This window comes from Bidens hawaiensis, unplaced genomic scaffold, assembly GCF_021521415.1.
Source record: "Bidens hawaiensis isolate Kalapana, Puna unplaced genomic scaffold, B.hawaiensis_p1.1 tig00010770_1, whole genome shotgun sequence".
In the NCBI taxonomy this organism is placed as follows: Eukaryota; Viridiplantae; Streptophyta; class Magnoliopsida; order Asterales; family Asteraceae; genus Bidens; species Bidens hawaiensis.
The window spans coordinates 610,698-682,786 of NW_027491826.1; the positions used below are offsets into that span (position 1 = coordinate 610,698).

Consider the following 72,089-nt stretch of genomic DNA (forward strand, 5'->3'; position numbering starts at 1 on the left):
CTTCCTTTCAACCACTTCGACAACCCTCAATTCACGGAGATGATGCAAAAGTATGTTCAACCACGCTACCAACACGTAAGTCGTTCGACCCTTAGAAGAGATTGTCTTAAAGCTTGGAAAAACGCTAAATCCGAACTAATTTCATACTTTTCAAACTTACAAACTGGTGTAAACTTAACAACGGATGTGTGGTCGGTACCTAATGGTTCGCCCGACTCATACATTTGTGTGACGGCTCATTGGGTTGACCCCGGGTCGTGGCAAATGATGAAACGAACCGTTGCGTTTCAATTGTTTGATTACCCGCACACGGGTAGAAATATTTTTAAACTCTTGGATAAAGTCATTCGACAATACAAGATTGAAGATAAAATCTTTTCAATTTCGTTTGATAACGCGTCCAACAATACGGCCGCGGTTGGCCATTTAAAATTAAAGTATAAACCTATTTGTGATGGAGCGTTTTTTCATAGCCGATGCATTGCACATATTATCAACTTGGCCGTGCAAGATGGGTTAAACGTGATCGAAACGCAAAGAAACAATTTTAAAAGAATGTTACAAGATGTTTTTAGCAACAATAAAACGTTTTCAAGATACAAAAAATTTTGTGATGAAGCTAATTGTCAATGGTTGGGGCCCAATTGGGATTGTCCAACAAGATGGAACTCGACTTGTGATATGTTTGAGAAAGCCATCCAACAAAAAGAATCACTAATTGCGTTTCATCAAATAATGTCAAGTAGGGGTAAATGTGCACCGTACGATCCTAGAAACTGGTTATTGATTGAGATCGTTACGGAGGTCCTTCAAATTTTTAAATCTTGCACAACTAGTTTATCCGGGGTTTACTATCCAACAAGCCCCATTGCTTTACCAAAAATTGCTGTCATGTGCACAAAGTTGAGTGAACTTCATTGTAGGGGTGCACCTTATTTTGATATGGGTGTAAAAATGAAAGAAAAATTTAGAAAATATTTTCAACAACTACCCGCTGTTTTGACATGTGCTGCTGCGTTAAACCCTTGCATAAATGTTGGTGGTGTTGAAGCTTTAATAGAAAAAATTTGTGATGAGCTAGAGTTAAACGACGATCAAAACCCCTATTATAACCAAACTTTAAAGAATGCTTTCAACACCACCTTGTCTAACATGTATGATGTTTACCTTACAAAATACGGGTCGTCTTCCCAAATTCATGACTCGTTAAGAGCTGTTGCCCAATCCCAATCCCAAACCGACCTTGAAATGGGGATGTACTACATGATTTGGGAAGACGCCGGTAAACGTCAAAAGGTAAACACCCCAAGCAGTGAACTTGGAAGGTATGGTGGTACCAACTTTGTGAAACACATGACTCCAGATGAATTTAGAAGTCTTGATTTGCTGGCTTGGTGGAGAGGTAAGGAGGATGAGTTTCCGATCCTCGCCGCCATGGCCAAAGATTTACTAACGGTCCAAGCTTCCACGGTAGCTTCGGAGTCTGCTTTTTCTGTTTCTGGCAGGGTTATATCGATTAGGAGGACTCGACTCACTCCACCAGCTGTAGAGATGTCTATTTGCTACAAGGATTACTTGGACTCTTTAGATAGGGCACAACATCAACGCTCACTCGAGGGGGAAATGGACTATGAGGCGGGCTTGTATGAAGACGAGGTCAATCAAGGACACACTCAACCAATGACCGATGAAGAAGCCGCGTACGACGATTACCTAAGGAATAGCTCGGGATCGGGTAGCGATGAAAATAATGAGTAAGAAACAGCAAGTTGTTAATGTAATCGTGTCTAAGCATTCTTTAATGTTTGTATTTTTGAGTTACGAATATGCGATAACGATTTAATGTTTGTATTTTTAATGTAAAAGCTATAAATGAAAGTTATGTATTTTTGAGTTACGAATATGCGATAACGATTTAATGCTTGTAGTTACCGGTTTGCCTTGTAGTTACCGGTTTGTTTATACTGTGAAAAAATAATGGTTATTTAAAAAAAAAAAAAAAAAAAAAAACCGGTTAACCGGTTAGACCGGTTATTAAAAAACCGGTTAATAAAAAAACCGGTTTATTAACTGGTTCTAACCGGTTCCCAAACCGGTCCTAACCGGTTTGACCGGTTATGGTTTTCATACACAAAAACCGGTTATTAACCGGTCCGGTTATTAACCGAACCGGTTTTTTTCATGGACGAAAAAAACCGGTCCGGTTAATAACCGAACCGGTTTTTTTAAAAAAACCGATTTGTGCACCTCTACTTTATGATGATAAGTTAGGTATTTGAAGCCGGTGGTCAAGGGAATGTGATTGGTGGAATTGTCACTGTCCAGAAGATGCTTTTCTCTACCTGAATGGACACGTAATGGGATTCGATAGGAGGTGATAGCTAACCATGTGCGTTGTTATAACAGAATGTCCAGTTGTCCTCTCATGATTGGTTGCGTTATCACGTGCTCTCCACGAAGGAGAGTATGTCATTTTCAGGGAATACTTCAATCAATCCTCTAGAAAGAAGTTGATTACAACTGCCTTACTGACGCCACCTATTTATTCTTCCGCATTTATGGGGCTTCCGCATCTGCGGGAGGTTCCATATTCTTTTAGGATAGCCATTTGGACTCATCTTTTTTGGTGTGTATCCTCTGCGTATTATGCAGTACCGTAGATGACCTGCGGATCTCTTCTGAGGGACTCCTGAATGACCTGTGGATGTTACCGCATGGGTTTATGGGGTTTTTTGCTACCCTACCTCTATAAGCTTGTATGTTTTTCTTATTTTATATTATTATACGCGCTTAACTTTTAACCCAAAAACATATATTTAGCAAAACGTGTTAACACAACTTACTTTGCATGCATGATGCAAAGTAAGTTTGTGTTAAAACGTGCCCGGGTCAAAAACAAGTTCACACGATTAAAAGTATGTCTAATTCAATTCAACCCACTTAGCTCGTTTATGACACGAATAACACGTTTTAACTAATCTTGTTAAATGGGTTAGCATATCAACCAGACACGTTTGAGACTAGTTCTTCAAAATGACGTGGATTCATTATTTTATAAACAATTAAGTTCATCATAATTAGTTTCCATCCCCTAATCTGGATTGCAATTTCTGATAACTTTTATTTTATTATGTAAGTTATGTCTTGATATTTATTGAAGGCGCTAATAGTATATAGCATTAGATATTGTATTAAAAATGTCATGTCATTCATGTAATTAAACTGCTTATATTTATCCGTGTTAATCATGTCAAATCATGTTGTTCATATTATTGATATTTGGTCGTATAATTGTAACAAGTACCCCTCTTCAAACATGTGTGTGTTTAAGTTTTAAGCAAATGATACATTTAGTTTTATGTGTTGATGTAAGAACGAAAACATTCAAATTACTCATGACACTTTAGCTAATAAAAAACAGAATAACAACGTCCTTCAACTTAATGTTCAATCAAATCTCCCAAATACTATAAAAACAACTTAAACAAGAAAATATATATCTCCTAGCTGGTTTAATCCTACGGACTAGGCATTCAAAGACTTCAAAATTTAAATAAGATATAAAGATAATCATAATATTAAAGATATAATTTAGTAAATTAAATAAAAAACAAATCTTCAATTCTCGTGCATCATATGTTGTGTTCAGGTTGAGCATATATACCACTAACACGTAGGTAGGGATGAGCAAAATGAGTACTGGTACGGTACCGATTTGATACCGTTAGTATTAAAGTTTTGAATTTTCGGTACTAGTACGGTACTGAATTTCCTGAATTTTACCTTCAATACAGTATCGTCGCGGTACCAAACCAAGTATGTTGTTACCAATACCTGTACCCACTAATCCATACACACATAGCTGGTCCAAGGAAGGAGTAGAAGGGGTGAGGTGGCAACCATCCAGTATCCAACTATATCTATTACTAGGGGAGTCAGATGTGCATAGGTTGGTTTAGGATAACCATATCTAATCCGTTATAGTGGTTTCGGTTAATCGGTTTTGAAGGTTATAATGAGTCGGTTAACCGTAATCTAAACAATGTAATTGGGCCAAAAGTTTGGTAATATTAGAAAATACTACGTTACATAATCCAATAAAATATATAATTAATAATATCAATAGCAAATATTTCAAAAAAAATGACAATATATAATCAAACAAATACGGTTATGTTGATCACCCATAGAAATAATCATCGGTATTGAAAATAAAAGAATGTATTACAAAAAAATTAATCGAGAGCTTTGCTTAAAAAATGATAGAAGAACTTCACCGGACTTAGCCCCCTCATAAACAAACCCAAATCACAATTCCAAAAAACACCACCACAATGGACCAACCACCACCACCACCATCAACCACCGCCCCACCACCAACCACCACCACCACACCCTCACCCTCACTCCCACCACTCCCCCAAAACCCTAAACACCCAACTCACCACCTCCCAACATCCCAACCACTACCCTTACCACCACAACCATTAAACCCACTCTCCAAAACCCCATTCAACCGCCCATACCCTCCATTCTCACACTTCAATTCCATGACCAATCACTCTTCTTCCTCAATTTCGCCCGCCCAGAGAGGCGGAATGGCCCTTGGTGTCCCCGCCCAACCCTCGCCCCAGCCCCCCTCCTCGTTGACTCCCCCTTCGTTCGGCTCGCAGTTCGGGCGCGGTGGGAATGTTAATGCACCTGATTCTGGACCCACCACCACCACTCCTCAGGTTTCCCCTAATTATTTGTTTTTTTCCAATTATTATTATTATTATCAAATTGTTAGCTGAAATTAGGGGCGTGCACGGTTTGGTTTGGTATTAGCTGGCACCGAAACATAAGTTGTTGGTTAATCTAGTTTAGTAACCAATCGGTTATTTGGTTAGTTTTCGGTTCGGTTCGGTTAATTTCGAGTAACAACCACACTTGGGCTAAAGTTTTTGCTTAGAAATACATGCATAGAACATGAAATACATGAAGTGGAGGTATAAAGGCTAGAAATATATCAAAACTGAAAATGTGAGTGGTTCGGTTTGATTAAATTCGATTAACAAGGGTACCAAATTGTTGAAATTGCTATCTGAAATTAGGGGTGCGCACGGTTTGGTTTGATATTAGCTGGAACCGAAACATAAGTTATTGTTAATCTAGTTTAGTAATCAATCGGTTTACGGTTTGGTTTGGTTCGGTTATTAGACTCAACTGAAACCAAAGACATTGGTTAATGTGGTTTATTAACCAATTGCTTTTCGATGAGTCTGTTGCTTTATTCGGTTAGTTTGTTGGTTGTATGTTTAGTTTGGTTATTAGACTCAATCATAATCAAAGTCATCAGTTAATCTAGTTCATTAACCAACCAGTTTTCAGTTAATCGGTTTGGTTTATTCGGTTAGTTTGTCGGTTTAGTTCGGTTATTAGCCTCAATCGAAACCGAAGACATGAGTTAGGGTGCGTACAGTACCAGCACGCCTGAGGTCCAATTTGTCAACTGAAATTAGGGGTCTGCACTCTGCACTGCTCTCAGTTCATTTATCTGTGTTACCAGTTAATCTAGTTTATTAACCAATTGGTTTTTGGTTAATTCGTTTGGTTTATTCGGTTAGTTTGTCGGTTTCATTTCAATTAATACAAAACATGGGCTAATTTTTTTCTTAGAAATATGTGAAAATATGAATGGTTCAGTTCAGTTAACAAAGGGTACAAAATAAAGCCGATAACAGATTTTCGGTTAATTCAGTTTCGTTTTGGTTAATAGTTCGGTTATTGCTCGCCCCTACCTGATATTGACTGCTTATGTTAGCGATTACTTATGCCAGCATTAAAATTGTTATCTGAAATTAGGGGTGTGCACGGTTCGGTGGTTATTAGCCTTAACCGAAACCAAAGCTATCGGTTAATTTAGTTTTGTTAAGTAATCGGTTTTTGGTTGATTGGTTCAGTTTATTTGGTTGGTTTGTCAGTTTTAGGTTCGGTTAATTTCGAGTATTAACCAAACTTGGGCTAAAATTTTTGCTTAAAAATATAGGCATAAAACATGAAATGCATGCAATGGAGGTATAAAAGCTAGAAATATATGAAAAATTGAATGGTTCAGTTTGATTAAATTCGGTAACCAACGGTACCAAAAAACCGATAACTGATTTTCGGCTAATTTGGTTACTGGTTCGGTTCGGTTTCTTCGGTTTTTGTTTCAATTTCATTCTGTTCGGTTATTAGCCTCAATTGAAACCGAAGTCATCGGTTTATCTAGTTTGTTAACCAATCGGTTTTTGGTTAATCAGTTTGGTTTAGTTGGTTAGTTTGTTAGTTTTCGGTTTGTCGATCAATTTTGGTTAATAACAATCATGGTCTAAAATTTTGCTTGAAAACATGAAATGAAGCCATAAATACATGAAATGGAGCTATTAAACATGAAATACATGCAATGGTGGTATAAAAGACAGAAATATATGAAAATATTAATGGATCGGTTTGGTTAAATTCGTTAACCAAGGGTACAAAAAAAACCGATAACCGATTTTTGGTTCATGGTTAAGTTATTGCGTACCCCTACTTGAAAAGCTGAAATTGACTACTTATGTTAGTGTTTACTTATGCTAATAGTGTAAATTTGTTGATTTTGTATTTCAATTGTATAGGTGAGGCCATCAATATCTGGAATGCAGGGTGTAGGAATGATGGGGTCTCTTGGTTCCGGTTCTTCTTTGAGGCCAACTGGAGTCCCTGCGCCACATCCACAGAGACCTATGCCACCTTCTCTTAGACCACAAACAAGTGCTAGTAATCAATCACCAACCACACAAGTCAGTACCTTTGTGTTTTGTATCGTAATTTCATATTAAGTACCATAAATCTACCGCTATATGCTATTCATGATAAGTAGTATTTAAATATGTGTTTTCTTATGTGACAAATATATAGAATTTTCAAGATCACGGTCATTTAAGACACCCATCGGTGGCACCAGGGTCAGCAGCACCTAACAACACACCACAAAACACACAGTCTCATAATCAGCCGTGGTTATCCTCCGGAGCACAAGGAAAGCCTCCACTACCACCAGCATCATTCAGACCACAAATGAACCCTCCAACGTTGCAGCAGAGGTCCCACTTACCACCTCAGCAACAAACCGCCATGTCAGCATCTACACAGCAGCCTCAAACATCCTCATCTTTGCAGTCACAACCGTCTTCATTGTCACAGCAGTCACAAGATCAGCATTACTCGTTACCACCATCGCGGGTCCCACAAAGTCTGGCCCATCAGCAGCAGATGGCTAGGAACCTTGGGTTGGGTAACCAAAGACCGTTTGCTCCTGGTATTAGTCAATCTAGCCCGGTCGCACCACCGCCCACGTTTAACAAACCGCCACCTGCTGTGGAGCCCACCGAGTCTTGTACCAGGATTATAAGCAAAAGAAGCATCCAAGAGATAGTTTCTCAGGTAACCGTTTTCTTGTGCTGACTTTCAAAACTGTTGACCATTTATTTAACTAGTTGTTATGAACAGATTGATCCAGCTGAACGGTTAGATCCTGAAGTGGAAGACATTCTTGTTGATATTGCTGATGATTTCGTTGAATCTGTGAGTTCAATTTCTCTTACAAGTAAAGCAAAGATTAAACATCTGCAATTTAATTTTGAATTAATTACATGGATAGTCTCTATGGTATGCACTGATTTTGGTTTTTGTTTTGAAAATTATGCCTTTAGTTCATGAGTTTGCGAATTGTGACAAATAATGAAGGGTTTTTTAAATGGATGGGGGGTTATTTTGTTTGTTAAATTTGAACAAATGACAAAAATACCCCTATCCTTAGGGGTATTTTGGTCAGCTTACAACCACTTAACAGTCAAACTTAGCCTCCATCTATATTAAGGACCATCTTTGTTACAAATCTGCAAACTAATGAACTGAAGGTGCATTTTTTCAGAACAAAAACCAAAATCAGTGCATATCACAGGGACTATCTGTGCAATTAGTTTATTGTAGCTAAAATTATAATTTCTTTTTTCTAGGTTACAAAGTTTGCGTGTTCTTTAGCCAAGCATCGTAAGTCAAATACACTGGAGTCAAAGGACATTCTTCTCCAACTAGGTTAGAATTATAGAATTTAATCAAATATTTTATTTTTTTGAGAATTATGATATTGACAAAAGGTGTAAATGGTTGTTTCAGAAAAAAACTGGAACATGAATCTTCCCGGGTTCAGCGGTGATGAAATTAAGTGCTACAAGAAACCAGTAAGACTGTTTATATATCTGCATTTCTATTTTAATAAAAAAGGACTTATTATTAACTTTTGAGTTTGACATTGATATTTGGTTTCAGTTTGGAAATGATGCTCACCGAGAGCGTTTGGCTGCGGTATGTACTTTTTATGTGACTTTTATTGTTTTTTTAATCATAACCAAGTAACTAACACATTAGTTGGTTGTAAAATAATTGTAGATAAAGAAGTCGATTACTGCTGTTGAGACACCAAATGTAAAGAGTACGGGTGGACAAACTGGTGGTGGGGCTAAAGGTCATCCAGCTAAGGCGCCCGGTCTTGTAATCGGCTCCCCAAACCCAAAGGTTTGAGAAACCGCATAACGTTAGTGTTGTAGAGTTGATGAAAAGTTGTTAGTGCATGCCTGCTGGTTATCTTTGGCTTATGCTTTTGAAGATTTTAAGTTTTGAATTATAGGATCTATCTTGGTTTAGTTTCCGTTGTATTTTAAGTAGATAGCGATTGCAGCTGGCGTATGAGTATTTGATTATGGTGAGATATTAAACACCCAAAAGAGCGGCTGTTTACGGATGTTGAAATTATATGTTTTTAAAGTAGTTTCGCCCCTCGTCTTTCTGACTATCAATATTTTTGTATATAAGTTGTCAAAGGCTCTCTACGTGAAATCTCGAGTTAAAATCTTGTCAGCTGAACGAACCTGAAAAAGTTCAAACCGACAAGTCTATCATAATGAAACCGCGACGCTCTATCAAACTGAACGGACATTATGGTTGGTCCCAGTTCGAACCAGCTAAGAACACAACGTCTGTCAGAAAAACTAACTTGAGTAACCTCTTTCTTCTCATAAATGCTTTCAAAAAAAGAAAGACAAAAAAGTGATTTGCATGTCAACGTGGCTTACTTTAATTCTTATTAAAAAGTTGGTTTTAACCTTTTGTCATTTCTAGTTCTGGGTCGCAATCTCATATAGTCCTATGTTTCTAGATTTTTTTTTTGAACTACCATGTAGATTAGCAAAGTTGACTGATTCATCCAATCATTTCTGTTTCATATTCAAGAGAAAACTAACTATATGTGAGAAAACCCCTCGGGCCAACCTTGAACCAATCTATGTTTGTCACGTGTAGGAATTGAACCCAAGACCTTCATTTTCTTAACTGGAGTGTTTGGGTGTCTCACATCAACTATTTGGGCTGGGGATCAGTTACAAAATCACGTATTATGTAATCGTTGATGTTTTCTGGATGAGTATAGAATATTATATCATTTATTTCATATAACGAGTGGTCGAGACTCTAGCTTGCTAAAGTAACTACCTAATCGCAACACGGTATGCAATATCTAACATTTTTAATCTTGAGTTTAAAGGAATTTAAGTGAACTTGGTTTCGTATTTATCAATCCATTCATCTAAAAAGTTACACATTCGATATGTTATATCTTAATACGTGTTTTTAAATCAAACATTTAAGTTGTTAGATTAATATATTATTAAAGTTTACATACATAAAACACAACGTTTAGAAATATTAAAATCACATATTTCCTAAATATAGTACTATGTAGTCATGTTTATACATCTTCTTCTCAATTTTATGAATCATGTGACTATGAATCAAAGTTTGGTTCAGAAAAAGACCATGTAACCAACACCTTAATACTTAAATAAATGTCATTTTTATAGTGTGTCCGATACTATAAAAAATACCTTCTTTATGTTTTTGATTAGCTGATATATATATCTAAAGTAACACTAAGAAAACACAAAGGTAACAAAACCAATATGATACACTAAAAGAAACATAAATAGAAAGTATTATAATCATTTGTTAGCATTATTTGACTCAATCAACATTTGACTTTTTGTAATATTTTGAAGTTGACCTACACCACCAAGAACTGAAAGGAGTCACTCAACCATTCGATTAAAGCAGTTAAACCAACCTTTGGGCTCAATTAATACTTGCATTGCATCCTCTATTTTTTTCATCTTTTTTTTAACAAAAATTGACATTTATCTACCCCATTGAAAACAACCACTTCAACTTCCATCCCTTTGTTTTTCCATCACCATACCAACTCCAACAACCAAACCCTCCTCCTAATCAACCTAGAATCCCTACCTATAAAACCCCCTAAAACCCGAAAACATAGTATCATCAAACATCATGTCTAGAGTTCATTCATCAACTACATTGGCCGAGACACTCTCAATGTATTGCTCATTGTTCTTGGTGGTAATGTTGGTCTTAAGTTGTTGTGAGTCGTCTACTATGGAAAATGAAAGAATTGTGAAACGGGTTCAAACAAATGTGGGAGATTATAGGCCGTGTGATGAGATTTACGTCGTTCGTGAAGGAGAGACGTTGCACACGATTGGTGAGAAGTGTGGTGATCCTTATATTGTTGAAGAAAACCCGCATATTCATGATCCAGATGATGTGTTTCCGGGACTTGTCATCAAGATTACGCCTTTCAAGAATCGGTAGATTAGTACTATGAATGTTTTCTTATAGGGTGCATGTATTCGTAACACCCCCCCCCCAAACAAAAACAAAAAAAAAAACAAAAACAACATGAGAGGGAAAATGGTGGGGCCCACCTCCAAGTTTGCGAGAAGGGTTATGTTTAGAAGCACCCTTTTTTGTTTCCGTTTAATGCATGGTTTATGTAAATAAAGTTGTTTTATCCTTTCATGGAAATGAAGTAAATTTTTGCTTTTTTCTTTCTTTTTACAATAAGTTTGCATAAGCTGGTTCCAATTTACAAATCAAATACAACTTTCAGATTTTTTCTGAAGGAAGACTAGGATTTTTGTGATCTCCAGTTCTATCTTGAGGGCGTCCTGGTTTTACCGTCAGTGGACCTTCGGATGGGTGGGTTTTCTTCGGAACTAGAGATAACTTGAAGGCGCTTAAGGGCTCCGTGCGGCTAGGTTAGGCCAGCTGGCAGTGGCCTTTTACCATTGGGGTCACCTCGTACAGAGTACCTAGCCAACTCAATTTGTTGACCGTTAAAAAAAATCAAATACAACTTATTGTATAAAGCTGATTTCTTCTAGATTTTTTCTATATTTTAGAACTACTAAATTACTAATTTTGAAATTTAAGTGGGTTTTTGGGGGAACCAATGGGCCTAGAGGTGCACAAATCAGGTATTAGAAAAACCGGGTTTGGATATGATCGGGCATTAGCAATATCTGGGTCGGGTCCGGGTATTGCCTCTAAAAACCATACCCTATGTATCAGGTCGGGTATAGAACCGGGTATTTGAATACTCTATTTCCGGGTATTGAAAAAACCATATTTTCGGGTTTTTTCTGGGGATTTTTCGGGTATAGATTGGAATTTTTTAGGGGTTGCACTTTTTAGAGTTATTTTTCGGGTATTTTTCAGTTATTTTTCGGGTAATTTCGGGTATAGATCGGGTATTTGAAAAACCCAGTTCCGGGTATGGAACCGGTTCGGGGTTTCGGGTATTACCAGGGTACAAATCGGGTTCGGTTCAGGTACGGGTTTTGGTATTAAATGCATACCCTATCCGTGCCCTACGGGTAGGGTCGGGTACGGGTTCGGTTATTAAAAACCCGGGTATAAAAAACCGGTTCCGGGTTTTTCTTTTGGGCTCAGGTTTCGGGTTTGGGTTTTTTTTGCACCTCTAAATGGGCCTGCTTCGGATCAATAAATTGCAACCAACGGGCTGAAGTCAGAACAATATAACCCGAATGCAAACTAATTTAGTTGGCCCAAGTAGAAAATATGCAAATTACCCCTTCTTAGATGAACCCTTTTTGTGATTTTGTCTTCCAATATAACTGCATACATTCGATACGGAGTACATAATATAAGAGTATATTTGAAGTAGCATTTGAACATCTACCTTAAATTATATATTTGAAATACATTCTTTATGTTAATTCTTGACAACTTGATTTGAATACATATTTAATTTCTTGAATACTTGCGTAATTAGTGTTGTAGAAGTAGATGAACTTCTCAATGATACTCATGAAGATGCAATTGAGCATTTTCAAAAGATGTAACAATGTAGAGGACAATTGTAATCGAGGTATTTTTTTTTTATATTGAAATGTTTAATGAACCATGTTATTTTACGTCTCACTAATTAATGGGATGTGTTATAAAGAAGAGAGAAGTATAAGTGTATAACATAGTTTGAAAGAGCTTTTTTTTGTTAGTTTTATTAAAAGGAAAATTGGATTATGATAATCCAAACTATGACTCAGACCAGTGATAATATTTCATACTGTCAAGTTAGCCATAGACACTCCTAACTTTTGCATTTGTTTCTAACATGAATCCCAGTGGCATAATATGCATAAACTTACAATCAATTAATATTTGATTTCCACTCGATTTTCGCTCATATGTGTTTCTCTATTTTGTTCATAAGCATCATTGTGAGTGACATCAAGTCAAATTCAAATGTAAATCAATGACAATTATGTTATTGGAATTGAATTGTCTTTAACAATGAAAGTGAAAGACTGAAAGTTAGAACAACCCGTAAGTAGTCGAAACGATAGAATGTATGTGACATCCGTCAAATTCGAGTCTTGAGTTGTTTTCGTTTTGTAAACTTTTATTACGTGAACCCGACTCAACATTTTTATAACATTATTTATTTATTATACAATATTATATTATATATTTCGATCACCAATAAATCGATGTTTTGTCATATTATAGTGTCGTTGAGAAAACATAGAGGGTTTAATCTAATTTTCGTAAACTCGTTATAACCTTGAAAACCTTTAAACTCATATTAAACATTTATTGAAACTTGAGGGGCCACTTTTGAAAATATGTATATATATAAACAACAAACATAACCTAACCCTAACATCTTATACATACTAAGCCCAGCCGCCGCCACCATTGAGCCGTTTTCCGGCGACGGCGGTCCGGCAAGCCCCGAGCTCTGGCCGTCTTCCCTCCCTCGTTTCTCCGACCATCTCAGCCGCAAACCACCACCCACAGCCACCACCACCAACCTCGCCACTCCACCTCCTGCCGATTTTCCGGCCACCATCTCCGACGATATTCCGGCGACACCCCACCACCTCCACTGTCGCACCACCACCACCGAACACCCACCATCCTCCCTTCCCCTCTGTTCGCTTTTCCGGCGGCCGGAATTGACCTCTCACCGCAGCTCTCTCTACTCTCTCTCTGCCTCTCCCTCTCACCGCAGCTCTCTATCTCTCTCGTCTTTCTCTCCCTCCGCCTTGTCTCTCTCTCTCTGTATCGTTTTTCCGCTTCGGCTTCTGTTTCTTCGTCTTCGGCAGGTTTCGACTCGGGTTTTGTTCCAGGTGTAGAGCCAACCTCATAAACATCTAACAGGTAAAGTAATATTAGGCTTGGGTGTTAATAATTTTATATATATCGATTATAAGTTTGAAATCGTTAATAATCGGTTATATATTTGGTTGTATACTTTGAAACGGGTTGGATGGATTTTGGTATTGTTTTGAATTGGGGGAAAAGATAAACGATCGGATAATGGATATGTTATCTTTATTATGGGTTTAAATTAACAATTGTTATTTTGGTTCGGTCGGTTGGTACATAAGTTGTAGAACTAGAGGTCACGGGTTCGGGTCTCATCCTAGACAGGTTTCGATGTTATTTTTATACTTAACAAAACTTTATTACTATTAATACTAACATTACTATATAAAGATTGTTATTAGTATTATTTTGTATAACATACTATTATACTTATTAATTGATAATATTATAATTATTGTCGTTATTATTATAAATATAAAATTGTTATTAATATTATTAAAAGTCATAATATTATTATCTATTAAAATCATATATCATCATTAATTACTAGCAATAGTATTAATATGGTTATTTTGTGAACTCGTTTAGAAATCGAACCAAATGATATCATTTTTACTATCAATATTACTTATTACTATTACTACTTATATCAACATCACTTTAAATTTGTATCAAAGACTTTTATTCCTTAACTATTAATATTAGTGTTATTAACAATAATTATTGTTATAATTACTATACTATATTAGTATTATTAGAAATAGTTGTTGTTATCATCATTATCTTACATATCTATATATATATATATATATAAACACACACACACACATATATATATATAACATATCTCTTTAGAATTATTATTATTATAAGCTTTAATATCAATTCATTCTTATAAAACCGAACTCTTGATTTAAAACCCGTCTTGTTTCTATTTTGATATTGGTTTAGTTATTTAAAAGTCCAAACAAAATAATATTATTTTCATATTAATTATCATTTAAGTACGAGTCCCTAATCATTTACAAATTAACCGATAACCCGATTTACTACGAACCGTCCCAATTATTTAGTTTTATTATGATTTCAAGTTCATTAATATATATTACATTATTTATTTTAGCTAAGGTGTTTATCGTTTCAAGTCGGATCTGTTCGTTTATCGTTCGAGCTTCATTTATTTATCTATTTATTTCTCGGTTCATCAATCGAGGTGAGTACTTTCATACCCCTTTTTCCATCTTCCGTTTTGGGGTGACATTTCATACTTATCAAACTAAATGCTTATTTACTTGAATCTGAAACCCACAAACATGATTGTGTACTTTACTTGAATAAATGCTTGATTTGGTGTTCTATGCTTACATGATTATGTGTTTACGTGTTTACAGCTTTCGGTTGGTGAAATCTATAAATCCTATACCATTTGGCAATGGCAAGGTGTCGTTAACGTAATGCAATTAACGATATTCTATTAAATCCTATACTACTTGGCATCCCCTTGTAGCTAGGTGGTGCTAATGTAAGCTTATTAGCAACTGTCATAAAATCCTAGACTAATTGCCAATAGCTAGGTGTCGTTAACGTAATGCAATCAACGATATTCTATTAAATCCTAGACTACTTGGCAAACCCTTGTAGCTAGATGGCGCTAACGTAATTCTATTAGCGATTGTCAATTTATCCAAGTTATTGCTTTTATTTATTGTTTTGTATACAAGTTTTGTGGCATTTTTATTACTATATACTTATATGCTCAAACTTATGAATTGCTCAACAACCTTTGTGCTGACAAACTTTATTTTATGAAATGTTACAGGTTTGACTTTTGTTGACTTGAGAGCTTGATAAAAACGTTACCAAGACCTTTAGGATATTAGTAAAACGAACAATATAATTGTTACTTGTATTCGATTTGTTTGTGTAGACGAGAAGTGTTGTTTATCGATTTGTTGAAATAAAATGAGTTAAATAAATATTGTCACATTAAATAGTGTCTTGTGTATTTGTCCAATTACGTTGCACCCAGACATGTTCCGCCTTTGGTCGGGGTGTGACAATGTATATATCAGCCAATGTGTCATGGTTTGAAATATTAAAATCCAAGGTTCATTATTAAAAGACGTAAAGTAAGGTTTCTGTTGGATTGAGTTGCCATCGTCATAAACAATTTATATAAAAGACGTAAAACTAAAATTCAATCATACACCAATTTTGTTGAAAAAGTTGACGGGTATATTGCCATTTCTGTAAAATGTTGATTACAAAATATGTGTAGCAACTCTATTTAGGGAGGTACTTACTAGTTAAAGGTGTATATATGTGTAGCAACTCTATTTTGGGAGGTACTTTTTTGAGTACTAAGCTGGACCACATATATACACCTTTAACTAGTAGTATTCTTTGTATAAAGCTAGGATGCTAACGACTCTGTTCACATCATACTAAACTGTTTTAACTTTGCTCTGAGGCTCTGAGCATCTGTTTGTAGTACGTAGACCGTAATACCAGGGTTTGACTTTCTTCTTGGGCCCACTCTATACGTATTAAACATGAGCTTAGATTATAGCGTTTTGGGCATAAAACGCCGGGGGCACCCCCCCTTCCCTGCACCACCACCCACCCACTCACCCCACCTTTGTGAGTAGGCATTTTGGCCAAAGCGTTTTGTACACAACGCGATAATGGCACAAATTTTAAAACATTTGACGTTAAAAACGGTCATATTACCGCTTATAAAATAAAAAAAAAACAAAAACAAACACAAATTTTTTTCTATGCAATTATCTTCATCCCAAATCAAAATTCACCAGTTTATAAACTTTTCTTTCTTAAACTCTATATTTCTCACACCAAATTCCCTATAAAACCTAATCTATTGATTCTCCCACTTCTATATACAACCAATTTTTCGGGCCCGGCCGACAAGCCGAAGACGGTGCGGAGGAAGAGGTGGTTATGAGTGTGATTCTGCTCGCGACAACTTATATGAATTCTATTAGCTCTCCTCCACCCCTGGTTTCGAAAAGAACATATATCGAACGAGACCGTATTTGCGCCAACGATCGTTTGATGGCGGATTATTTCAATGACTCGTCGAGATACAAGAACCCGAATACTTTTAGGCGTCGCTTTCGGATATCTAAAAATTTATTTATGCGCATTACCAAAGATTTAGAGCGTGAGCTTGATTACTTTAAGCAAAAACCGGACAGTCGATGGACGCTAGGATTCACAACTATTCAGAAGGTTACGTCAGCCATACGCGTGATCACCTACGGAAACACGTCCGAAATTAACGACGAGTATTTAAAGATGGCCGATAAAACAATTCGAGACACCTTGGAGTATTTTTGTTACGGTACATAATTATATCACTTGTTTACTCTATAATTTGTTTTTAATTAATTATTTTATAAATTGTTTTTAATTTACTACTAAATATAGGAATATTAAAACTATATGGACCACATTATCTAAGAGAGCCAAACTGGAACGATCTACGACGTTTTTACGAGGCACATACAAGCATGCATGGTTTACCCAGCACAATCGGGTGTGTAGATTGTATGCATTGGGAATGAGCTAATTGTCCAACTGCATGGCGAGGCCAATATACACGAGGTGTCCAAAATGGACCAATGGTCAGCCTTCAAGCTAATTGTCCAAATTGGATATATACATATATCTCGATATGTGTAAGATATAAAATTAGTTTTTCAAATAAACGAACTGGCTCGAGTATTTAACGAGCTGAACTCAAGAACGAATTGATATAACTCGCTAAAACGTAAAACATATGAAACATATATTGAATAACTCTTAATATATTATAGACAAAATATAACTAAAAACCCTATTACACATAACTTATGTTTTTTAATTAACCCTAACTCGGTTGAATCTTATATTATAATATCTAATCATAACTCTGTTTATATATAATAACCTTAACTTGCTAGCTTGGCAATTACAATTACAAAGCAATTAGGAAATATATTGTAATTATATAACATAACCAACTATAAATTACTTGTCAATGTTGATTTCTCAAGTTCAATTCACCGACTTTTAACTTGGAGTCCAAAATTACCAACACAAACTCGAGCTCAACTTGGTTTATAATTGGGCCGAGCCAACTCAACTTGTTTGTAAACGAGCTGAGCCTCAGGCTCCACTCGGCTTAACTCGTTTAGAGACGTAGCCACATCATATTAGAAAGGAATATTTATTGTATAAGAAACTGAAATACAACTTAGCCAATTTATATATTAAATGAAGTACATGTTATGATGATACCAAGCACATGGCAGAATGCAATAATATTTGAATTGTCGTGTTTCTATGAGGAAATACAGTTTCCTATAGTCTACGAGGTGAATTTTATTTTCTTAATGAACTATAATATCAATCTCCAATCTCCATACATACACTAAGAAACTATATTTATATTGATTTATCTACAAATCTACAATAAACCAATATGTAGTGATGGGATCTAATAGACCTTAAATTTAACTTATCTTGCGTACCGTATGTTAGATATACCCGTTACACGATGTTCTTATGATGATATTGCCCCATCCCGTCCATGATGCGTGTATGGCATGCGTGTACAATTTCCATGAGTAACATATATGTACGGTGTGTGTAGGGGTGTACACGGACCGGACCGGACTGGACCGAACGGGAGCATGTCCATGTCCGTCCATATATTAAGTTTTTTACGGACAAACGGACGGTTCACAAACACTCAACAACGAAAGTTCATGTCCGTGTCCATCCATTAAGAAATTGAGTTTGTCCGTGTCCGTCCGTTAAGTTTTTGACGGACAAACGGACGGTTCACAAACACTCTACCGAACGAAAATTCATGTCCGCGTCCGTCCAATAAGAAATTGAGTTTGTCCGTGTCCGTCCGTTAAGTTTTTGACGGACAAACGGACGGTTCACAAACACTCTACCGAACGAAAATTCATGTCCGCGTCCGTCCATTAAGAAATTGAGTTTGTCTGTGTCCGTCCGTTAATATTATAAACGGACGTTAACGAACAACAATGGACAAACGGACATTAATGTACAAACGAACATGAGAACATAAATGGACAGCGAACACTAATAAACAAATATAAACGGTTACATATTAATTCAAAACATATACTTCTTATGCAAATTTGGAATTACATCATATAATATCTTAATATACTTAACATATATTAAATATTACCATTAAGTGGATCACTATAAGAGATATCTATCATATGTAGCAATACAAAAGTGAAATTAATAACACTAGAAATTCCACAATTAAATTACAATACTGGATAGATCTAAACACTTACAATACCGGACGGACATTATCGGACGTAATCAGACGAACATTACCAGACATTCCCAAACACTATCGAACGGACTTGGCCCTTGATTTTGCGAGTCAAACGTTCCACAATTTTATTAACTTAAAATATTAGAATTTGTTAGTAATTAGGATTTGGATATGTTTGATTTGGAATGAAATCCAAAAGCGACTTGATCCGGTCCATTTTATGGACACACAAGCTAATAAAGATCACATCATATAATTATATTATTTTTAGCTTCACACGAAACATTCTTTACCTAGTTATTGTGTGGCCAATATCCCTAATACGTCTAAATAGTTGAGGTGAAACACTAAAAGACTTTATGTAATAAAAAAAAGTTTTTTGTTCAAGTCTCACATGTGACATAAAATATGTGTTTTCAAGTTGGGTCAAAAGAGTTTTCTCATCTATGGGTTTCCTCCCAAGTCCTGAGGGTAAAATGAAGATGATCGGATGAATCAGTGGCTCATTAATAATCCAAATTGTTTTTAGAGAAAACCTAGTTATTAGGTCATTAATTCGTATGTATATATCTTTATATGTTATTACAACATGTAATATAGAAGAAAACTCACCTTTTCAAGCTTTTTATAAGCATTATACAAAATGTTACATGCATGTAAAATGAAGAGTTTCTCATTATTTTTGATTTTCTTTTGTACATGTCCATATAAATTTTTCACCATCGAAAATACTGGCCTAGGCTGATTGTCCGGTTCGCACTACCCTAACCGGCCATGCAAGGGCGGAGATAGGTAGAAGGCCGGGGTGTCCCCCGTCCCCTGTGAAAAAATTTTTTTAGTGTTAATATACCGAAAAATTCCCGACCGGCCCCTGTAAAATTTTGACCCCGTACCCTGTGAAATTTTGAAGCCGAACCCTGTATAATTTCAAGATGACCCCCATGAGATTTTGAGACTAACCGTATTAAAAAATACAATGAAAATTGTATAAATATAATTATATAAACGTTATACACTTATACAAACAATATTTCTATTAATACCAATAAGCCCGTTAGTTTAATATCTAATCCAATTTTAAGCAGAATATCCAACTCAAACCCTACTCATTTTTTTAGCCCAATACCCAATCCTATTTCTAAATTAATATTTTCTTTTAACCCTTTACCAGTTTACCGCCTGATGAATGGCCATTCCAAACAACAGACTCTGAAGAACAATTGAATAGAACAAACATAATCAGTCACACCCTTGATCTCGTCTCTCTGTCCCTGAGTCCCTCTGATCGGCCGGCGTCGGCCTCTCTCGGCCAAACAACCATCCAGCAACACAGCCTCTGCGGACCGCCGGACCTGGGCTCTGCCGCCTCCTCTGACTCAATTTCCGAGATAAGGTATAACATAAATACATAATACATTTAATTTATGTCTAATTTAGTTAGGCTTTAAGATTTTTAGGTTAATGATGTTTATATTATGTTAAAAAAATGGGGGAATTTTGTGATTTTAGGTTAATAGTTTGATTACTTGCTAAGTTTGTTGTATTTTTGATCTTATAGGAAGAAAGAAAAATGAATCCGATAATGGAGAGATTTCTTAAACAAAAAGGAAATCAAGGATCGTCTTCTAAGACTCCCGAGTTTGTTGAATTGGATGATCTTCCTTCGGACCCCGCCGATAGAAAACCGATCTCTAGTTATAACGTGAATCAACGAGATGCAATAAGAAGAACATATCTACTAAGAGGACCATGTCAACCAAGCGGCGTGGCATTTCCATATAGAATGATCGGTAATGATTCAAGACGTTTTCCGGTTAGTTGGTATACTAATTTTAAGGGGTGGTTAGAGTATTGTATAAAAAACAATCGCGTTTATTGCTTACATTGCTACTTGTTCAAGGATCAAGTTAGAAATCTCCAAGAAGCTTTCATTAGCGAGGGGTTTAACGGCTGGACTAGACAAGATAAAGTTCATCGTCATCAAGGGGATTTTAATAGTTTTCATAATAAAGCCTTTAAAATGGGTGAAGGTTTGCTTAACCAAGATCAATCGCTACCAACTTTTGTTGATAAAAAGAGTGAGAAGGAAAAGTCCAATTATCGACTTAGATTAGGTGCCTCTACTAGTGTTACAAAAAGACTAGCGAAGGTAGGGGCACCATTTCGTGGTCATGATGAATCAACAGATTCATTAAATAAAGGGCTTTTCTTGGAAGTTTTAGAATTATTGGGAGAACAAAACGAAGAGCTTGGCAATGTTATTTTAGGTAATGCACCCGCGAATAGCCAAATGACAAGTCCAACAATTCAACAAGATCTTAAACATTGCTTTGCTCAAGAGGTATTAAAACAAATTTTTGAAGATCTTGGTGAAGATTATTTCTCTTTGTTAGTTGATGAATCATGTGATGTATCCAACAAGGAACAAATGTCCGTGGTTATTCGATATGTGGATAAATATGGGGTGGTTAAGGAAAGGTTTATTGGGCTTGTTCATGTCTTGGAGACGTCGGCGTTAACTCTCAAATCCGCTATTGATGATTTATTTAGTCGACATGGACTTAGTTTGGGCAAGATTAGAGGCCAAGGTTATGATGGCGCAAGTAATATGTCGGGTGAGTTCAATGGGTTAAGGGCTTTAATTTTAAAAGAAAATGTTTCGGCTTTTTATATACATTGTTTTGCTCACCAACTTCAACTTGTTGTTGTGGGTGTTGCGAACAAACATAAGCCTATTTGGAGATTTTTTGAAACGGTTGCATCTATAGCAAATGTCGTTTGCGCATCTAGCAAACGACAAGATAAGCTTCGAGAAAGTAAAAAAAAAAACACTTGAAAGGTGTCTTGGTTACCGGAAGTGGGTTGAATCAAGAGCTATCTCTTACAAGGCCCGGAGATACACGTTGGAATTCCCACTATAAAACACTTGATCGTTTGGTTACTTTATATCCAATGATCATGGATGTGCTTAAATATGTTGAAGAAACGGGTAAGACGAAAGCTATCATGAGCTAAGCGCAAGGACATCAATTGGAAATGAAAAAATACGACTTTGTATTTTACTTGCACTTGATGTTGCATATTCTAGACGTCACAAACTCATTGTCTCAATGTCTTCAAAGAAAAGAACAAGATTTGGTGAACGCAAGTTCATTGGTTTCTTCAACTAAGCGGCAACTTGAAGACTTTAGGTTGGAGGGGTATAACAAGTTTGTGGAGAAGGTTAGCTCTTTTTGTGAAAAACATGATATTCTAGAGGTAAAGATGGATGATGACTACATTAACATACTAACGCCAAGAAAAAAGACAAACATGAAAAATCGCCACTATTATGAGTATGATTGCTTCAATGCGGTTCTAGATTTGCAAATCCAAGAGTTTGGGGACCGTTTTAACAAGGTAACATCCGACTTACTTGTTTCTTTGAGTTGTTTAACTCTTTGTGATAATTTTCGGGCATTTTCTATTCCAAAAATATTGCAATTAGTCGAGTTATACCCATATGATTTTGATGAAAGTGATAAAAGAAGACTCCCGGTTGAACTCGCGACATACATCGATAATTTGAAAGGAGATAAACGATTTGAAAACTTGAATGGTTTAGCAAGTCTTGTTCAATTGATGGTTCAAACAAAGAAACACCATTCATTTGCATTGCTGTATCGTTTATTAAAGTTAGCTCTCGTACTACCCGTCGCAACCGCAACCGTTGAAAGATCATTTTCGGCGATGAAGTATGTGAAGTCTGATTTGCGTAATCGAATGGGTGATGAAAATTTAAGCGATAGTTGTATTTGTTACATTGAGAAAGACTTGCTTATCAATGTTAAAGTAGATGATGTAATGGTTAGATTTCAAAAGATGAAAACTCGTAGAGAACAACTTTGATGTATTTGACTTTGTTATCTAATATTTTGTTTGGTAATCCTTTTTATATATATATATATTCGACCCGACCCGACCCGATTCGACCCGACCCGATTTGACCCGACAGTTGTATTAGTACCGACCATAAAAATTCCCGACCCCTATGAGAAAATTTCCTGGATCCGCCACTGTGGCCATGCAATGAATATACACTTCTTAGCGGCTCGTTTACGTTCAAATCTAACCATTTGTAGTGCTTCTTTCCAGTTTCCACACGAACACTAAAAAGAGTCAAACTTGTTTTCTTTTTTATTTGGATAAAAGAATATTAATGTAGGAAACTCGGTTTCATATTTGGAAGGAGATATGAACATGTGTTGCTGAATCCCACCGCATTTTGCAAATTATTGTATTTTATAGCGTAGAACCTTGAAGTAATCTACAATATGCAGTTTTCGTCCAACACTTTTTAGCTTGACATTTCACGTTAGTGACATGTTTTAACATCAGGCCCTTTGATTAACGTTTTGTGTTTAGCTCATGGAATTTAGTTAGGATACCGGTCTAAAAGTTATATAATTTCCTAGGTGTTCGTGTCATGTAACGGGAAACACAAAAAATGATAATCACATGAAATGGTAGCTTTTTTTCAATTAAAAAAAACGCTATATCAATATTATACTCAATTTTGTCAGTCGTTTTTTATTCCTGTTATTACGAGAGAAATCAAATGAAAATAATATATAAATATATTATTACTAGCTTTTAGCCCGCGTTTTCCGCGGGTTACTTTTAGTTTTTTTTATTTGATTGTTTATCTGTCTTGTAATGGGATAATTTTAAACACGAACTAAGCTGTTAACATTAGATCCCAAAACAATGGTTGATTTAATCATTTGTAATTATATATATTTGTAACTAATTGTTTTAGTTTAATTTATTACAAGGAAGTCAGTTATATCCATTTAGAATAAATATATATACTTGAACATATTTTGATCCATTTATGTTCGTTTAAGTTCATTATTGAATAAAACATAAAATGATTTGTCTATTTAATGCTTTTATATTTGTTCGTTTACCTTTGTACAATTAACTTAGTTTATGTTCATGTAGAACGTAAACGAACACGGATGTTCATATTTTAAGCGAACTAACATGTTTTTCCCCCGCTCTGCAAGTTGTTGAATCTTTTGGATGAGCGTTTTCTGATACGGACTTTAAACAATATTAAAAACAAAAAAATAACAGTGTCAATACAGTATTAGTAAGTATACGCCTTGCTTGCGGTGCGCGCATATAATGTATATATGTGTGAACCCTCGGGTGGGCAAAAGTAAAATTGCACTAATTTTGACGTTATTTTACTAATCTCGTGAAAATAACGTTAAAAGTGGCGGAAGGTTAATCAGGCATCATGTGGTGGCGTTGATAGCCGAAAGACAAGGGCACATGCACCAATCAGCCGGTGTCCCGATGATTGAGTGCTATGTGCCTTATGTCCAAGGCTTGATGCAAAACTACTATCGAGTCGGGGGTCTCACCGGAAGCAGCCTCTATATCCCTATGGGATAGAGGTAAGGCTGTCTACATCTTACCCTCCTCAGACCCTACCATAGCATTGCTATTGGTGGGATATACTGAGTACGATGATGATGATTATAAATATGTAATCATTCTAATGAGATGTACATTTCTTAATTGATATTTTGGACTATAAGTTGCGCAGCCTTCCCAAGGTAGATATGGTCCTTACCATAAGCATGCACAATTGCTTCCTAAACACGCTGCCAAAACTTGACATTTAAAAAAATGTAAAATACTGTTGTAAAATAAAGATTGTGACTGAATAAAAAGGGAGCATCTTATAGACTTATTATGTTGGAGCTTACAGCAGCACCAGAAAAACGACTGAATATATTGCGGGTTTCTGGAGTTGATTTCAGAAGAATATCATATATCTTCTTTGCTTCCAAGTATTCAGTTCCTACTTAAAACAAAATAATATTATTTAGCAAGAATCGAACACCTTGTGGGCGTCAAAAAACTCATCTTCATTATGATTGTAACTACACTACTACAGATCCTCTTCAATTCATTAAAATTGAACCTTGGTTATTTAAAATCAATAGAGATCATAAACTTCAAACAAATCATTATAGCGAACAAAGATCCTTAAAATTATCAAGAAATCTCTTACGAGGTATAGCAAATCTTAGAGATCATATATATTTATTTAAGTTTTTAATATTTAATAAGTTTTAAAATTTTAATTATTATCATTAATTGTTTTTGTGACTATTTGAAGTCAATTAATATAAATCATAATTCTTAAGAGCAAAATGGTAAGACTTGCTGTTATTTTTCAAAGCACAAAAATGTTAAAATCAAGTTACAGTTGGTGGTGATCTTGATAAAGCTAGACACACAAAATAACATAATTGTATTACTCCATCTATGTTTACCACTTATGTGTCATTCACATTTGAGTGGCAATTGAACCTCTATCTACAACTCCAGAAACTCTAATTAACCAATTGCTACCAAAGATACCCTTGTTAATGCCTAAGCCAACGATATGTAGAACATTTATATTATTCCATCCAGTTTCCATCATCGAAGATAACACTGCTTATAAATTTCATAGTTGAATGCAAAAGCACATCTTGATCTTTTTTATCTCTTAGATAACCTTTGGCCCGTTTAACTACAAATTGGCTATGAACATGTCATACTAACATATACCTCTGCAAGAAACAAAAACTTTTAAATAATAGGGTAAAACCAAACACTTGAATCCCAATTATTAATGTTTACCATTTAAATTGAAGAATGTTATCTCCTTGAACAAAGACATAAGATAATATACTATATAGTTCTAGATCTAATGGCTGCTTCCATACATCAAATTCTATAGCATTACAATTATCGTTACACATATAAACAAATATTGAAAACTTTTTTAAGAAACAAATTATGTGCAATGTATATTTTTAAAATATATTTTTAAGTATAATAAGCTGGTATAATAAGCTAATCTTACCACTTAAGTTATCGGAATCTGGCTCTAATCAACTGTTGTCATCAAACTATTATGAATCGATTGTTTGTTATTAATTTATGTTTTTCGTTGATTACTAATAACAACCAAAGCATGGCCGATTGAATACGATTAAGGTTTGAGTTAGTTTTACGCTTCTTTTGAATTGTTTTATAAAGTTATGTTGGTTTGTTATTTGATTATTTGTGTTATAAACAAAGAAGAATATGTTGTTTGAAATTTAACATCGTAGTTTTAATTATTATTATTATTTTTTTGTGTGTTTTTTTTGTTTATTTTCTAGGATACTCGAAACCCGATTAACCCAACCCGAGAAAGCACGAACCCGAAAAACCCAAACCCCAAAAACTCGTGAGATTTGGGTTAGGTTTCAAATCAAGATTTAAAACTTTGTATCGAATTTCGTAAAAACAAACATGAATAACACGAACCCGAAAAAACCCTAACTTCTAATACACTTTCTTTTATATAAATTTTATAATATCTTTAATGAATCCACAGTATAGATTAAACTAGTGTGGCTTATTTGGTAGGTGTTCTTATTTTTCAGGAAAATTTTTTTAAAATAGGAAGAACTTAAATGATAAAATAGATTTTAGGAGAGAGAAAAGCTTTATTATAAAAATAGGAGATTTGTCATTTGAAATGGCGGATGTCAACAAACAAGTAGGTCCTGTCAGATCTTGTCTGGTGAGGTGGACGATTACTAGGTGTTCCGCCATTTAATTTTTTTAAAATAGGAAGAACTTAAATGATAAAATAGATTTTAGGAGATAGAAAAGCTTTATTATAAAAATAGGAGATTTGTCATTTGAAATGGCGGATGTCAACAAACAAGTAGGTCCTGTCAGATCTTGTCTGGTGAGGTGGACGATTACTAGGTGTTCCGCCATTTCAAATGGCGGATCACGAATTTTTTATTCGTGTTCCGCCATTTGAAATGGCGATGTCAGTTTTGGGATCCGCCACTTTGACTAGCAGGTCACAATTTCCAAAGTAGGCTACCCCTATGTGTAAAAGTGTGTTTTGATGGACATCCGCCATTTGAAATGGAAGATGTCATTTTGACATCCGCCATTTTAAATGACGGATGTGAATAGTGTTTTTATGAGTGATTTGACAACACACCAATTCTTTTACTTTTTTATTATTCACTTATTTTCTAATATAAAAACATTTTTTTTATCGCACCACCAGTTCACGTATTTACTTTGCCATTTGTGTGTTGGTGTTGTGTTTGTGAGATGTATGGTATATTGTGAGACTATTTATAAGGTTTCAATATACGAATTATTTATTGTGACAAAGTTGACAATGTCACCAATTCTAATACTAGCTGTGGATTTTAGAAGAATGATTCTCCAAACTATTTCTTGGTGGTGTTTAATTGGATACATGAGTTTTCTACGTGTATTAATGTTACACATATAATGATTAAACTAATATAGTCACTAACGTTTTATTATTCAATTATTCACTTATTTACTTTTTATAATTTAAAAAAAGTGTTTTTAGATTAGAAAATAAGTGAATAATAAAAAGTAAAAGAACTGACGTGTTGTCAAATCACTCAGAAAAACACTATTCACATCCGCCATTTGAAATGACGGATGTCAAGATGACATATTCCATTTCAAATGGCGGATGTCCATCAAAATACACTTTTACACATAGGGGTAGCCTACTTTAGAAATTGTGACCTGCCAGTCAAAGTGGCGGATCACCAAAACTGACATCCGCCATTTCAAATGGCGGAACACGAATAAGTAATCGTCCACCTCACCAGACAAGATCTGACAGGACCTACTTGTTTGTTGACATCCGCCATTTCAAATGACGGATCTCCTATTTTTATAATAAAACTTTTCTCTCTCCTAAAATCCATTTTATCATTTAAGTTCTTTCTATTTTAGAAATATTTTCTATTTTTCAGTGGAAGGTCCCGATGGGTTCTAAGTCAATCATCGTATCTATCTATATCTATATTAAAACATTTCTTTTCATAAATAACATGTTTTCTCATAATTTCTTGTTACTAAAATAATTTAAAATTAAATTAAAAAATTAATTCCCTAAATAACACGCATTCTCATAATTTTTTGCTAAACAAAATTAAATTAAAATAAGCACCCTCATCGGTTCTATCGATTCCACATATATTTCACACCAATTTCATGCAAAACCCTAATTTTCTAAAACACTATCTACGTCTTCTTTAATCTAATGTTCTCTTCATCGAAAAATCAACAATCATCATCGGTTCCTTCTTCGCAACATGTATTTTCAATCTTCACAAACCCGTTTTCTAATTCGATGAGTAGTTACTTCAATTTATAAGGTAACTTTTTAAGAACAAATTGATTCAGTTTGGATTTTTTGGTTGATGAAATTCGGAACTTTAATATGTATTAGCTCGATTGTAATTTACAATAGAGGTGCTAAACTGAGCCAATTCATGCGGGTTGGGTTAAAATGGGTACTTTTTGTATGATGTGAATCTCGTGGCTTGACCTAAGACACTTTCTAACTTATACATATAGATAAAACTGGAAACCGACACCTAGTTTCCGCCTTTGAAGCTCTTTAGAATTTTATTATTGACCTGCCAACTCTTTAAGGTAATAGCATAGTTTTTTTTTCTTTTTTTAATATTTTGATTTTTGTATTTTTCAACTGAATGCATAGGTTTATCTCCATGATAGTAGTCGTTTCGCAAGTGCTGAGCCATTAAGTACTGAAATAAAGTACTGAAATAAGAAGCCTAAAATGATTAAGAGACTCTGAACCAGTAAGTGTCGCAATAAGTGTTGTTTGGTCAGACCTCTGAATGATGGTATATAATGACTGTTTTACCCCTCCAAACTTGTTTGTTGTGAATGAAATATATATATATATATATATATATAGTCGAGCTCATTATAACCAACTAAAATACATTTTAAAACAAACTTTCGTTATAACCAACCAAAATACATTTTACAACAAATACATTATACTCCCTTCATCAAGAGTTCTTGACCTCAAGAACTAAAAATATATAAAAAAAGAACCATAAAGATTTGGCAATGTAATCTATGACAACAAACATCTAATATGGTGAAAATGTTTAGAATGTTTTAAGAGCTACTTAATTGTTTATTTCAATTCTCGTGCAAATCATTCGCTAAACATTACCGGGACCCGAATTAAAAGGCCAGTAGCAACCAAATTCCATAAGGAGGAACATTAGTTTCTTGCTTAGAGAATGATCAGTTGAAATAATCCCTTTCATCTCATTCAAAATCGCCATGTTACATCTTGAACCACACTCTGATCCTTACAAACTTTATTAGCGGTATCTTTCTCACACGTATCATCACAAAACTCACTACTTCCTCCTTTGAGCGACGCTTTTCTTTCCAATTTTTTATAAAAAAAAATTAATTGCATCATCTAAACATAGAGGCAAGTAATCACTTTCTTTCTTTTCTATGCCTTCCACTTCATATCCATTTACATCAAATGACCAGATATTCAATGTGTGTCGAAGCACGAAATGAATCTTACCTGATCCATGACGATGTTTCCACGGATTTTCGAGATGAACGAATCACGTCTTGATCTTCTTCTTCTGCGGCTGCGCCTGTGACCTGCAATGTTGAGACCTGCCATGGTTTCGGGGGTGTGGAGGTGACTGCTAAGATATCCTGAGGATTTCTTGTTCACAGACACAAAAAGTGGTGGTGGCTCTTATTGAGCATGACCTCTAATAAGGAGGTGGAGACCTCCTTATATAGAGAGTCTCATGGCCACCATCATGGTACCCTAATGGGCCTAGCCCAATTAGGGTTACCTCCACAAAACCCCCTCAGCCCAATAACATTGTATTAGTCCATGTAATAAAATAAGCCAAACATAATAGATTTAGGGTCGTAGAACCGGGTTTTAGTACCATACCCCTACAAGCCCCCCAAGTCCAGTGTTGCTCCTGGGCGCGCAAACGTCTAGGTGGAGCGCTGGACTTTATAAGGTGTGAGGCGGTTTTTTCCCTTTTCTTTGGCCTTGTCTTTATTGTCTGAGTTTTGGGAGGTTTTCCCCATGATGGTGACAAGCTGTAAAAATAATGAAGCTTGCGCGTGAGGCGGCTTACGAGCTGTAATAATAGAGCCTGCGCGAGAGGCGACTTGCGAGCTATGAGAATAATAATGCCTGCGCACGAGAGGCGACTTACGAGCTAAGAATAATAAAGTCTGCACGCGAGAGGCGTCTTACGAGCTGAGAATGATATAGCCTGCGCGTGAGGCGCCTTATGAGCTATGAGAATAGTAAAGCCTGCGCGCGAGAGGCGACTTACGAGCTAAGAATAATAAAGCCTGCGCGCGAGAGGCGTCTTACGAGCTGAGAATGATATAGCCTGCGCGTGAGGCGCCTTACGAGCTATGAGAATAGTAAAGCCTGCGCGCGAGAGGCGACTTACGAGCTAAGAATAATAAAGCCTGCGCGCGAGAGGCGTCTTACGAGCTGAGAATGATATAGCCTGCGCGTGAGGCGCCTTACGAGCTATGAGAATAGTAAAGCCTGCGCGCGAGAGGCGACTTACGAGCTAAGAATAATAAAGCCTGCGCGCGAGAGGCGTCTTACGAGCTGAGAATAATAAAGCCTGCGCGCGAGGGGCGTCTTACGAGCTGTAGCATAATAAAGCCTGCGCGTGAGGCGTCTTACGAGCTAAGAATAATAAAGCCTGCGCGCGAGAGGCGTCTTACGAGCTGTAGCATAATAAAGCCTGCGCGTGAGGCGTCTTACGAGCTAAGAATAATAAAGCCTGCGCGCGAGAGGCGTCTTACGAGCTGTAGCATAGTAAAGCCTGCGCGTGAGGCGTCTTACGAGCTAAGAATAATAAAGCCTGCGCGCGAGAGGCGTCTTACGAGCTGTAGCATAATAAAGCCTGCGCGTGAGGCGTCTTACGAGCTAAGAATAATAAAGCCTGCGCGCGAGAGGCGTCTTACGAGCTGTGAATATAAAAGCTTGCGCGTGAGGCGTCTTATGAGCTTTGAGAATAATAATTGAGCTGGCGCGTGAAGCGACTTACGAGCTGTAAGAATAACAATAGCTTGCGCGCGAGGCGTCTTATGAGCTGTGTGAATAATAAAAGCCTGCACGTGAGGCGACTTACGGGCTGTAAGAATAACAACAGCTTGCGCGCGAGGCGTCTTATGAGCTGTGTGAATATAAAAGCCTGCGCGTGAGGCGACTTACGAGCTACTTTATGTCCCGCGCCACGTGCAGATGTTGCATGCGCGTGCGCGTAGACTTTGGTTTTGTGTTATGCGCCACGCGCAGATGTTGCGTGCGCGTGCGTGTAGACTGTGACATGTGTGAGCATGTGATGCGTAAGCATGTGTAATAGGCGTGAGCATATGTGATGCGTGAGCATATGGTATGAGGATTCCCAACCCTTAAGTTTGGCGCGTAGCCATATGGGATATTATGAGGATTCCAAACCTTGAAGTTTGGCGCGTAGCCATATGGGATATTATGAGGATTCCCAACCTTGAAGTTTGGCGCGTAGCCATATGGGATATTAGGAGGATTCCCAACCTTGGCGCGTAGCCATATGGGATATTAGGAGGATTCCCAACCTTGAAGTTTGGCGCGTAGCCATATGGGATATTATGAGGATTCCCAACCTTGAAGTTTGGCGCGTAGCCATATGGGATATTATGAGGATTCCCAACCTTGAAGTTTGGCGCGTAGCCATATGGGATATTAGGAGGATTCCCAACCTTGGCGCGTAGCCATATGGGATATTAGGAGGATTCCCAACCTTGGCGCGTAGCCATATGGGATATTAGGAGGATTCCCAACCTTGAAGTTTGGCGCGTAGCCATATGGGATATTATGAGGATTCCCAACCTTGAAGTTTGGCGCGTAGCCATATGGGATATTAGGAGGATTCCCAACCTTGAAGTTTGGCGCGTAGCCTGATGCGCGCATGCACGGCGATAGAGTGGTGACTCGTGAGTGCGCGTGCATGGCGTAGGTCTCTTGCGCAAAACCCAGATGGTGGTTTCCGCGGCGGCACATGCACGGCTGCGGAGTGAGAATCCACGGGCGTGCGTACATGGCGGCGGAAGTCTGGTAATTTCTGGATCTGCAATTTTAGAGTCAGATCTGCAACTTTAGACCTAAAATCCAGGTCTGTAATCTAGACCTAGATCTGTAAATCAGATCTGGACAGATCTGAAGCCCGGAGCAGATTTAAAACCATCACAGATCCGGAGACCTGATCATTCGAATCAGGCCGTTTCTTCTTGCTCAGATCTGGAAGCCTCTTTTTAGATCTATGGATCTTTTTGAGCTTTAATAGAACAAGCTTTGAAGCCTTTTTCTGTAAACTTCCAGACCTGTGTTTTTCTTGGGAGAGATCTGACAGCCGAGATGAAGATCGAAGGGCAGTTCGTTGCCGTCCCACGGATGGCGCCAATGTCGAAGCACGAAATGAATCTTACCTGATCCATGACGATGTTTCCACGGATTTTTGAGATGAACGAACCACGTCTTGATCTTCTTCTTCTGCGGCTGCGCCTGTGACCTGCAATGTTAAGACCTGCCATGGTTTCGGGGGTGTGGAGGTGACTGCTAAGATATCCTGAGGATTTCTTGTTCACAGACACAAAAAGTGGTGGTGGCTCTTATTGAGCATGACCTCTAATAAGGAGGTGGAGACCTCCTTATATAGAGAGTCTCATGGCCACCATCATGGTACCCTAATGGGCCTAGCCCAATTAGGGTTACCTCCACAAAACCCCCTCAGCCCAATAACATTGTATTAGTCCATGTAATAAAATAAGCCAAACATAATAGATTTAGGGTCGTAGAACCGGGTTTTAGTACCATACCCCTACAATGTGGTCCAATGGATTCAAATTATTTAAATTTTAAAGTTGGATTCGAATTCATTTAAAAACTTTATTTCAATTTTAATTTCAAAACCATTGCAAATTTAAGCTATTTCACACCAAAAAGTACAAGTGTATAAATCAAATGAGTCATTCAAATTCATAATATCCTAAATATTCAATGTTGTAACTTCAAATACATGAATTAATAATCTATAACGATGAACTTTCAATTTTTAGTGTCATAAACTAAAAGACTTATGCAATTATCTTTTTATAATATGTATAATTATAACAAAAATAAAATGTATAATTATTCAAATTTCGAATCAAATTCGAATGATTAAAATTCTGAATTGAATTTTGAGTTTCTCGAGTCTGATTCGAATACTGAACACCCCTATCGTTTTGATAGGAGTTATCCGGTTTGAAGTCTGCCATTCTGAAGACCGTTAGTTATGTTGTATATCACGATTTAAATTGTCAAATGAGTTAAAGTCTTCCGATGTGTTCTTATAGCTAAATGATGTAAAGTTTAAGACCTAGGTTGTATGTGTAATTCCACCTTTCGTAACGTTCTGACTGAGTTACGGGCGTTACAAAACATGGAACTATCAATACTAATCTAAAGAGAGTTTGAAAAAACAAAACTCCTAGAATAACCAAAAGCTTGTTTAACTAGAATACCCTAACACAAAGTAATTTAAAAAAAACACAACCAATTAGAACAAACCATATCATCATTACAAGTTTACATAACTATAATTGAAAAGTATAGTACTCTTTTCCAAAAAAAAAATAATAATAAAAATAAAAATAGACAGAACTGATGCTCTTTCTTAGAGTTCTGTTTATTTAATAAAAAAATAATGAATAATGGTGAGGGAGTAAGCAAACTCCTTTCTTGAGTTTGAGAAAATTTCTAAAGTAATCCATATTAGAAGGAATATGGATTTGATCCAAAATTTGAAATCTCCCCCCTCCCCCCCCTCACCCCCAAAAAAAAAAGTAATATCCTACGAAAACTAACGGAGCCGACACTTTTGGATTCCCACCAATATATTTCATAGCCACTATATACCAACACGTGTAATATGTATGACCCCACTTGTTACTTTTCTAAGCAAATCCACCGGACTTGTTAGATTTGGTAGCAAAACCATCTAGGTGAAAACCATTTCTTCTATGATGTTTCATCTTATTTTCATCTCCTCCGTGAGTTTTCCAAAAAAATTGAAAATCATGTTTTTTTTTTAAATTCATCTGACTAGATGAATTTCATGTGAATTTTATCTTTGGAGACGAATATCAAGATTCAATGGTTGTGATTAAAGCTAACAACTTGTTGGAAGATTAGAGTTAGGTTGAATGTTTAATTGAAGTTCGTAAGCGAAATGAATGGAGTTGGATACTCGTAGATAAAAGCCTCGATTGTTGTTTCGGTTGGTAAAATTGAAGATGTCGTGTTTGTGTAGAATGGCGATGACTTGGAGAAGAGGTGTACGGTGGTGGACGACAACTTTAGCGGCGACGCTGTGTAGGGTTTGGAGGAGTTTGGAGAGAACGCCGGGAGTGAGAGAAGCCATGTGGGTGGTGGTGGTTGAATTTTTAAATCTGTCTCCAAAGATAGAATTCATGTGAAATTCGTCTGGTCAGATGAATTTCAAAAACCATGATTGTCAACTTTTTTTGAAAATTTTTGGAGGAGATGAAACATCACGGAGGAAAATGTTTTCACGGAGACGCTTTTGTTACCAACTCTAATTGGTCCAATGGATTTGCTTAGAAAAGTAACGAATGGGTCAAACATATTACACGTGCCAGTATAATAGTGGCTAATGAAATTTATTGGCGTGAATCTAAAAGTGTCGGCTCCGTGAGTTTTTGTAGGGACATTAGAGAAAAAATTTCTATATCTGGCAAAATCCGGATTCTCTATCCTAAAATAGATTATTTTGGGAATTTTCTATTTATCTTTTCTTATAAAGATGAGCAAGTATTTTGAGCCCGCGTTGCCGGGCGGTTGGTTACCATGCTTAGGCTCTGGTAAATGATCATATCGACCCATTTCTTTTCAGCATTATTATATATAGCTGCAAGGTATAAAATATAAATTATTACTCTAATTAACCTTAGTTGTGAAAGTTTGAAGATAAATAGATGCTAAGTATATAATATTAAATTGAGAGAGGGGTAAACGTGAGTAGAGAGAAGAAATAATTGTGTGGTTAATAAGACATGAGTGGATTAGAAAGAGAGAAAATGATGGGAGTAATTGTGTGGTTGATATTCAAAATTTTCATCAATGGTAACTTTGTATATGAAAATATGGTTTTTAATATATGATAAATGATTTACGTCTGTTTAGATATTGATTATTTGAAGCTATACGTAAACCAAAACTTATGATTGATCATTGATGGTCGCATATAATTTTAATCTATGCAGAAAACCAAGGCTCGTATATTTGTTTTATAAAATACTAAACAATATCACAATTCACAATCCTATCGAAATTAAAAGATGCATTAAATTATATAAACTGATCGCAATAAAATTTATTATTAAAATGTTTAAAGAGACAAAACAAGTGAGTTATAAAGAAATGGTACATTGCGTACTTTTGTAATTTTTGGATTGTGATTTGTGAGTGAACGAGACAGACGACTAACCTTTCAACTGAAGTTTGTTTAAAGTTCCCAAAAATGTAATAGAACGTTCATTTTATAATTCTAAAGAACACGTAACAATCTACTTGTTTTTGATTGATTAGCGATGCTACACAATATTTTATATTTGACTATTAGCAACGACAATTTTTTATACGACTCAAAATATATACAACATAAAAATAAGGGAAAATGTCATAGAATAGTATTCAATTTCAAAATTGTTACAATTAGGTCACTCAGCAAATTTTCGTCAAATCGGGCCACTAAACCTTCAAATCGAGCCTCACCGATTTTCTTGTGCGTCAAGAAAACAATTAGGATAAGATGTTGGGGTCGAGATTTGCAATATATATATGCAGTTAAATTTAAAAAAATATTTCCTATGTGAAATAAAAAGAAAAACACTAAAAAGGCATGTTAAACCCTTTAATTTAATAAAACTTAAGTCGAGTGACCTAATTGGAACACCTTTGAAACTTGGGTGACATAATTAAAACACTTTTGAAACTTGTTACTATATTATGAAATTGCCCAATAACCTTTTTATGACCTGCTTGACATGTTTAAATCAACGAGTTAAACACACCATATACATGTTACACAAATTTAAGTATGTAGTGGATTTTAATTGATTTTACCTACACGAATAAATATAAGGATCGTGTTCTTCATCTCACACTCCTCTGAACTTACTCTTACTCCCTAAGTAATTTATTACTTAACATGTTTGTTTTTTTTGTTTCACACCGAACAACTTTACATGTCAACCTGTGAACTTAACCCAACACACTTGAATTGATTTGAAATTAGGAAATAGAAAAGAAAGAGGTAAACAGTTTGTAGGAGAGAGAATTAATCATTCTGATTTGTAATTAAGTGATCTATCATTTAAAACGACAAATTCTAAAAGTTGTACATATGTTGTCAGCTCTTCTACGAATCCTGAAAAGTTACAAGTCACGAGACAAGAGCTGACAACACATATACAACTATTAGCATCCATTAGCTAAAACACAAAAGAAACTTCCTCTCTTCTAAAACCCATTTTCACTTCTCGTCAAGTATTCCAACACACTTGACATCCTTTATAAGTTATGGGCATAGAAGTATAACTATTAACAACTTGAAGGGTGCATATCGAAAAACAAAAAGGTGAACACTTCCACCTTAAACCTTATATAAGATATACCTAGTCATGACTAATTCTGTTTCGATTTACTTCTATACCACTCTCTCTCATTCTAATTAATGGAACTCCACGGTCTCATCTCTTACACATTCTTCCTCCTTTTCCTCTTCACCATCACCGGTAACATTCCCATCACAACTCCGCTTATAACATCTCATTATATTATTATTATTATTGTAAGTTTGTCTGTCACTTTTTTGTAATCGTTTTATAGTAAATTATATATAAATATTATTATTATTATTATTATTATTTTGTAAACTTTGTATATACGTATATAGGTGTAACTACGGATGCCGTAATATTACGACCCACAAAGCTTTTTGTGTTCGGAGACTCGTATTCTGACACCGGAAACAACCCGAAGTCGTTGGCAAGTTCTTGGAAAACGCCCTATGGTCTCACCTTTCCCGGAAAACCTGCCGGAAGATTCTCCGATGGACGTGTTCTCACTGATTTTGTTGGTATGTTTTATGTTCCGTTCACTAATATATACAATTGTCACGTGGGTGCTATAATATATTATAGTTTTATTTATCGTGAAACTCGTTTCATATGGTTTTTTTATATAAATAAATAAGTGTGGTTGTTTAATCATTAAACTCATTATATAATTATTCAAAATTTTAAATTTTTTTTTAAAAATTAAATGAGATGTCACGAAGAGTCATGAGTTAATTAGATTGATCTTTAGATTTAGAAGAACCGAGTCTAAGGTTAACATTATAGCTCGGTTTGTAACGGGCTATGCTCTGCTCATTTACAACCTTGGTTACGAGCAAAATAACCTATAAAAAATCCAATTATTTGATTTTTCGATTACTTATGAGTATTTTGTAAATAAGAATACAAAAGACATACATATATAGAATAGTTTAAAATTTGAAATAAATAATTAATTGGGTATTACTATTAATGTGAAGTACAAATTGAGTCTTTCCATCTATCTTACATTGTTTCTTATATCAAAACGTATGACAATTATTTAATAAAATTATTTTTCCTAATTTGGCACATCTTTATTATAATTTTGATTGAAATTTATCCCTGTAAAATATATCATGTATATTAAAAACTACACTCTAGAATCTAGATGTTTCATATATGATAAGAAAAGCATTATCAAGCAACCCTTTTATCATATAATGCAAACAAATAATTCATCCCATGGTGATATATTATATAAAATTATTTCAAGTAGTTTCGTAAAAATAGTAAAATAGATTTCGTTCTTTCTAATGAATGATGTGATATATGCTACCTTTAAGTAAATAAACTCCAAGTACATGATAAAAGGGGAGGGTGTAGGCTGTCCCACTTTATGTTTCTGCTTTTCGCTTTTCTTTTTTCTTTCTTCATTGATTTAATAATTTTAATATCATATCTAAGGACATTTTTCCTATTAGTTTTTTTATATTTATTCTTTTGGAAAAAATGATAGACATCGATCGATCGTTTTCACCACTTTTGGTTTGTTTGTTGTTTTCCTTTGATCCTTTTCTATTTCTTTTCTTTAGCTTGCAAGTGAACCAATGACTATCAATTCACAGCTAGACTAATTAATGAGTATGGTTTGCGGGTGATCACAAATGATGCTGATGTGGCTTGTCTAGCCTTAATCGAACATCGCGCCCTGCCCCTCACTTCAACAATGACGTGGTTCAAATGAGCATGTTCACATCGTTCACTATCCAATCATGTTTTTTTTTCCATTCTTTCTAGTTTTCATATAATATAAATAAATGAAATAAGGTGACGCTAGTGTAGCAAATGATCCAGAGCAACGAATAGAAAACCATAACACATAGCCTTTGTGATAAAAAATAAATAATTTTTTATCTTTCATCACCATCACATATCATACACTTTTGATGCTTTACATTTGTACCCCCTCAACTTATAATATAACCACAAAGGACACTTTAGCCTACCATGTGACCATTTTTCTTTCCTTCATTAACTAGTCAATCTTTTAACATGCTTCATCTTACAAAAAGCGTAAAGGTCCTAATTTAAAATTTGTGATAGTTTAATCAATAATCATGGAATGCGAATATCACCAAAAACTTATGTTAATATTGAAATGCTTACAAACTTAAGGGACTAAAATGCAAGTTGTACTTGTTCATCTAAGTCTTAAAAGGCTATAATTTCAATAACTTTTATGTGAATAAATCAACTCTTTAAAGAAAAATACAAACACACAAAGCATAGTGTACAACTGATCATGATGTGAGGATTAGTGTAGCTTTATCTTTGTGCGGTGCCATTACCCATAAATTAAAAAGTAAAAGAGAAAGCACAAAAGCTTGCTTTTGTGAGTATATATCAACATTTTAGTGCCATATGCCCTGTGGCAGCCTTAAATTGTCCCTACTGTTTCCCATCTTCTATGCTAAAAAATATTATTTATATTCCAAGAAACTTAAGTCCTTAATGATCATATATAAACAACTAAAAGTTAAAAGATTCATTGTAAAAGCTAAGAACCACTTTTAACGTGTCTAATATGCTTGATGACTACTTTTTACGTGATAATGTTTTATAATAACTCTAAGACATGTCATTAGACTACTCGTTGTGCGGTGGCGCCCTGCCACCTCAAAATAATTTTAACCAAAGTTCATCCGCCAAACCACAACACTCTCATCACTGAAGGGCGTTAGCTAGTTAGTGAGCCTTCCAAACTTTGTGTGGCGGTAGCGTTCACTTCTCTCCATCCAATCACATACAATCACATATACTTTATTTTTCATTTAGTTATTAGTTATAGCACAACGTAATAGTTAAAGAGTGAGTTAGTTAAAGTTCATTGACTACGACTCTACGTAACTATGATATGAGCATGTGACAAGGTGTTACGTACTTTTAGTTAAACCAGAAGAGGTAGTCTTAACATTTATTATTTTTATCCACTTATGAGTACACCATCTGTTTAAATATAGTGTGGTGACTGGTGAGCACAACATATATTTGCATTTAGTTACGAAAATGCCACCACGTAAAAAAATTTATTATCAAGCAGATCTAACAGCGACAAATTATATTAGTTCTTGTTTAAATTTCATGTCTAAACTTTCAATATGTTATAACCTATAAAAAAACATCTTTTTGAATTTTGACCATTTTAACTTAGCTGTATTTGTATAAAAATTTAAAATGATTGTGTTAAACATGTCCAACAACATTACAGCTAGGTTTATGGGAATCAAGTCTCCATTACCATATCAATGGCGAAAATACGGCGAACAAAGGTTACAATACGGAGTGAACTTTGCGTATGGCGGGACCGGGGTGTTTGACACGGGTAATTTTCAGCCAAACATGAGCGCCCAGATCGGGTTTCTTGAAGGGCTAGTTAAGGAAACGGTCTATACAAAAAGTGATTTGGAAGCATCTGTGGCTCTTGTTACTGTTTCGGGTAATGACTATGCGGCTTACACGGCTTCAGGTGGCTCGGACCAGGTAACCTTACCTTTTTTCTTTTTACTTCTTTTTTCAAAGTTGTCACCTTGGTTTTGACATGTTATTAAAGGCATTAATTAATGTGGGCTCGTTTTACAATTTAATTAATATTGTTTCAGACATGTTGATTTTGACAAGCCAAAGACTTGTCAAGCTATCGTTTAACTAAACTTTTTAGGTCCTTTTTCATAATATAATTTTTTTTTCTAGTAAAACAACCATATCTATTAAAGAGCTTGTAGCTTAACGGTATGAATTAATGTATATAATAGTGTTCCTATGCAAGCGGTTGAAGATTTTAGTCTTAAAATGAACAAATGTGTAGATTTTAAATTTGGATTTAGAGGATATGTGCAGAGTTATCGTTTAATTTTTTTTATAAAGCAAAACAACCGCCTTTTTTATCTAGGTTTTAGACGGTAATAAATTAAGGGTAAAATTGTGAAAAGAATATAAAAATAATTAAGTTTGAATATTGTTCCAATAAACTCACCTATAAATTCTTTAACATAATAGAATTGAAATTTCAATATTTTTTAGTACATCAAAATAACTAATCATCTCCTTCAATATTCAACTTTAAAATTGGGATAGATTGAGAAATAAGTTTCAATAATTGTTGTGATTAAGTTTTTCATAATTCTTTTACTTCAATATTCATTCAAGTTTCATTAATTATTGGGAGTTTTTCATAAAATTTTAAACTCGGTTAGCTAAATGTAGGAATTATAAAACTTAATCATTATTTGACAACTCACTTAATTTATAATTTATAAAAGATTCACAAAAGTGAAAATATTTAAACTTTAGCATTTATAGTAAAAAAAATTGTTTTGATTGATTTTAATGCAACTGTATGAGTTGGTCAATAAGTGAAATATTTCCAATTATTTAATACACACATAGTCATATACTGTAGCATTTGATTTGTCCTTCACCTATATGTTAGCGGGTGACATATTAGTGGGTTTTCAATTTTTCACCAGTTTTCTATTAATGGGTTGTTAACTAAAAAAGTCTTTGAATACTTAAGTTCCAAATCTATGAACAAATTCACTTACTATGAATTATGAACTTATGTTATTGAAAACTGTTGCTTATGTAGGGTCTGCCCGCATTCATTAGAAGTGTTGTCAACCAAATGTCGATAGACTTGAAGCGAATTCGTGATACCGGAATAAGAAGGGTGGTGGTGACTTCCCTACAGCCGATAGGATGCCTCCCGAGACTAACGGTCTTTACATCGTACCAACAGTGCAACCAGTCCCAGAATTCGGCAGCCAACTTCCACAACCAGTTGTTGCAGCAGGTTGTGACGGCGCTCAACAATAGCACCAAAGATTCTGGCGTTTTCGTCCTTGATCTTTTTACCACCTTCAACACCGTGTTGAAAAACAAAGGAGCCTTTACAGGTATGTCAATCGTGTTTGGTTGGCTGGTTGGGTCAGTGGACCTGAACACAACCCATATATTTATTCACATCAACGGCATTAACCCTCATTATGTAATCCAAACATATATATAATCATGTAACTCGAACATGACCCACTTAATCTAAACGAGTCAAACAAGTTTTAAATGAGTTGTAATCAAGTAGAAAAAATGGGTTCAACGGCCGTAAATGGGTTGGCATGTTGATCTGGTTACGTAAAGAAGGTCAACCTGAAAACATCATCATCATCGTCGTACTCAGTATATCTCACCAATAGCAAAGCTATGGTAGGGTCTGAGGGGGGTAAGATGTAGACAACCTTACCTCTACCCATAGGGATAGAGAGGCTGCTTCCGGTGAGACCCCCGGCTCCATAGTAGTTTTGCATCAAGCCTTGGACAAAAGACACATAGCACTCAATCATCAGGACACCGGCTGATTGGTGCATATAATTTAACGGTATATAAGCATATCAACATAATATAAGTCGTTTATTAAACGAGATAGATATGAATACTTTTTTTTAGTGTTGTGCTCGTGCAAATAAATGTAACCTATAGAGCCAAATACGTAACATTATTTTTTTCATGCAATATAACTTATATATGTATAGTTTATATAACATTTGGTACGTTAATAGTTTAGAAATATAGTTTTTTATTTAAACAAAAAGATTTAAAAAAGGACCAGGTCCGGTTCTTAACCGGCTTTTGGATTGGGCTTTAATCTTGACTTTTGGGACCGGGCTTTGTGCAAAAAGAAGTCAATTTCTCATGATAATTCACAAATTTAACATGAATTTCAGGAAGCTTAAAGTTTGATACTCCATTGAAGCCATGTTGTATACCCACAAAAAGTGACGCTAACTGTGGGAGTCTTGATGAAAACGGGAACAAGTTGTATACGGTTTGTAAAGAACCCGACTCCACGTTCTTCTGGGACAAGGTGCACCCGTCACAAGCAGGATGGCGTGCTGTGTATTTAACTCTTCGGTCTTCGTTGAACCGGATTTACAACTAGGCTTCTTTCTCGTTTATTTCTTTGGCTTTTGTAGCTGTTGGTCTCGTCCTTTTCTCTAGGGTGTGATTTTGTTAAGATGGTTTGGTTTCTTAGGTTTGTAAAATTTATGTTAGAAATTGCAATACAAGAATGCCATTGGCACATTGTATTCAAAATGCATAAAACCTATTAAATTGCTTTGTTTAAGGTTTTTACACGATTATTTTAATAACACGTAGACGCGTGATTAATTTTATCCATACTATAGTTACATGTTTGGGTTGTTGCTATAATAGATATTGTTGAATCATTCACAATAGTTTCTATCTTTGTTTCTATATTTACTTAAAAATATCTTCATCTTAAATTATTATTCACAATAGTTTTGTCATCTCTATCTCTATAATTTACTTAAAAAGATCTTTATTTTGTAACTAGCTTTAAAAACTCGTGTATTACACGAGATAAATTAATGTATAAATTACAATGCATAATTTAATATAAATAAAAGAAAAGATAATTAAGTCTCCTTTATAGTATGTAAAACATCATATATATTTGAATTTTAAATCAATAATGGGTTGTTCTACCATCGGTATACAAAAATAAAGCAATGCCATTGAAAATAACATTTAAAATAATGAGACATTTCGATGTGAAAGATGTAACTAAAGTCTTTTACAAAAATGTTTTACATGCCATACCCGACCATAGACAAAAAAGACACCAGATTCTCCTTTTTAAACAACTTTCATGTTGTCCTTATAAACACACTGTCGTACAACTATCACAATAGTCTTATAATAAATATAAAAAATGAAAAATTTGTTTATGATTTTTAAGACTGAATATTTATAAAAAAAATTATTATAGTATTCTTCAATATGAAGATGTTTTAATAATTAAATGTTAATGTACTTTTTAAACATAAACACTTTTATATATAAATTTCAATTTTAAAGAAAATATATTTATGATACGTAATTATTATATTAATATTATTTTATATTAAGTATGTTTAGAATATAATTTATGATATTACTAATTCAATTAATGAAGATTGACCAATTAATACGGTATGCTGAATTTATAATCAATATTGTATTTAGAACCATTTTTTTTTCTTTTCCATTAATAGAAGATGGATTATTGTTCTGAATAGTTTCTTCATTTCTATATATATTAGTATATACTTATCCTACATATGACTATGAATAGAATCAATTTTAAGCACGAATATGTTAAACCTTAGACAAGTGAATCAAGAACACCAAACACGATATTGCATAAAACGTTTATGCGACTCTTTTCATTAATAAGAAACAAGAACAAAATACTTTTCTACTCTTTCTACTCTCATCTACTACTAACAAAAGAAAACTAATGATGGGTTTATATAACATCCACAATTCTAATCCTACTCAAACTAGAAAACATAAACATACTAGGCTTCTAATTTATTTAATAATAAATAAAAGATAATTATGACACCAAGTTATTCAACTTGGTCCCTGAACTTTGGATCTCCACCAAACCGCCCCTTGAGATCTTTCGTACCACCCTTATACTTTTCGTTAACCATTCGGGTCCTTCAAGTTGGTGTTGCTCCAAGTTTTACACTCCCTCTCAATACCAACTTCCATTGTTCCTCCAAGATCCTTCACACCTTTTAACGCTCTAACCTCTTTGAGCTTTATTCTTGGATTCGACTTCATCACACTACCTTCAGGTTTCTTTTTCCCGTTATCAATTGAGCTCACTTCGAGATTATCATTGTTTAGAACTGCATCACCCAATTTCAGATAGGAAACAACTTTTGCTTTCTCAACTCCATGACCAACTATCATGGTACTCAAAGCAATTCTTCCATCTTCACTTGATGCATGCTCCCTCTCGAACTCAACTTCTTCATTTGTTCGTTCATTCGGATCACCCGAACTTTGCATGAACCTCACACAAACTCCAACGTCAACTTTGTTGGTTTGTTGATCTTCAAAGTTTTCTATTCCACCATGACCACTTGTAACATGAGACGGAGCTACCTCATCGTGCACTTCTTCCAACACGGTTTCTCTCTCGTCTTGCTCGGTACTTGTCACGGTTACGTCTTGATCAACCATACTTTCTTCTTCAACCAAGATTTCCTCATCATCTAGATTCAAAATAACAATAGATGATTCCACGGTTACCTTTAACGGATTCGACTCTGGCACAACTTCTTGACTTGTCCACCAACAGGAGCCTTCTTCAAACCATTCATCTACCATGTTCGGTTTGAATTCGGTGACAGCTGTGTATTTTCCTTGAACCTCGGCCATATTAGCCTCCACATCCCACGGTTCTTCTTCTCTAACAACAGCTACATTACCTTCCTCCCTAGGCTCTCGACAGTACCTTGCCATATGCCCCTTTTGTCCACAGTTATGGCAGCTAAAAGGAAACTGCTTTGGTTGGTACCTTGATTCTTTGTCTCCGTTCTCTTCATCCGATGAATCTTCTTCACAGTTTTCAACCCGACCCTTCCTGTTCCATTCTCTCTTCTTGGGTCGGTCACGTTTCTTGTTCTCCCGATATTTACTCTTACCTTTCTTGCCATAACGATTATGATTTTTACTAAACCGATGCTTCTCCTTTCTTCCGACAGAAAAGGCTCCGCTCTCGGTTTTAATTGACATATCGGCTAAATGTTTTGCTAAGGCTTCTTATCCAGTAAGAATGTTCTCGAACTCGGTAATACTCGGTTGGGTCGCCCACCCTTGAATAGCGGTAACAAAGCTACGATACTCCGGCCTTAAACCATGAATGAGTATCCGCTTCATACGAGCATCGTTAACCCGAGACCGTGGATCGAGTTCTCCGATCTCGCGACACAAATTCTTCACTTTACGAAAATATTGTGCAATTGGAAGATCTCCTTGGGAAACTGTCATCAACTCACCTTCGAGTAGTTGCAATCGAGCATCGTTCTTCTTTATGAATAAGGTCTCTAGCGTATCCCTCGCTTGCTTTAGGTATTCGAGATCTTGAATGTGATCAAGAACATCATCAACCACCGTTGTCTTGATGATAAACATCGCCCGACCCGCTTTCACCTGCCACTTCCCGATACTACCGTTAATATCATTTGTAGGTTGTCTCGTCTCGGTACCATTTGCTACTTGCCAAAGATCTTGACCTTGAAGATACGATTTGATGCATGTCGACCATTGTTTGTAGTTACTCTGGTTCAATTTCTTGATTCCTCCTACGACCTGAAATTCTGCCATGGTTTCGCCTAAATAAACAAAACTGTAGAACTATTTTTTTTTCCGACTTCTGGTTGTTTGTTCGTTCCCTTCTCCTTGACGCAAATCAACCAAAAATAGAGAAATCTTTTTCTTCCCTTGAACGACACTAACAATTTTTATAGCTCACAAAAGAAATTATAATTTCTGTTGAGTGTGACGCCAAGAAATCACAAACAAATCACAATGTGACTTTTGTCTTTTCTGTTAGAACTTTGGGGTTTCACTTTTGTAGACAGTGATGCTTTGGATTAACCTCCAACACACAAACAAAATACCACAATATATAATATTTCATAATGTAAAAGAGATGACCACGATTTCTGGGTACAAACTCCAAGCTATCATCAAAACCCCAATCAGCCGAACTAATCTTTTGCACGCCTGTTCTTTAATTGGCAACTACAGATCTTTCCTTGTTTCTAGACACGTACTACGGATGACTCTCGATCAATTTTCAAATAGCCTCCGGTTTTCTCCTCGTAACGATCTTGAACCATATATTGCGTACGATCAGTTTCTTCTAACACCTTCGATCGGAACCTTAACAACGATAGGTTTCTTGGCCTCTTATACCATTGATTGGAACTACCACCGCAATCAAGACTTGCCGTCGATCGGATACACGAGCCTGGATCGTTAGGCTCTGATACCACTTGTTAAACCTTAGACAAGTGAATCAAGAACACCAAACACGATATTGCATAAAACGTTTATGCGACTCTTTTCATTAATAAGAAACAAGAACAAAATACTTTTCTACTCTCCTCTACTACTAACAAAAGAAAACTAATGATGAGTTTATATAACACCCACAATTCTAATCCTACTCAAACTAGGAAACATAAACATACTAGGCTTCTAATTTATTTAATAATAAATAAAAGATAATTATGACACCAAGTTATTCAACTTGGTCCCTGAACTTTGGATCTACACCAAACCGCTCATTGAGATCTTCCGTACCACCCTTATACTTTTCGTATTAACCATTCGGGTTCTTCAAGTTGGTGTTGCTCCAAGTTTTACAGAATATACATGACCTCGTAGTTTATAATGTTCTGTTAATATAATTGTTGTTCATTGTATTTTATTTGTAAAACACATTGAAATATACAATTATTTATGTGATTGGTAGTTAAATGATACCGAAACACTTAAAACTTTTAAGGTTTTACTAAAGCTTTAATTTATTTGTTCATTGGAATAGATTTTTTGGAAGGAAGGAATTGGATGCAAAATAAAAGGAAAACATGTAACTGGCAATCTTGACTTTCAATTTTGTTACTAATAACAATTCTAATAGATCATTAACTTCAATTATTTTTATGATAAGATGTGGTGTGACAATTATGTGACAAAGACTAGGATTTTTTTTAATGATTTGACTCTAGTTTTGCCTTCGAAAATACAGTACAATTTATGTTTATCATCTAATATAAATATCTATACTAATCTAATAGTTATCTTCTAATATTGTAGACATTATCGGCATAGTTTTAGCAAACATAACTTGTGCTCAAAGAAATATAAATTCAGATAATCATCGACTTTGGTGTCCAAAAAAGCATAAGTACCCGTGAAACATATAAAGCCAAAATACCAAAAAAACAGAAGTTATAAATTCCACACGGTTGACCCCAGAAAAGACCTTCCCCTCAACCGAATACTTTACATAGCCGTGACAACCCATCCCCACGTGCCTCCCCTTGCATTACGTGATTCATCCACCGTCTATTGACGTGCAACGGTTTCTTAATTTCTTTCATTAACATTTGCTTAAATTTTAATAGTTTAGGAGAACTTATGTGTACCTCTTAATGATTCATAAAATTCTTAATAATTAAGGTTTAGCATTAAATCTGAATGGTTAATAGGTAATCATTAAAAAGTAGCCTCTGAACCATTCATACTTAAGGTTACTAACTCGTACTCATAACCATTAAAAGACATCTTAATAACCATTAAAAGGCTACCAAACAACCCTGAATATCGTTTGAATGGTAAATTAAAAAGTTGAGTATAACTATTTTTCTGATAATAAATTACAAAGGTTTAGACTATAACTATTTTTTTGATAATTCTCTACAGAGACAATTTGATCGTTACTTTTACGATAGAATTTCCACCCCATCGTTGCTTTAATAATTCTTTTTGTTTTCTAATTATTTTGCATTACTCTAAGATTTCCTGTTTTCTTAAGGTAGCGTTTGTTATGCAGTAATGACAAGCGGAATGGAATGATTCATTACGTGGGAATGAAATAAGAGGTGTTTGGTTGCACAATGGAATGGAATCATCTATTACACATGGAATCTCATCCCATCAAAACCATTCCTTCCTACCCCCTTCTTTTTTTTCATTCCATTCCTCCTTCAACATATTTTCTCAACAACACCATCATCTAACAACAACCATCGCCACCACCACCACCACCACTACCATAGCCACCACCACCACTACTACCATAGCCACGGCCATCATCTGACCACCACCGCCACTGTCACCACCACCACCACCTCCGCCGCCACCACCGTCACCGCCACCACCACCTGACCGCCACCGTCGCCATCACCACCTACACCACCACCACCTTACCACCCAAGCTACCACCGCCATCATCGTTGCCATAACCACAACAAACATTGTCACCCGACCATAACCGCCACCCGACCATAACCGCCACCACCACTATCACTGACCGCCACCGTCGCCATCACCACCTACACCACCACCACCTTACCACCCAAGCTACCACCGCCACCATCGTCGCCATAACCACAACAAACATTGTCACTGTCGCCACCCGACCATAACCGCCACCACCACCATCACTGCCTGGCCACCACCACCGTCATCACCACCCTACCACCGCCATCACTACTAATGCTACCATCGCTTGACCCCCCCCCCCCCCCGCCTGACCGCCACCACCACCGTCGCCACCGCCACCGCCATTTTCATCTCCAGAGCTACCACCACCGTCATCATTTCAGGTTTTTTTTTTTGTAAAAAATTTATATATTTTGATATAGAAATATTTTAATTATTTCTATTTCATTCATAAAATTTTTTTCGGATACCAAACAACATAACGTAATTATTTATTTCATTTCCATATATTAACCAAACAAGACAAAGGAATGGTAATGATCCATTTCATTCTTTTGTCCATTCCATTCCTTCTCTCATTCCATTCCCCCTTCATTCCATTCCTTTCAACCAAACATACCCTAATAGCTTTTGAAACCACCCCTAATATCATATAAATTTTCATGACACGGGTTGTTAATCTTTCATATTGATTTTGATGCTATAGAGAATCACTCTTGAGGTTAGGTTTTCAAACTTAAAGCTTAAGATCTCAAATTTTAACAATCATCAATGCCATTTGACTAGAAAACCGATGGTAGTTTTTCATTACCTTGTACAAACAAATCACGTACCTTTGTTAATCAAACAACTCATCATATATAACTTATTGTGCTTTTCTACCTTCCAAACATAATGAAACAACGTTTGACTTTCATAGGAGTAATTGAATCCTAGATTCATATAAAACCGGTTACTTTATTTGCATTTATATCTATATTTAATACAAACCGTTTCTCTTTTTAGTTTCTATAATTCTTCTATCCATAACACAAACTCCCTCTCCAAACTCCAAACTTAACCATGATGGTGGTCGTCGGAAAAACAACATATCATGTGTTGACATTATTCATTATCACCGTCGGACTTGTGGCTGCCGGAGAATATGTCCGGCCACCGGCCGGCAAGTCTCTTTATGTATCACTAGCGGATGATCATAATGAACAAACTCCACAACAGGTACATATGTATATATAATATGTGACATATTATATAATTGATATAGGTTACAATTTACAAGTTATATTCTTGGAATTGTATAGGTGCACATATCATTAGCGGGTGATGCGAAAATGCGAATATCGTGGATTACCGAAGACATGACTCCATCGATAGTTAGGTACGGTAAATCTCAAGGAAACTATGAAGCTTCGGCTACCGGGACTAGTTCTTCTTATAGATACATTGTGTACAAGTCTGGTCATATACATGATGTGGTCATCAGTCGGTTGGAGCCGGATACTACTTATTACTATAAATGTGGCCTTGATTCAAGCCCCGAGCTTAGCTTCCGAACTCCTCCCGCTCAGTTTCCAATTGATTTTGCGGTTTCTGGTACGTTAATTATTTGTAATTTTTTTGTATCAATAGGTAGCAAACTGTCTAAAAATGGTAGAGCTGTTCAAAGGGTAAGACCCGACCCTGGTCGGGTATAAATAAGGGTTTCAAGGGTCCAATCTTTACCCTTTAAGGCAGTAATTATCACATCTTTTTGTTTGCATATCTCATATATGACTTTAATATATGAAGCATAGAACAATTATAATTTCATTTAATAACATAGTAAATTATAACTTTGAAAACTTATCAACCATTTGAACTGATGCAAATAATATTTACATTCACAAACTTATCAACCATTCAATGATTTGCGTATATATGTTTCCAATCAATGGTATGACCTATTTTTATTTTTCTTAGTAATGGGAAATTTCTGATAAATCATATATGAAATACAAAAATCTCCTAAATTTCATATTAATCGCGAATCTGATGTATATCAATCCAGAAACTAGTAAGCGGGTCAAAGGTTTGAAATGGTCGGACCCTTGAAACCCTTTTACCCTTTAAGGTGAAATTTAAATATTCTTTACACGACCCATATTATATATTCAGGTCTAATTAAGGGTTTTACGAGTCGGGTAACCGGGTTTCAAGGGTCCGACCCTATGAGAACTTTTAAGACATATATAAGTCTAGTTTCTAAACAACATATTTTAAATGAACATGTTAAAAAATGTATGTGACATATTTAAATGTTTTTAAATATCAGGAGATCTAGGACAAACTGACTGGACTAAATCAACCCTTGAACACATTGGGAAAACTGGTTATGATGTTTTACTACTCCCTGGAGACTTATCATATGCGGATTTTTACCAACCATATTGGGACTCATTTGGTCGCCTGGTCGAGCCATTGGCGAGCCAACGACCGTGGATGGTTTCTCAAGGCAATCACGAGATCGAAAGAATTCCATTAATCCACAGAGAGAGGTTTACTGCATGCAATGCAAGATGGCACATGCCTTATGAAGAGAGTGGTTCCAGTTCTAACTTGTTCTATTCGTTTGAAGTCGCTGGTGTTCATGTGATCATGTTAGGGTCCTACACAGACTTTGGACCAGGCTCGGATCAATACAAATGGCTCGAGTCTGACCTAAAGAAGGTGGATAGGTCACGGACTCCTTGGTTGTTTGTTCTTGTTCATGCTCCATGGTACAATTCGAATAAGGCGCATCAAGGAGAGAAAGAAAGCACTGATATGAGGGATTCAATGGAAGATCTGCTTTATAATGCTCGTGTTGACATAGTTTTTGCTGGTCATGTTCATGCATATGAACGCTTTGTAAGTTTGCTTTATCATCATAAAAGTTTAAGCAATATTAAAAAGTTTTTCAAAATCAACAAAGTATTAATTTCAAGGTATGGTACGTAAAAAGGGGCGGTGCAGTGGTAAACATCTGATTTCTCTCTAGCAGAGTTTCATGTTCAAATTTTATTTCCAATCTAGCTTATATGTGATTTACATAATCTAGTTGTTTACAATTTACATATGAATTTTTTTGGTAACGGTTCTCACGGGTATAGAAAAATAAAAAAACTAGCATGAAGAAATCTAACAATTTCGATTTTTTTGGTTTTCCGGTAGACACGCGTGTATAAACAAAATGCAGATAAATGTGGTCCGGTGCATATCACAATTGGAGATGGGGGTAACCGTGAAGGTCTATCTACAAGGTAAGTACATAACTACCATTATTAACACATTATTCTGTCGCTAAGGAGACAGTTTTTACATTCACAAAACGGTTTGGTTTGTTAACTTTTTTGTTATTAGGTATCAACATCCACAACCGAAAATATCGGTGTTCAGAGAAGCGAGTTTTGGGCATGGGCAGCTGCGGGTGGTGAACGCCAGTCATGCAGAGTGGACATGGCATAGAAATGATGATGCTCAACCGGACTTGACATGGTTCACGAGCCTGGCTTTCGATTCCTCTTGTTTCTAGACCAAGATTGTGAATTCGCATGGTTGTATGCAAAACAAAAAGTACAAGAGTACATACATATATCTTTTAAGTTTTCATTTTTTTTTGCAAAATGCATCTAGTCCAAATTAAATAAACCAAACAAATTAATATCTACCTTTTTTTTACGGCAAATGTATGTGATACTGAGAACTTGAACCCATGATCTTCTAACCACACTCTTTATTGTCATAGTCACATTCCAGTGAATAACGATATTGTATCTCTATTTTCGCAAGAGGTTATCTTCTCCAATCAAACCAACTCCGAGCTAATTCTTGACAGCTGGCGAGAAGACACCAAATGAAGACAAGGCGACTTTCTCTATTTCACGAAGATGTCATATTTAAGATACGATATTTGGTTGTAAATCAAAATATGAGTAGGCCCAAGGTTGCAAAAGTCGCTAGGCGGATCTTTTGCGGTTGACTGGGGAGTTGGGTGTACACGGAGTACTCGGACATGGTAAATATAACGAGAATTAATTTTTGGATATTGCATATATTCAAATATTATAAGTTTACTAATATTTATAACAAAATAGGTGAATATTAACATAAATAAGATAAATACATTTTTAAAATAATAAATTACTCTAAAATGCTAATCATTAGTTAAAAAAAATGATATTTGTCCTTTAATATTATAGAAATACGAATTATATTATATTTTATCAAGTCAAAATTGGCCCAGTTTACCGACTAGATGTGATTCTGACCTGGTTTAACCACCTTTGATCGATTCTTAGTAACCAGGAGGAATTAAAGAAACTCGCCTCGGCAACATACCTTGTAGCAAGTAGTTGGCCTTGTAAACCTACTTTCTTGTAGCAAGTAGTTGGCCTTGTAAACCTACTTTTACAATATTGAGTAGACCTACTTTCACCACTTTCAGCCATATACGCCCCTTTTTAGAAGTCCTTTATTTATTTTCATGTACCAACTAACCCGAGTCACGGTGCAAATTTAGTCTAGAGTTTAAAACATAAGAAACTCGAGCATTTAATATCCCCCATAATTCGATTGTGATGATTTTTTTTTGAATGGAAAGCTGGCATCGGTAAAACAACAAAAACTAGCAAGGAGCTAGACAATCACAAGAAAAAAAAAGAAAAAAAAACCCCGACATTTGAACAAAAACCAATCATTCCAAACTAAATAATTAGTATCCGCCCTATTCTTCACCAAAATGAACGAATTGGCCGTATGTCGCCAATAATATTTGTACACACCACCGAGATGATACTTTGCCCCCAATCACCATGAGATCTCTCCATGAATCCTAGCCTACTATTGATTCTAGCCCCTCAATAGTGCATCAACTTTACACCACTGTTTTGCTCGCACTATTTTACTCGCGAACATATATACCTCATTAGCTAACGAACATGATATGATCCGAGGTTTCCAATGCGACTACACACGTCACAAATAGTTGTTTGGACAAACACATTCCTTTTAGCAAAATAAACCTTGGATGAAATTCTACCCAAACTCGTCATCCAAGCAAAAAAAAATATAATTTAAATAAATAAAAAATCAGTTCATTTGGAACCCATTTAACCCAATTATGAGCATGCTTAAACCATCATTTAAAAAATGGAATATTGGATTTTAATAATCCCTATTGAATGGTATTGGCCGATAATAATCCCTATTCATTTTATTGCTACCGGTGGTCCCAAATTCAAAAAAGTTGCCCCCCAATGGTCCTCCGTTAAAAAGGACTTAACGACGTTATACTTTTTTCCGAATTACAAACTAACTTTTTAGGGCTATTAATCGGAAGGAAGATACGAGTCGAATGATATAAAACTTAGTTCCAAACAATGATTCAAACGACTTGATTTTGGTTGATTGTAATTTCAAACACCTGAATTGAAGCATTGTTTCGTCATTTTGAAGCACTGTTTCGAACTGAGTTTTACACCAATCGACTCGTATCCTCCTAACGATCAAAAGCCCTAAAACATTGGTTTGAAATTCAGAAAAAACTATAACGCCGTTAAGTCATATTTAACGGAGGACAATTGGCGGCCAACTTTTTAAAATATGGGACCGTCAGTGGCGATAAAATGAATAGGGATTATTATCGGCCAATACCATTTAATAGGGATTATTAAAATCCAATATTCCTTAAAAAATTAGGACAAAGTTTTGAAAATAGGATGAGGTTGTGAGTGGTTGTAAGCAGAGGAGAGAGAGAAAGAGAGAGAGAGAGAGAGAGTAGTGACCTTTTGTATATAAATTTGGGGAAAATTTGTTTAACCATATTTATTTTTTAGTATATGTTGAAAGTCGTTATAAGTGGAGGAAAGGGAAAATGTAATGATAAAAGTATAAAAAAAAGTATTATTTAATTAAAAAATAAAGAAAATTGCATTGACTTTTAATGTAAGCACAAGATGAGAAAGAGAGATTGGCTAGGAATGCTCTAACTAACATACTATTGTGGAGAAAAATTGAAAACTCGACTAGATACTTAACAAACCTGACCAAGAAATTGCCTAAGTCGTCACCGCCCCATGACTATCGGTCTACAATGTTGTTGCATGGATGCTTTTATAACTCTCCATAAACATAAGTGCAATTCATGAATTTCTTCAATTGATGAAGGGATCCACGACCAACATCTAGTAAAATCACCATTTCATAACCTCCTTCCTAGCCATTGTGCAAGACTTTTGCTTTTCTAAGAGTGAATAAGTTGTGGTAAAGAACCTTTAATAAATCGCCACTCGATCGATTATCAAACCAAAATAAAGAAGAGAGAAATGTGTTTTCGTTCATGTGGTATGTTCAAATTTGCTATTTTAGTCTAAAAGTTTAAAACTTGTTATTTCTGTCCTAAGAATTTCATTTTCGTTGCAATTTTCGTCTATAAAATTTCATTTTTATTGCAAATTTCATCTTTGTGGTTTGGCAAAATCTGCTCATTCAGTCCAAAATATATTAACGAGATGGACGAAAATTACAACAAAAATATAGCTTTAGAGACGAAAATAACAACTTTTAAACTTTAGGACTAAAATACATATTTGAACAAACCACAAGAACGAAAACCATGGTTCTCTCCAAAATATAGTATCATTCCCGATTCCAATAGAGGATTTAAACAAATAGGTTACATCAACATTAAAGCCTTTTAACTCCTCTCCCACCTTCAACCCGATATTGGTTCTTTAAGTGGATACGGGTCATAATTTCTCCAAACACAATGAATAGACTTTATAAACTTACCCAAAGTTCATTCGAATTAGCCACTACACTAACATTGGTAATTTCATACCTTTAATGCTCCCTATTCCCAATCCACCCAATTTTATGGCTTTTTAATGCGCGTACTCAACAAGGTGGATATGGGATGTACCTTGGTTGAATGGGCGTATGCTAGAGTTTTTTGAAATACTGTCGTTGCAAACGGTATGGGTCATACCTCGATGTATGCATACGAACTGTACTCATTTCGTTTTGCTTATTCTTCATTGTCTTTTGGATTGTTGATGTCCTTTCATGAGTATCAAAAAAAGTTCATTTTAAAACGATTAAATGGGGTTTATATAATGGTTTCAAAACCGTTTTAAATGTCGCGTTGCACAATGTATTTAAAACGGTTTAGAAACTGATGTAAAATGGTATCTAAAAACAACACATCAAAACTAGTGTAAAATGATACACAAAAACAACGCTTTAAAACCGTTAAAAATGGTATTAAAAACAACGCTTCTTTATTGTAAAAAAGTATTGAAAAGACCGCTGTAAATGATATTAAAAAACAACGCTTCTTTGATTATATAAAAAACAAAGCTTCTACTTATTTGGCCTTTTTAAAATTAAATTATGTTTGTAGTAACCAAAAGCCCAAAAATTCAATATATATATATAGGGGTGGGATCTAGAGAGAACTCCTTTTAAAGAGAGAACTAGAGAACTAGTAAAGAATTATTTTTAACTATTTTTTAAAAAATATTTTGTGATTTCTTTTTCTTTCCTCCTTCTAATAAGATGATATTGTTCCTATAAAAAAAACAAAAAAACTTGCCGATGTAGTACTGTAGTGCATATGTGCGCTAATGTCTATTGCATATATACAATAGTGTTTTATTGTATATAATACAACACAATTGCATTATCCAATACACACTATTGAATATATGCAAATACAACACTAATAATTGTATGCAAAACACATAATCGCATATATGTAATACAACACTAATGCACATATGCCCTATATCGATTTTTTTTTAATTTTTGTATATAATATAACACTATTGCAAATATACAATACAAACAACTATATATATGCTATTCAACACTATTTAAAATATCAAAATGCACACTATTGCACATATGCATTATAAAAAAAGTCAGTGTATTGCATATATGCATTACTCGTTAATTTTTTTATTTTTTTTCATTTTTATATTTTTTTTTGTGGTGAAGAATAACAACATATAAGAAGGATGAAAGAAAAAAAAATTTAAAAATAATTTTTTTAATTAAATTAAAAATATTTCATTATTAGTTCTCTAGTTCTCTTCATAAAAAGGAGTTCTCTCATGATCCTCTCCCTATATATATATATATATATATATATATAGGGTAGGGTTAACGTAAAAAACAATAGTTTTGTGAGAAGAATAAGAATAGATGTAAACCTTTGGATCTAGGATCTAGTGGTTGAGATTGGTAGTTTTCAAAAGTTGTATAGTTTCCTATTTACATGGTATAGTGTCCTATTTGAGTGGTGTACTTTATTTTTAAAGTCTTCTCACACTTCTCACAAAACAATTGTTTTTTATTTGAACCCTTTATATATATATATATATTTATATATATAGGTATTAGATCATTTCAGAAGTTTTTTTACAGCGAGAAATGCGAGAAGTGAAGGTGTAACTCCATTAATCCCTAATTTCACTCCATTTCTTATGTGTACGTGCATATGTATGTGTGTAGGTACGTATGTTTGTATATGTGTATGTATGTTTGTATGTGTGTAGGTACATAGGTTTGAATGTGGCTCGGTACATTTATATGTTTGTAGGTAGGTTTAAATGTGTAATTAAGACATAAATACAACCAACCTACATATATGTATGTAACATCATATGAAAGGGAGTTCTCTCATCGGGTTTTTATCGGGTAATTACACTAAAAAGAAATCACAAAATATTTTTTAAAAACAACCAACCTACATATATGTATGTAACATCATAAATACAACCAACCTACATATATGTATGTAACATCATAAAGAATCATATGTAATTCCCAGACCCGAACCTGATTATAAAACCCGTCCCAGACCCGCCCCAAACCCGTCGGGTTTTTATCGGGTAATTACTCATCGGGTATTAGGCATACCTGTGGGTTTTGGGTGTACCCGTGAGTTTATTAAAATTACCCGCCAGGCACACCCGACATAAAACCAATCGGGTCAACTAATCAATTACAAAAAATGATCACCATTAAATAATCCAAATCAACCAAAATGATATAGTAATTTAATATCATGACACATTTAATTCAATAAAATTTTACAATTCTAAAAAAAAAGTAGCAAAAAAGTGGAATGTTAGATATTGTAACAAATAAATATATTAGTTAATAAGAATTTGATCGGAAAGTGAATAATCAAATTATTTTTAATTGATTAATATATATATATATATAGGATTAGATTCATTTAAGAAGTTTTTTTATTGTGAGAAGTGCGAGAAATGAATTTCACCAATCACATTTTTTCTTTTATTTCTTTCATTTATTTAATAAAAAGGGTGTTATAGTAAAATGTCATGTATATTTTCATATTTGGTAGGTCATGATTTATGGAGAAGTTATAAATTTGTTTTTATATTTTTTAATATAAAGTCAAATCAACATATATTAAATTCTTGTTTTATTTTATTTTATCAAATTCAATGTTGTCGATTTATCCATATTATTTTTTTATTCTCTTAATTTTAATTTCATACATTTATCATAAATGAACCTACACATGAATAAAATTGCACACGTAACTAGAAATACCACCTCCAGAGCACATATATGAACGTACGCAGTAAATAAATGAACCTACACACAATAAAAAATTACACATACACAATTCAAAATATCACATTATCACATACGTAGTACATATATGAACTTACACAGTAAATATATGAACCTACACATGATAGAAAATTACACATACACAATTCGTAATACCATATACACAATACATACGAATTTACATAGTAATTAGTATGAAAATGAACCTACACACGATTAAAAAAATAGACATACAAAATTAAAATATCACCTACACAGTACATGTATGAAACTACATAGTACAAAATAATTTTTTTTATTACATTAAACAACAATATATGGATCCTACATGAAAAAAAATATCACAAACAAAATATTATATTTCATTACTACATACCAATAATGTATATTACACAAAAAAAGTATTTTTCATTCCTACACAATATTTTATTGATCTTACACAAAATGTTATATCACAAAGAAATGACATGCATGTATCCTACACAAACTCTATTGATCATAAACAAAATATTATCTTTCAATTCTACACACTAATTGCTTATCCTACACAAACAACATGTATCCTACGTTAACTGTTATATCACAAACAACATTTAATTATATGTCCTACACAAATTGTTATATTCAACACAAAATGTTACATTTAACACAAATTGTTAAACTGAAATAATAAACTACATTGTCTGAAATAACATATAAAAAAATTTATCAATAAGAGTGTAAAAAAGAATCAATGATATGCAATATGAAAGCTAGTATAATACACTAAAAAACAAGAAAAAAGACTATCGTAATAATAGATGTAAACAAGAAAACTAAAGAAATCAAATGAATTAAATTCAGTTAATTATCAATAAATGAAAATTAAAGCTTGAAGCTTTTAACAAGGAATGGTGGGAGTTATACTTTTCTTTTATTTTAATTGAGTTACACAAGTTACCACATTACCCTTTTTAATTAAAATAATCTTTATAATGATCTCTTATTAATTGCAAAAATGCCACTTTCGTTAATGACCATTGATTACAAGATCAATGGTTGAAATCGACTTCTCGCACTTCTCGCTGTAATATCACTTATCGCATGAACCATCCCCTTTCTCTCTCTCTCTCTCTCTCTCTCTCTATATATATATATATATATATATATATAATAGAATACTTTTTTTTAATGTTACTGTATCTTTTAGTCAATCACGGCACCACCACACCGGTTAACAAAAAATCAAGAAAATCAAATATACTACTTTTAATATTACTATTTTAAACATATGTATTTAGATATATATAACAAATATATACAAAAAATTATATCGGGGATATAATCGGGTAAATGGGTCAATGTTATCGGGTAATTGGGCCGGGTAACCAGGTATTTTATAAATCCCAAACCCGTTCCAGATCCGCAAAAAATTTCAAGACTAATCCCAAATCCATCCCAAACCCTAATAGGACGGGTAATACCCATCCCAACTATGTCGGGTTTTGGGTATTCCCGTCGGGTCCGGGTTTGACTGCCAACCCTAATCAAACACTTGGTATGCATTATGTTTTCCTTTAATTTTATGCTTCTTTCATTATCAAATAACTTCAAAAACAAAATATCTCTCCTTATCAAATATTTATTATCCAAACAAATAAAACTTCAAAAAATGAAAGAATGAGATACATACCTATAGTGAATTATTGCCAAAAAAGCTTCTTCCGTAAATAATCAAATTTATGTTTTGCGAATGAAGGAAATCACGGAATTGATATGTAACTATACAATTAAATTAGAGAAATCAAACAATCAACAAGCTCATTATAACGATGACCCTAGACATATGCAATATTCTGATAAGTAAACATAAGCACGGAATAAATAAATCCTTACTGAAATTACATACAGTTAACTAAGATCTACAAATTTAACATAACAAAATCAAGCCTCATAAACATTCCTAAAATTATAAACATAATCAACGAAGTAAACCTCATTGTAAACAAATTACGACAAACACAAATGCAATTTGAAGAGTGGATTGAGAGAGACAGATAAAGTATTTAAGAAAGCCATATTTAGAGGTTAAAGAGCGATAATAAAATTTAAGAAATATTCAAAGGAGGGAAATGAAAGCACAATACATTGGTGGGAGGAAACCTCAAAATCTTAAACAACTCTAGTTTTCAATAAACAACGTTACTTACAATAAGTTGAATAAACAACACTATTTTTCTCTTATTTACAATGGTATTCAATGGTGGGAGGGAACCTCAAAACTTTAAACAACGCTAGCTTTCAATAAACAACACTACTTTACAATAAGTTCAATGAACAACGCTAGTTTTCTTCTTATCTACAATGGTGGGAGGGAACTTCAAAACTTTAAACCACTAATTTTCAATAAACAAGGCTACTTTTCAATAAGTTTAATAAACAATGCTAGTTTCTTCTTATTTACAACGGTATTCAGTTGTGGAGTAAACCTCAACATTTTAAACAACGCTATTTATCAATAAACAATGCTACTTTTCAATTAGTTCAATAAACAACGTGTAACATCCCCAAAATTCCAAATCCAAAAATGACATGTTAGTAATACTAAATGGGTTTAAAAATAAAAATCCTGATTTATTGACCCATCGCGGTACGCGATGGGCATAGCCAAAGAGGCCATCGCGATACGCGATGGTCCTTGATGACACATCAACACGTGTCACCCGGAGGTGACACGTGGCAGACATCGCGACACGTGGCATAACGTGTCTTAGAAAACGACACGTGTACGCCACGTGTCAACACGTGGCAGAGGGTGTGTAAGAAAGTGACACGTGTCCGCCACGTGGCGACACGTGGCACTCTATGAGAAACACGTGTCATCGCGATACGCGATGACCAATAGAAAGGTGCCACCGTGTATCGCGATGGGACCGGAATTCAGCTATAAATACGAGGGTGATGGCACATTCATTTTCACTCCACTCCACTCTCTCTCTAGAAATACTTTCTCTCTCTAGAATTATTCTCTCTCTACCTCGGTTTCCGTGCCGCGACCCAACAATTGTAACCTCGTAATCCGCACCATATACCGACGACACCTCGAAGTTCGTACCGACAATCCCGATGACCAGCGCACCTTGTTTTGCGTGCCGATCCGACATTCTGCCTCGAAGTACGTGCACGACCCGACGACCCCGAACGTTGCCTCGATTTGCGTGCCGAGGAGTTGTTGATCAAGATTCTCTTTATACGTGCAAGCGTCGAAGTGCTGCCCGAGAATCTAGAAAATAATAAACCGAACAAGGTAAGGGTTCTGCCCAAATAAAATATTATTATTTCAAAGGCTTAGACCCTAGCCAGGGGTATAGCCTAGACCTTGATCAAATTATAATTAAATAAAAATTTCTTTTTAAGAAATACAAAAACAAAGGCTACAACCAAATATAATTTCTTCTATGGATAAGAAATGCAAGTATTCACATACATGGGAATATAGTGAGAAAAGATAAGCTTTACTCACAAGAGGTATAGTCAAAAACTAGTGTTTCTTTATGATTAAGAAACATGAGATTTTATAAAGGTTATAGATAAATGACGTTTTTCTTGAAGAAGAAACATATTGTAAACAGACGAAAGTATTTTATATGCAAATGATTGGCAAATAAAGAGAAATGAATTCATGTCCAAAGTATTTTATATGCAAAAGATCAATCAAGGTTTAAGCTATCAAAAACAGACGAAAGTTCTGTAGCCGAATTAAAAGACGATCCGGGTATTTATATAAACCTGTTTTATTATAGGTCAATCATTCATTTATTAACAAAGGTTTTCAAACGAGATCACCACATCATTCACAACAGACAGTCACAGGTGAATACGTTAAACATTTTTCAGTCAAGATAAACGGGCTGTTTATCTTAAACAAAGACAGTCAAATAAAAATTTATGGGATACATGATCCCTATTAAAATAAAAGATAGAAAATAAAAGCAACTCAGACCGAGTACACATGTGTTTGGATCCAAACATAATTAATCTAGTCTATCAGTCAAGGCTACGTGGCCGCAGACTAGAGATCATAATAAAAGTTCTCCAATGGGCATCAGTTCCCAATGGGCGTCAGTTCCCGAAGGGCATCAGTTCCCGGAGAACCGTAATTGTGTGTGTATGGCAAGTGGTACAAATCCTAGAAATAAGAGACGTTTCTGCTGAGGGTGTTTCATGAAAACTATCTTGTCAGTTAAAGAAAGATTTATAAAATGTTTTTAGAGTCAACGATTCACCAGCATATCGCTGATGTATTTCCCCCCAAAATATTACAGGAAATAAAGTTAGCACATGTAGCATGGAATTATAGCCAACTCATTGAGATAGATGCTCACAAGGTAGAGATGGCTCAATATTTTAAATTATTAAAATATTGCAAACAATATTTAAACAAAGTTTTATAAATGAAACAAAGGTTTGAAAATCAAACTCTTGAATATTTATTATTTGAGAAACTTTATATTAAATCAAATATTTTGTTATATTTTACAAATAAACTAATGTTTCAAAATATAAATTAATATTTTATTATAAACTAAAGACTTCCGCTAAAACTCTGATATATTTTCAAAACAGGTACCAACTATTGGTCACACGCCTAGGCCCTAAGTGAGGGTGTGACACAACGCTAGTTTCTTCTTATTTACAACGAGTTTAGAAAAATGTTCTTTTTGAAACAGTGGATTACGTCTTATTCAACAGTTGACATTCATGCTGTTGTAAAAAACTTTTATGACCTGTGTTAATTGACGTTTTTGTAGTAGTGATTACCTCTAGATTTTCTTCTTTTTCACCAAATCCTACAAATTTTAGATAAACACCATGACTTATCCATACAGATAAGGTTTTACAGCATATATAGTAACAAATATGGGCATTGCATATAAAATAACTGTATTAATTGGAGTACATCAAGAATACACCATAAATCCTACAACCAACAATTTTATCAAACTTATCCTCATGTCATTCCAAAGTCTAAGAACATCGAACTGTTTGCGACTGTAATATGGGTTGTGACATGCGAGAGAGATGTTTCAAAGATTCAGTCTTGTTTTTTTGCATACTTATCAACTTTAAACCATGATGTATGCTAGTTCGAAAACTTGTAGACCATCATCCGCAAATTGTTTCCTAAGATTTCCTATAGTATACAAAGAACACATGTCGCCTATTAGAGATATGTTCATGCAAGATGAAGATACAAAGCAACCTTGTCCTAAGTATTAGCAGTTTTAGCAGAGGAGGTGTCCTTTCCCAGTAAAGCGTTGTTTTAAATAGCTTCAATAATGCAAATATCTATCAGATTAACCATTTATCATTCACAGTGAAAATAATAGTTACCTTATTATAATCACGTTCCTTCTATGCAGAACCACCATTTATGTGTTTTCATTTGTTCCCCAACCTGACATATGAGAGTCACCACTTGGTTTATTGTACTTTGCTTGATTAATCGAAAGATTCATCGCATATAAAAGTAGAGTTTTGTTTGCTCACCAAAATTCTCTAATATTCAACTCTTTTGAAACTAATGAAGCTGAAGTTTTTCTTACTTATTCTTTGAAATATAAGCATGAATGATCCAACCATAGTATTCTACAAGTCCCCGTAACTCCTTGGCCGAACAACTATTCAGAATGTTTGTGACAACGATTGTTTTGAACTCAAAGCTTGATTTCCTATACCTCACTGTTTGTCATCTTTCGTTCTTCATGCCACCATGAGTTGTCTACCGTTCCCCAATTAAAATGAGCCAGGTCTCCAACGCCTTTGTCTTTTCAAATCTCTATTTTTCAAATTCCTAGTTGGTGGAGGGTCTTTTTCTTTCGAAAATAGACTTCTTTCTCGCTATCTAAATGCACCAAAATATCGTCACCGAATGGATCACTTTGCGCTAACTATAAGAGTCTGCTTACCTTTATGATAGTTGAGTATGCATTGACTCTTTTTAAAGAATCTTTTTAAAAAAGAAGTTACAAATTAGTTATCATTGATCATCATAATCAATGGCTATAATTGAAATTCGAGAAAATTAACATATGACTTATTAAACCAACATTGACCTTTTGGCCGGTTTATACTTACATCAATGATCATAAGTAGAGGTGGCAATGTAAATGGGTTGGGTTGGATTTGGGTGATGGGTCAGGATGGGTATGAGTCAGGATGGGTATGAGGTCAGGATGGATTTTTAAAATAGAGGGTTAGGATGGATATGGGTCAAGATGGGTAAAGCTAACCCATCTTGACCCAAGTTAAGGTTGACATACAAAAGGTTTTGAAAACTTCTCAAAAAAATATTCAAAAAAACTATTAAAAAATAATAACTCAAAATATAAATAAAAAATGCAAAATGTAAAATAACTAAAAATTTCCCCCCGTCATCCTCGTTCATTAACAAAAAAAAAACTCGTTTTGTATAGGTGCATGTTCGAGTTTTTCGGGTTTTTTTTTCCGGTTCGGTTTTGTTTTTTTTTTCATTTCGGTCGGTTTCGATATTTGCTCGGTTTCAATGATTTCGGTTTCGATTTCTCAGTTTTTTGCTTTCAGTGTTGTTTTGTTTTCGTCGGTTTTTTCGGTTTCATTTCGTTTTTTTTTGTTTTGTTTCGATTCATTTTGTTTTATTTTAGTCGGTTACGTTTCAGTTTTTTTGTTTCCTTTTGGTAAGCTTTTTGATTGCATTTCGCTTTTCTTTGTTTCGTTTTGGTCAGTTTTTCGGTGTCATCGGTTTTTTTGTATCTTTTGGTCGTTTTTCTATTTCGGTTTCGCTTAGTTTCAGTTTTTTTGTTTCGTTTTAGTCGGTTCGGTGTTTTTGATTCGTTTTGATCCAATTTTTAAATTGCATTTAGTTTTTTTATGTTTCCTTTTGGTCAGTTTTTCGGTTTCAATTCAGTTTTTTTGTTTCGTTTCGGTCGTTTTTCTATTTCAGTTCAGTTTCGTTTCGGTCGTTTTTCTATTTCAGTTCAGTTTCGTTTTGTTTTTTTTTTGTTTCGTTTTGGTCGGTTCAGTGTTTTTGGTTTGGTCAGCTTTTCAGTACATTTCGCTTTTTTTGTTTCATTTTAGTCGTTTTTCTATCCCGGTTGAGTTTCGTTTTGTTTTTTTTTTGTTTCGTTTTGATCGTTTTTCTATTTCCGTTTAGTTTCGTTTCGATTTTTTTGTTTCGTTCTGGTCGTTTTCTATTTCAGTTCAGTTTCGTTTCGGTTTTTTTGTTTAGTTTTGGTCGGTTCGGTGTTTTTGTTTAGTTTTGGTCAACTTTTCATTTGCATTTCGCTTTTTTTTTTTGTTTCGTTTTGGTCAACTTTTCGGTTTCATAACGGTTATTTTGTTTCGTTTTGTTCGTTTTTCTATTTCGATTCAGTCGATTCGGTGTTTTTGTTTAGTTTTGGTTAGCTTTTTGGTTGTATTTCGCTTTTTTGTTTCGTTTTGGTTAGTTTTTCGGCTTCATTCCGGTTTTTTGTGTTTCGTTTTGGTCGTTTTTCTATTTCGGTTCAGTTTCGCTTTTTGTTTATTTGTTTCGTTTTAGTCGGCTCGAGATTTTTGTTTCGTTTTGATCGTTTTTTGGGTTTCAGATGAGCTTTGTTTCGCACGTGATAGTTTGGGTATTTTGAATTAGATAAAATTTGGATAACTTGGATATTTTGTTTTGACCCATTTTAACCTATAAATGAAACTCACTTGTATATTTCCAACCCATCCTGACCCACTTGAAGAATTTGTATAATCCATCCTAACCCATCTTACTTTTAAAGTTAATCCATCTTGACCCAAAACAATTCATTTAGGTTGGGTTTGCCACCCTTAATCATAAGTGTCCCCTCAAGTTATTAACTCTTAGACTTGTTGGCTTCATCGAAAACCAATTCACTCGGATTATTAACGCTCGGAATTCACATTCTATCCAAAAATTAAAGTAGTTTATTAGATTTAGACTCAATTTTTTTTTCTAAGTAACGCGAGACTAGTTTTCCACATTATGTTTCTAGAGGGAGTCTTTATGTGCATTACGAATTTGAGTTTTAAGTCTCATTTGGTTAGTCATTCCTAATGCACGTAGTTGAACAAAGGTCATAGCCTGTTGCTCATATGTATAGATCTCGAGGTCGGGGTGACATTATATACTTTCTATAGCTTACTAGCTCCATTTACATAATATTTAGATATAAATAAACTTTATATAAAGTTTAATATTCAAATAATCTATAAATACAATAAGTATGATATTTATAACTACTTCATACTTTAAGCAAATAAAAAATTTAGAATATTAATGACAAAGAAGAAAGTAATAAGAAAGATTTACATATAATAAAAAGAATAATATAAAAATAAATATCAAACTATTAATTACATAATATTTTCTATTAAATGAAAAAAAGAACAAAAAGGGAAGTTTTAATTATTCTTTAAGTATTACAAGTCTCAATATACTTTTTAAACTTTTATTAAATGACCATTTTCAGTAAGCATTAATTTGATTCGAATTCACCTATTTATTGTTCTCACAATAATCCTAAGCCACCTCCTCAATAAAATCATCTTAGTTCTTCTCCACTCCATTTTCTCTTCTGCAACTTGTTAACACATCTGCATCTTCATCCCAGGTACTTCTTTCTATTTAGCCCATAAGAAAAGCGTCTTTACTTTAAGGCTCGAGGTGGTAGACTTTCGCCTCACTAGCAAAGTAATCTAGGAACTCGCTTTCTGAGTTTATGTACAATATTAAGCTTATGGTGCCCGAAGCAACTTTACGCCTAGACGCGAGTCAAGTGCACATTTTCAAACCAATTATGAGACAAATGAAGCCCTAATCCACACCACCCCTTCCCATCCATTTTCGTCATTGTTTCAACCACCATCCCTGAAACCTAAAACATTCTAACGTGTATAGATCCGTAATCCGGTATGGTAACGAGTATTAGATTAGTAATGATTTTTCTGGCCGGCATGGAACGTGTATGGAATTTGGAGATATACTTGACACAATTAACCGATAAGCTATGCCCACTTACCATCTTATATAAGTTTCCCTTTTATTTTTTCTTATGTTATACATGATATTTATTTTAATTGTCTTCTCAAATCCGTCCACACTATTCTCTTATAGAATAGTAACCAAATTTCAAAAGTGTTTCAATTTGGTTACTCATGCAATATTTTTCTAAATTGAGTCACTAAATCTTCAAATCCAACTTTATCGATTTTTTGTACGTCTAGAAAGCAATGAAGAAGACTATGTGGTGGTCACAATTTACAATATATGTAGTTATATTTAAAAATAAAAAAAAACTGTTATTTATATTAAAAAACAAAAATATAAAATAAAATCCGTGTTAGTACTCCACAACAATATCCAAAAATATATAAAAAGATTTTCTCATTAAAACAAATACAAAACATGATAAAAAAACATAATAAAACCTATAAACTATAAAATATGAAAGTTGAATAAATTAATTGGAGCACCTTTTAAACTTAAGTGACCCTATTAGAACACTTTTAAAACTTAGTTATTATTCAATAAAGTTATCATATTTTTAACTACTTATATTATAAGAAAATAAAAAAAAATTAAAGCAATGTAAAATTAAATTTCAAACTATTAATTATAAAATATTTTCAATTAAATGAAAAAAAAAAATACAAAGTGAAGTTTTTTTCCTTAAATATTACAAGTCCCAATACACCTTTTAAGTTTCTTTTTTGTAAAGATTACCACTTTCACTATAAAATAAATTTTAATTCGTTTTTTTGTTCACCTATTTATTGTCCTCAGAGGGGAAGGGGCACTCATGGGCACTACGCATGTATCGGCCAATCCTACATCATCATTTCATATCTACCCTCAAGTACTCACAAACCAAAATATCAATGACAACACGTACCCACAAGTACCCTAAAACTATATGTGTAATTAATTGATTATTAATGAGTGTTTTTTAATTCTTTAAAGGTCTCAAGAGTAGTATATTCACGACAAACATTTGCCATGAACTGTTATTTGGCAAACTACCCATATAGGTAGGAGTAGGTTTGCCATATGGCAAAGAACCCATAAAGCCTACCCACATAAGTGCCCCGACCCCCTCTCACTGTAATCCTAAGCCACCTCTTCAATTATATCATTTTCTTCTTATCTTTGCTCTTCTTCGTCGCCTCTTCTCTCTGGCAGCTAGTTAACACATCTGCATCTTCATCCTAGGTATTTATTTTCTAATTAGCACACAAGAAAATCGTCAATACATTTAGCCTAGAGGTGGTTGACTCTCGCCTCACTAGCAAAAAAATCTAGGCACTCGCCTTTTGAGTTTCTATACAATATTAAGCTTATGATGCCCGAAACAACTTTACGCCTAGACGCGAGTCAGGTGCACATTTTCAAACCAACTATGGGACAAATGAAGCCCTAATCTACACCACCGCTTTCCCATTCATTTTCGTCGTTGTTGCAGCCGCCATACTTGTAACTCAGAACATTCGAACTAGTATAGGGTTGTAATCCGGTATGGTAACTGGTATAAAGTTAGTACTGATTTTTTTTTTTCACCGGCATGGGACGTGCATGGAATTTGGAGACGTACCCATTTATTTGACACAATTACCGGAAAAGCTATGCCCACTTAACATTTAAATATCTTAGATGATTTTCCTTTTTTTTTATTTTTTTTATTTTAAGTATACATGTCGAATTTATTTAATTGTCTTCTCAAATCCTACAGTTTCCGCTGTCCACGCTATTGTCATTTATAACTGATTAATGGTTATTTGTTAGACCCGGCTGTGTTTGGCAGGGTATATCCGATGGGTAATTACTCAATTGTTACTAGACGGGTTTTGGGTTTGGTATGGGACACGTTATTATAATCGAGTACAAGGTTAGGATTACCTAAAGCCGCCACAAATCTGACCCATTGCCATCTCTGTGGAATGCTGGCAGACCACCTTCGTCACCTCACCAGCAACGCTGCCATGGTCAATTTACTATCGCCGACATTATCTAAATCGACATGTGTACTTTCAATTCTCATGCCGCCATCACCACCCCTACTACCTGCACTGCTACTCAATTGTTGGTGCCATATATGCCACCACCATCATGGTGGTGGTGGATGTGATGGCGATAGACGTGGGGTGGTGGTTTGGCACGCGCTGCTGGTGGTGACCGATTGGTGTTGGAAACATTGATAGTTAAATTCTAAAGCCTTTGCCAAATATCAACTCCTTTAGTTACTAATTCCAAATTTAATTCCTTCAACTTTGATTCTTTCATGAAATCTCAATTCATCCCACAAATTTTAAAAACCAAGCAAACTACTAGTTGTGCATGTCTTCTTATTAGGTTGTCGACTTCTTACACGAACTTGTTAACTCGACATGAAACGACCCCACATAGCTAAACAAGTTTGAGTATGGGCTTAACAGGTTCCGTGCCTGAAATTGGTCGAAACGTTTAAGAGATGTTAAAATTCGTGTCTAAACAGGTTAAACAGTTGTTAACATGTTAATGACATGTTTAAACCTGTGTATATTGTTTATTTTTTTAAGCAATAAAATATATGCCCTGCTTAGTTTTACGCGTCCTTGGCCCCTTATGACCTTCAACTTCATTCGATGCTCATAACTGAAGATATGATCAGAAACACAAGGCACAACTTGAAATAGTTTTGGCAATTTTGTTTCAGTACATATCTAATATTAACGTGTCCCCAAACAAGTTGTGTTGTATAGCCTATTCCTAAACAAGTTCGTGCTTGATTTTGAAGATCTGACACGATAGGTATCGTGTCGTGTTTGTGTCTAACACCACATGTAACCGTATCTTATCGTGTGAGATATGTCACCTCTACTTTTAATGTTCTAATAAAGTCAAAATTAGTAAGCTGGTAAAGTCAAAAGTTAACTGGAGTTAATGCCAAGTCTCAACTGAAAGTTAGTAAAGTCAACTGTTGGCTATCGATGAGGGACTCGAGTTGTCAAGTTGGAGGTTTGTTTGTTAACATTTTTTTATTCGGAACGGCAAATTTCACTAGAAACAACTAGCAACACGCTAGAGAACAGGCAACAAAACACAAGAATTACAACATGAAATTACACTAGTTTGTTAACATATAACTGTTAGCTTTAGTTCGTCTAGTCGATTCTGTTTTTGTGATCGATTTGTTCTTTGTAATTCTCTTTTGTTCATCAATAATAAACGTTTGAACGTTTTAAATCTGTTAGTTCTTGCGTCTCCGGTGTTCTTAATCAATTCGTATATGAAATTTCTTTTAAATTTCAAGGCAATTATTAACGACATGATAAAAATTTACCTCGATTTTTAAGTGCAGGTGACAATCATATACTAGAATGTCGAAATCCAATTCCTCGCCTGGTGAGTTTCGTGTGTTCTTAATCAATTCGTACCATAATTACGAGACTGACTGTGAATCTTTTTCTTGTTTCTACGATCTTGAACAATATACTGCTTGTGATCTTCGTGGGATTGTTAGCATGGGCTTATAAATCAGTTCGTCCACCGCCTCCAAGAATACTAGGATCACCGGACGGACCTGCAATTACATCCCCAAGAATAAAGCTTCGTGATGGATGACATATAGCGTATGAAGAATCTGGAGTTCCAAAAGATACAGCCAAAGCTAAAATAATATTCATCCATGGCTTTGGTAGTAGCAAGTATTTTCATCCTTTTGCCACCGTAGCCTCACCGGTATGGATGATCGGATTCATTCCTACCTCTTAATATCACCATTTGAATATTCTAGCTTCTGATTAATCATTATTTTTGTGATCTTTTTGTATTAGTGGGTGGTAGAGGAACCAAATTGGTATTTCTAAGTGTTTTTTAGAGCTTCTTGTACTTCTTGGCAACTCGCTGATACTATAAGTAAACTCTTATAATTAAGCTGGCTTAGAAATACAACATGTTTCGAAAAACATATGGAAGTACCGGTTTGGGCCTAAACAACCTACTTGCACAAAAAGTTCGATTATTGTAGGCACTTGTTACAGAGCTTGGTGTATACGTTGTTTCAATAGATCGTCCTGGTTATGGTGAGAGTGACCCGGACCCTAAGCGAACTGTTAAGAGCTTGGCACTTGATATTGAGGAGTTTGCGGATCAACTGAACCTCGGACCAAAGTTCTATGTGGTTGGATACTCTTTGGGTGGCATGATCACATGGTCTTGTCTCAAGTATATCCCTCACAGGTTGTTAAAAAGACATTAAATCTTGTATGTTTCAATGTACCAATCCCTGTAATAAGTTAATAATTATGTGATGGTTACAGGCTTGCCGGAGCTGTTCTAATAACCCGCACGCTTAATACTCGTAATTAAATTATGTAACAATTTTGTCAATAAGAAGTGAGGCTTTGTACACCATGCATATCATACAATTCAAGAAAAATAACGTAGTAGCATATATTTTATGGAGATAATATAGTTTTAACTAAGCTTAAGATTTAATTAAGCTTTTGAAATATATACAACACACTTACGCTACTGTTTTATATATGTTACAGATGGAAATAATAAGAACACATCCAAAACAGCAAGGCGAATTCGAGTCAATCCATCGAGACTTGAATATTGGACTTGGGAAGTGGGATTTTGATCCAATGGATATTGACAACCCATTTCCAAACAACAATGGATCAGTTCACTTATGGATGGGGGATGAAGATCTGATCGTGCCTGTGACATTGCAACGATATATAGCCGAACAAGTCAAATGGGTCAATTATCATGAGGTCCCTGGCACCGGACACACGTTGCCGTATGCTGATGGGATGACTGATGATATTCTTAAATCGCTTCTTAAAGATCTGAATTAACTTTGTTTACGGGTGATTGGTGAATTTGGTCTTTTGTTTCGTGCAATGTTAGTATGAACATCCTATCGTATCCTATCATACTATTTCTGTTAAAAGAAAATAAGTCTCTACACATGTCATATCATGGTTAATCCTCAAATCAGACATTCGAATCACCGTTTTAGGATAAGTTTTACATAAGTTGATTCGCATCTTCTTTGGATAAAAACCCTAAAACATCGGTTTAAAACTCGGAAAAAAACTTAACGACGTTAAGTGTTTT

At 34.8% G+C, this 72,089-nt stretch overlaps 6 protein-coding genes and 1 long non-coding RNA gene across 7 annotated transcripts; 6 read left to right on the forward strand and 1 right to left on the reverse strand.

Moving 5' to 3' along the window:
- Nucleotides 1-4,401: 4,401 nt before the first annotated feature.
- Nucleotides 4,402-8,905, forward strand: LOC143536248 (transcription initiation factor TFIID subunit 12-like). The gene is made up of 8 exons (XM_077030282.1): nt 4,402-4,733; nt 6,642-6,806; nt 6,925-7,449; nt 7,516-7,590; nt 8,025-8,103; nt 8,185-8,249; nt 8,338-8,373; nt 8,458-8,905. Exons 1-8 carry the CDS (start codon nt 4,551-4,553, stop codon nt 8,587-8,589), a joined length of 1,260 nt encoding a protein of 419 aa, XP_076886397.1. The 5' UTR covers nt 4,402-4,550; the 3' UTR covers nt 8,590-8,905.
- Nucleotides 8,906-10,407: 1,502 nt separating this feature from the next.
- On the forward strand, nt 10,408-10,728 carry LOC143536261 (uncharacterized). The gene has a single exon (XM_077030292.1). It carries the CDS (start codon nt 10,408-10,410, stop codon nt 10,726-10,728), a length of 321 nt encoding a protein of 106 aa, XP_076886407.1.
- A 9,731-nt stretch (nt 10,729-20,459) lies between these two features.
- On the forward strand, nt 20,460-21,713 carry LOC143536262 (uncharacterized). Its single transcript, XM_077030293.1, has one exon. It carries the CDS (start codon nt 20,460-20,462, stop codon nt 21,711-21,713), a length of 1,254 nt encoding a protein of 417 aa, XP_076886408.1.
- Nucleotides 21,714-36,556: 14,843 nt separating this feature from the next.
- On the forward strand, nt 36,557-42,700 carry LOC143536249 (GDSL esterase/lipase At5g03610-like). The gene is made up of 5 exons (XM_077030283.1): nt 36,557-36,664; nt 36,826-37,008; nt 39,738-40,009; nt 41,115-41,421; nt 42,247-42,700. The coding sequence occupies exons 1-5, from the start codon at nt 36,604-36,606 to the stop codon at nt 42,459-42,461; spliced, it is 1,038 nt and encodes a 345-aa protein (XP_076886398.1). The 5' UTR covers nt 36,557-36,603; the 3' UTR covers nt 42,462-42,700.
- A 2,442-nt stretch (nt 42,701-45,142) lies between these two features.
- Nucleotides 45,143-45,706, reverse strand: LOC143536263 (uncharacterized). Its single transcript, XM_077030294.1, has one exon. The coding sequence runs from the start codon at nt 45,704-45,706 to the stop codon at nt 45,143-45,145; it is 564 nt and encodes a 187-aa protein (XP_076886409.1).
- Nucleotides 45,707-49,146: 3,440 nt separating this feature from the next.
- On the forward strand, nt 49,147-52,077 carry LOC143536250 (putative purple acid phosphatase 20). Its single transcript, XM_077030285.1, has 5 exons — nt 49,147-49,555; nt 49,639-49,930; nt 50,649-51,223; nt 51,527-51,615; nt 51,716-52,077. The coding sequence occupies exons 1-5, from the start codon at nt 49,400-49,402 to the stop codon at nt 51,885-51,887; spliced, it is 1,284 nt and encodes a 427-aa protein (XP_076886400.1). The 5' UTR covers nt 49,147-49,399; the 3' UTR covers nt 51,888-52,077.
- Nucleotides 52,078-70,315: 18,238 nt separating this feature from the next.
- Nucleotides 70,316-71,302, forward strand: LOC143536251 (uncharacterized). The gene is made up of 3 exons (XR_013135859.1): nt 70,316-70,700; nt 70,990-71,201; nt 71,282-71,302. It is a non-coding gene; the product is annotated as an uncharacterized LOC143536251 (long non-coding RNA).
- Nucleotides 71,303-72,089: the final 787 nt, after the last annotated feature.

Coding starts and splice junctions, on each gene's coding strand:
- LOC143536250 (XM_077030285.1), top strand. CDS start 49,400: ATGATGGTGGTCGTCGGAAAAACAACATATCATGTGTTGACATTATTC. Junction 49,931..50,648: donor AATTGATTTTGCGGTTTCTG/GTACGTTAATTA, acceptor TTTAAATATCAG/GAGATCTAGGACAAACTGAC. Junction 51,224..51,526: donor TTCATGCATATGAACGCTTT/GTAAGTTTGCTT, acceptor GTTTTCCGGTAG/ACACGCGTGTATAAACAAAA.
- LOC143536248 (XM_077030282.1), top strand. CDS start 4,551: ATGACCAATCACTCTTCTTCCTCAATTTCGCCCGCCCAGAGAGGCGGA. Junction 8,104..8,184: donor GGACATTCTTCTCCAACTAG/GTTAGAATTATA, acceptor TGGTTGTTTCAG/AAAAAAACTGGAACATGAAT. Junction 8,374..8,457: donor ACCGAGAGCGTTTGGCTGCG/GTATGTACTTTT, acceptor AAATAATTGTAG/ATAAAGAAGTCGATTACTGC.
- LOC143536261 (XM_077030292.1), top strand. CDS start 10,408: ATGTCTAGAGTTCATTCATCAACTACATTGGCCGAGACACTCTCAATG.
- LOC143536249 (XM_077030283.1), top strand. CDS start 36,604: ATGGAACTCCACGGTCTCATCTCTTACACATTCTTCCTCCTTTTCCTC. Junction 37,009..39,737: donor TGTTCTCACTGATTTTGTTG/GTATGTTTTATG, acceptor ACAACATTACAG/CTAGGTTTATGGGAATCAAG. Junction 41,422..42,246: donor AAACAAAGGAGCCTTTACAG/GTATGTCAATCG, acceptor CATGAATTTCAG/GAAGCTTAAAGTTTGATACT.
- LOC143536263 (XM_077030294.1), bottom strand. CDS start 45,706: ATGGCAGAATTTCAGGTCGTAGGAGGAATCAAGAAATTGAACCAGAGT.
- LOC143536262 (XM_077030293.1), top strand. CDS start 20,460: ATGGAGAGATTTCTTAAACAAAAAGGAAATCAAGGATCGTCTTCTAAG.